Source organism: Lathyrus oleraceus, chromosome 5, assembly GCF_024323335.1.
Source record: "Lathyrus oleraceus cultivar Zhongwan6 chromosome 5, CAAS_Psat_ZW6_1.0, whole genome shotgun sequence".
Lineage (NCBI taxonomy): Eukaryota > Viridiplantae > Streptophyta > Magnoliopsida > Fabales > Fabaceae > Lathyrus > Lathyrus oleraceus.
In genome coordinates this window covers 208,424,363-208,496,451 of record NC_066583.1, presented here as the reverse complement: position 1 = coordinate 208,496,451, position 72,089 = coordinate 208,424,363, and the positions used below count along the sequence as shown (strand labels likewise).

Below are 72,089 nucleotides of genomic sequence, written 5' to 3'. Positions count from 1 at the left end.
TGTCTTCCAACACAACATAGTACTTCAGGGAACAACTATCTAATCCTGATCAATCTATAGGAATAAGACAGACAGCAGGAAATTGCACCGTGTCACCTCTCAACCAGCTCCACTTCTAGAGATCAGACATCTAAAAGTGACCTTCTTGAGCATACAAACAGTTGACCCTACCCTTGTCAACTTAGCACCCACAGATGTCTCCTCTTCCAGGTCAGGAGTAGGTTCCAAACACACGTATCCCTTTGTTTGACACCTAAAACCATCTGCTCTTCAACCAGTAGCTGCATACTTGTTGAACAACATGTTCTAACATCGCACAGAACATTAGTTCCACCTCCTTGGAACAAACCCTCCTTGAACGTCTTCAAGGTCTTCATATACACTACCCAAGAGAGTAAAAGAATCAGTGATCAGGTGATTCTTACAATCCTGAAGTGAGAACGTCATGATGAGTGGACTTGAGGAGACTCAAGTATCTTTGACATCTTTAGTAGATTATGATGAAATCTTGAATACAACAGCCTTTCATCCACATGAGGGGAACCTTCATCAGAGTTTGAGTTTAGCTAGGTATTATGCAGCGGAAATCATAATACAACTCAACCTATGACCACAATCTTCACCAGGTCAGCCTCCAAGAACATACCAAGTTTGAATATGTTTCAATACTAGCACACCTGTTCCACACAAAGGCCAATTGCCAACCTCCAGAGATGGGCACACACAGTTCCTATCATGAATAGTCCATCCACCTACTTCAAGGGACCATTTAGGGAAATCACAGAACCTTCCACGGGTTCCAACATCAGTACTGACATAACTCCTTGCAAGATACCAGAAAGTATCACCGATGGATCTCATCCAGAAACAGAACAGGATGCCTGCTCTGATACCAATTGAAATTCTGGTATAGTCAGAGTTCAGATGTTCTACACGAAGTCATGACATCTGATCCAACATTGTTACTTATACAGCAAGACAGTTAGAAAAATTAAAACCCAGTACTCATATGCACACAGTCCCAGATGTCACGACATCTGCTACTCTACCACCATGGATAAAAGAACATCCAGTTTTGTCCATCTAGAACACAGACACAGTAGAGATCAAACATGGCACTTATGTTTATTAATCCTGCCCAGTTATCAGCATGATGTCTCAACATTGATTTGAACATCACCTGTTCCAACATTACAGAAGGATGAACTGTAACAGACCAACCAGTCTATCAGTAACAGCAGTCAATAATGAATGTCATAACATTCTGTTTTGCAATCAGACTGCAGGCTATGTGTCAAGTCTGTTCTTCTTGTCATAAACAGACTAGAAACAGACTGAGTTATAACAGACAAAATATAGTGTGCAGAAGGTAAAAACACCAGTAATTATTAACCCAGTTCGGTACAACATTACCTACTCTGGGGGCATACCAAGTCAGGAAGAAGATCCACTATTAGCAGTATTAATTCAGAGTTAAACTCCCCCGTTTACAACTCTTCACTTAATCCCTACCCAATGCAATCTATACATAGGCACTCCTAGATAGAAACCTCCAGTTTCCATTCCTATCATTACAAATACCATGTAATGCTTAGACAACTTGAACATGCTTTATAGCTTCGTTCAAGAACATAATAACTCTTGCCTACAGGCTTTAAGTTACAAATAATCTCATGCTTTCAAGCACTGAGAAACACCTGGTAACCTTCCCACAGGTTGGGAGGTTTACCTCATACATACCCCTAATTTTTACATTGTTTGAGGCTTACAAAACCTAGGTTACAAACTGCTATGTATAACCTAACTACCCAACTGGATTTGGGCCTTCAGAAATCGCAGCAAATCTTTCCTTTGCTGTTATAGACCTGGCAGAATTCTTCTGCTACAATCAAGGTCTTCAATCTTTTATTTCCTAAAAGATCTCCATATTTGGAAACTGTATTTTCACCAAATATATTTACCAAATCTTCTGATTGAATCTTCAAGATCTTCACATAGGAGCTAGGATATTCACCAGATCTCCTAATTAATCACAAACCAAACCAAAATTAACTGATTCAGTTTTATACACATGTGAGATGTCATAGTCCCGATGTCGTGACATCTTACATGACATGTTGGTCCAGATGTTGAACTTCTTCAACCCAACATATTAAAACAATAGAGGTGATTACATTATTTGTTTTACAAAATTAATGCCAATCTTAAGGTACTAACATGATCCACTCTTGTTGTTCTTGTCTAAAGGGTGTGGGTTTATCTAATGTACTATTTACTAAAAGAGGTGTCAAAAGAAAATGACTCGCACGGATGTCGCATCCATTGCATACATATCTCATATGAATATGAGAATCAGAATCTTCGTAGCTCAGCTGACCTATTTGTTTGTGTTTTTTAGATGAACGACGTTACTACGCAATCTACCGGATGCTCGACCTTTGGAGACTTACTCGCCTGTAGTAGAAGGAGTTAACATGTTCTTAGGAGAAGAAAAATCAATGAGTTTGTTTGTGTTTTAGAAATGCTCATGCAAAAAGGAAGTCCTAGACGAAGGAACCGTGCTACCTTAATTGACATGCGAACGAGAGACTATACGAAGCCTAGCAATCCTATGGGGAGACGATCACACCATACAAAACAAACATGCATAAAGTAAACATGCCAACAAGGGGGCTCAAACATACGTGGGTAGGGCTTTAGCCAAGAGGGGTCATATCAACCTCGACAAACAAGCCATGGAAAGGTAATCAAATGGGCTCTTAACCACTGACATTGAACGTCAGGGTGAGCAGATCAAACGGGTAATGAGGATAAGATCTCATAGCTCTTAACCCTGGACAAGGTGAGCTCATGACAAAAAGTGGGCATTCAGGAAGATGGAACCCTCTCCACTGACGACCGGACAAAAGATCTTGGGCTTTGGTTCTGAAGCATCGACACGTAGTGCGAGCATAAAGAACGACACACTAAATAACAGGGGATTGACTACTAATCCCTTTTATCTGTCAATTGCCTCTTCATGGAGGTCTTTAGCACTGGTGCCTCTTCTTGGAGGTCTTTGGGTACAAAAGTAAACACAAAAAACATCGCCTCCTATCAAGGTCTTCCAGCTAAGAAAGCGGTAAAATGCGGGAAAGATAAAGGGATCAAGAGATCTACAACACGGATAAAGATCCGAAGTAATAACAACTAAAGAAGGAAGAAACCCGGTGATCTCTCAAGCTAGCACCATCAAAGAAAGCAAGTCAGCAAAGTAATCGGAATAAATCTCCAAATGGTATCCCACAAATAAAGTGGAATACCAAGCAAGCTATCTCTTCAAGAGTCATGTGAGCCCTCACAAAAACTCAACAAACAAGTTAGAATAACAAGATGGGGTGCAATCAAGAGTTGCACCAAACAGAAGGATCATAGCAACCACATGAATCATGTTGTTAAAGTTCACAAAAAGCAATCAAGGATAGGAGGCATAAGCCTCTTGTCAAACAAATGCATCAAAAGAGTACCAAAACTCAAAGTCAGGGGGCAAGGATCCACACATCAAGACATGACATACATACTAAAACATGTGCCCGGATGCAATAGAAAACATGTCATAACAAACACAGAACAGATTAGAAAGCAAACAGAAAAAGTAGCTACTGTCGCGATCGCTACTGTTTCGCTTAGCGAAGCTTCGCTGCAGGCTTGCCTAGCGATGGGCTAGCGAATGCCTACGGGTTCTGGGTTCTTCATTGATAACAGTACGATTTCAGAAACCCCAAATCCGATGGTGCTCATTTTGGAAACTGAGTGATCAAACATTTAAGGTATTGTTCTACACATTCATGCATATCTAAATCCACATGCAAAACCTAACGATACCCACTCTTCCAAATTCAACCATAATACCTCAAACATTCAGAAATTTCAAATTGAAAGCATAAAGTAATGGAAATAGGGCAAACCTGATAGGAGAGATTGTAACAACCCATTTTTTTAGTATTGAATTATTATACTATTATTATTATAATTTTAATTTAATTATGTGGAGTGTTAATTAATTAATTGGTGTATTAATTCATTATCTAGTGGATATGAGAAATAATTAAATAATTGAATTAATTAATTAACTTGGTTGCATGGTGAGTGGTTAATTATTTAAATTTAAATAGAGGTATTTAAATATTAGGTATTATTGGGCCTAGTGATTAAATTAGATGATTTAGGCCCAACTAGAATACTATTATAAATAGTAAGAGTGAAGGAAGTGAGAATTAGAATTCACTTGAGCACTGAAGGCAATAGAGAAAGAGGAGAGGAAAAGCGAGAGGAGTCAAGGTTTCCATCAAATTGACAAGGTAAGGGGGAAAATCCTTATCATTATGGGTTAGTATGATTGGGTCAATGGGTAGGAACATGTTTTAGGTTGAAATCCTTAATTGGCATGGTTTGGAATTATTAGGTCTTGATAAATACTCTTGAATTGTGATGATTAAATTATGCTAAAACTGTGAATGAATATATAATTGGATGAGTCATAAATTTCTGAACGTGTAGCTTTTTACGGAATCGAAATCGGAGGTCCGGAAGTCCTCCAACGATGAAAAATGCGGGGAAATCTGCATTCTGTTTCGTGTTAGCGCAGGAACAGCATTCTGTTTTGCGTTAACCGGTTAACCCAGGGCGTTAATCGGTTAACACTGTTATAATATTAAAAAAAATTACATTCTGTCTTGCGTTAACCGGTTAACCCAGAGCGTTAACCGGTTAACACTGTTAAAAATTGCCAAGAAGCGCATTCTGTTTTGCGTTAACCGATTAACCCAGGGCGTTAACCGGTTAACACTGTTTGAAAAGTGGAAAATTGATATTGAAATGTTGTGTGAAACCTATGTGTACATATTTGATGATTGGCCTATATTGGTGAATAATATATTGTATGAATGTGTATGTATACCATTATTGAATTGTGAATGATTTATGGTTATGGATTTGTATATGTAATCGTAATTGATGTGTTGTGATGAATGTGTATATGTACCAATTGTGAGTCATGGTGATATGTGGGATGTTAAGACGGTATATAGATGGTCTTAATTGCATATGTGTTGGTATGTGTGCATTCATTCATAGCATGGTTGACTTCATTGTGGAAGTGGTTAAGCGGTGATCCTTCATTGGAAACAGGCGTAGCAGACGTTAATCCTTAATTGGGATTAGGCGTAGTATTTAAGCGGTGTTCCTTCATTGGAAACAGACGTAACAGACGTTAATCCTTAATTGGGATTAGGCGTAGTATTTAAGCGGTGATCCTTCATTGGAAACAGACGTGGGGCTTTGGTCTTGTCCGGATCGGAAGCGTGGCTTGGATTCTAGATATTGAATCGGAAAGCGGTGAAACTTTGAGTTCACATTGAGGTACCACATGCATAGAGTCACATTGTCTTGCATTGAGTCGTCTATAGTTATGTGATCATTGAATGCATGTATTGATGTGGATACGATGTACGTTTGAAAGATGTGAGATGATTGTTGGTTAATCTTATTGACGTGATTATACCAAGTGTGATGAATTCTTAAATTGTGTTTTAATTCATTGTGCCTTATTATGCTATTTCATGATGATTTGAATTCTCACCCTTTCTGTTTGAATGTTACCTTTACATGGGTATCGTGCAGATACTACAGAGTAGTATTGCTGGAGTAGGTGGACGGTAGCTCGCTCAAGATTAGCTGGAGAGTTTCCGTATTTAGTTTGAAATTAGGTAATGAGTCAATGCTCTGGTCATGTAACACTGGGTAGATTAGTAGTATTAAACTCATATCTTATTTTGATATGCTTTATGTCATTAATTGTTTTATTTTATTTGAAGTGATTATGGAAAGATGATCATGGTATGGGACATGGATCATATTATGAATTACATGAGTATTCTTTATTTTCCGCTGCGAACGTATATTGCTTGAATATTCATGATGAGTGAAATGTGTTATTTTGAATGACCAGATGTATTGTTGGTTTTTGAAAGTTTTAAGTTTCGAAAACGTCGATGTGACGCTCTTTTCTTTATATGCGTGCTTATTTACTCTGATTATATGCTAAATAATTTGGGGTAGAAAAAGGGGTGTTACATTAGTGGTATCAGAGTATGGTCGACCAGTTGGTCAATAGTAGTAGGTTTCCGTGGTATTTGATTTGTGTATCTGACACGATCGATACTGTTTGTTTGATGTTTCGGGTTGTTCAGGACAATGGTTGCAGGCAGGAATGACGATGCCATTGCTGAGGCGCTGAGGATGCTGGCTGAATCCATGGGTCAGATCCATCAAGCGAATGCCCATCAAGCGAATGCGAATGCCGGTAACCAAAAGGGAGATGATGATGAGTTCCGTGCTTTGGGGAGATTCCAGCGGAACAATCCTCCTATCTTTGAGGGTGAGCATGCACCTGAGAAAGCTCAAGCTTGGATGAAAGCAATTGAGAAGATCTTCAGAGTCATGAACTGTACTGATGCTCAGAAAGTGCAGTTTGGTACCCATATGCTTGAGAAGGAAGCTGAAGATTGGTGGAATAACACTCTTCAGAGGTTCGAAGAAGACAACATTGAAGTTACTTGGACTCTTTTCCGTGATACCTTCTTGGAGAACTATTTCCCAGAAGATTGTCGTGGGAAGAAAGAGGTGGAGTTCCTTGGATTGAAGCAAGGAAATGGTACCGTTGCTGATTATGCTGCCAGATTTCAGGAGCTTATCAAGTATTGTCCTCATTACAATACTGTTAATGCTGAGAGATCTAAATGTTTGAAGTTTGTGAATGGCTTGAGACATGATATCAAGAAGGCCATTGGTTACCAAGAGATTACTCGTTTTATAGAATTGGTTAACAAGAGCCGGATTTATGACGAGGATAGTAGGGAGAGCGCTTCTGTCTACAAGAGTCTGAAGGGGAAAAACCAAGATTGGGGAAAACCATATGATGACAAGAGGAGACAATCTAGTGTTGGCAAGAAGCCAAGTGGGGGAGTATCTTCTATTCCACTTAAGTGCTTCAAATGTGGTGTGGAAGGCCATCGTGCTACAGAGTGTAGTAGAGATTCTGGGAAGTGTTTCAATTGTGGCAGGATGGGTCACAAAGCAAATCAGTGTAGGGTTGGTTCGAACGTAACTTGTTTCAACTGTGGTGAGAAAGGTCACATTAGTTCGCAATGTGATAAGCCGAAGAAGGAGCAAGTGAAGGGAAAGGTGTTTGCATTGTCTGGTGCGGAGACCACTACCGATGATAGACTAATCCAAGGTACGTGCTTTATTAATGGTACACCTTTGGTTGCCATTATTGATACCGGTGCAACACATTCTTTCATTTCTTTGGATTGTGCTAAGAGGCTGAATCTCATATTATCTGATATGCTTAGAAGTATGATTATTGATACACCTGCTATGGGTTCTGTTTCTACTTCCTATGTGTGTTTGAATTGTCCGTTGAGTATATTTGGTAGGGATTTTGGAATTGATTTAGTTTGTCTTCCGTTAGAGCAACTTGACGTGATTTTGGGTATGAATTGGTTAAAAGTTAACCGGGTGTATATCAACTGTTTCGAGAAAACGGTTATTTTTCCTGAGATTGATGCTAAGGAAGACTGGTGGGTGTCTGCTAAGCAAGTTGATGAATCGGTGCAAGATGGTGCCGAGTTGTTTATGTAGTTGGCAACTTTGGATATTCAGGAGAAGAGGACGATCGAAGAACTGGCAATAGTTTGTGAATTTGCGGAGGTATTTCCGGAAAATATAAGTGATTTGCCGCCGGAACGAGAGGTTGAGTTTTCGATTGATTTAGTTCCTGGAACTAGTCCTGTATCGATGGCTCCCTATCGAATGTCCGCTTCTGAGTTGAAAGAGTTGAAGAGTCAACTTGAAGACTTACTCGAGAAGAAGTTTATTCGTCCTAGTGTGTCACCGTGGGGTGCACCTGTGCTATTGGTCAAGAAGAAAGAAGGTTCTATGAGATTATGTGTTGATTATAGACAACTGAATAAAGTGACGATTAAGAACAAGTATCCACTTCCGAGGATTGACGATTTGATGGATCAGCTGGTTGGAGTTGTGTGTTTAGCAAAATTGATTTGAGGTCTGGGTATCATCAGATTCGTGTAAAGGCTGAGGATATTCAGAAGACTGCTTTTAGGACAAGGTATGGTCACTACGAGTACTCCGTGATGCCTTTTGGGGTGACGAATGCACCTGGTGTATTTATGGAGTATATGAATAGAATCTTTCATGATTATCTGGATAAGTTTGTAGTTGTGTTCATCGATGATATATTGATTTATTCCAAGGGCGAAGAGGATCATACAGAGCATTTGAAGGTTGTGTTATCGGTGTTGAAAGAGAGGAAGTTGTTTGCTAAACTCTCTAAATGTGAATTTTGGTTGAGTGAAGTAAGTTTTCTTGGACATGTGATTTCGAGCGGTGGGATTTCTGTGGATCCTACGAAGATCGAAGTTGTATCTCAGTGGGAAGCTCCTAAGTCTGTTGCTGAGATTCGAAGTTTCCTTGGTTTGGCTGGTTATTATAGGAAGTTCATTGAGGTATTTTCTAAGTTGTCGTTACCGTTGACGCAGTTGACTAGGAAGGGTCAAGCTTTCATTTGGACTTCGCAGTGTGAAGCAAATTTTCAAGAGCTTAAGAGAAGATTGACTATGGCTCCTATTTTGATTTTACCGGATCCGTTAGAAACCTTCGTGGTGTATTGCGATGCTTATTTGTTGGGTTTGGGAGGTGTTCTGATGCAAAAGGGGCAAGTGGTAGCTTATGCTTCGAGGCAACTCAAGGTTCATGAGAAGAATTATCCGACGCATGATTTAGAGTTGGCCGCCGTTGTGTTTGTGTTGAAGCTTTGGAGACATTACTTGTTTGGATCTGTCGCAACCCGAAAAATACGGTGGTGCGAAAAAACAACCGGCGAGAAAGAAATGACAGAAGAGTCGCCACCGTGCGTTATTTATCCCAAATGAGGGAAAGGAAACGCTCGAAGTAAACCTGGAGAAAGGAAAGGAAAAGACAAGGTCTCGCAACCAAATCTTGGGTTCGGGAGTCGATTATGCGAAGGGAAGGTATTAGCACCCCTACGCATCCGTAGTACTCTACAGGATCCACTCTTGTTGTTCTTGTCTAAAGGGTGTATGTTTATCTAATGTACTATTTACTAGAGGAAAGGGTCAAAGAAAATGACTCGCACGGATATCGCATCCATTGCATACATATCTCATCTGGAATGAGAATCAGAGTCTTCGTAGCTCGGTTACCTTTGGGTTAAAGAGGAGTGTGCTCGCTAAGACATCGCGTCTTATGCCTACGTATCTCATCCGGAATGAGAATCAGAGCAAAAACGTAGTTCAGCTAACTACGGGAATAAGGGTCTCGATCGCAACTAGGGCGAGAGAAAGGGAATGTCTCGATCGCAACGAGGGCGAGAGAAAGGATCGCAACGAGGGCGAAAGAAAACAAGGATTAGTTGTTAGTCGTTAGTCAAACTCGGCAAGATATCGCGTCTTGTGCCTACGTATCTCATCGGAACATGAGAATCAGAGTTGCCGTAGTTCAGCTACACGCACGCCAAACAAACAAACACACAAGCAGGCAAACATGGAGCCCGAATGCCAATCACTGGACTTACATCAGCATCCGAACCAAAACACACACAAAAAGGCAAACGTGGAGCCCGAACGCCAATCACTGGACTTACATCGGCATCCGAACCAAGCTAACACATACTGGAACCCGAATGCCACTCGATGGACTTACATCAGCTTCCAAGCACACAACAACCAAACAAGTTAATAGGGAGTCGGGAACTCGAGCCTATAACTGTCAAGCACACACACAAAAGAAAGGAAAAAAAGGTGTGCCCGGAGAGATCTCACACGATCTCCTGCCTACGTACCTCATCTGGTATGAGGATCAGAGCAACGTAGTTCCCCTTCATAGGGGTTGCCATCTGAACATGGACTTACAAAGGAGGACACCCGTTGTGTCAAAGGAGAGTGGGCGATGTATTCGCGTCCTAGCAGTAGGTGTCGCAGCTCGCTGAATCGAGTCTTAGGCAGTTACCTCTTTGCAATAGGACGGACTACATGCCACAAGATCGGAGACGCTCGGAAAGGTCTAGAAGTGGGGAAGCTCTGCCCTAGAGTTGTCATGCAATGTGTACTTAAGTGTTAGGATTTACAAATGGGAATATCTACCTAATGTTAGCATGCAAAGGAAATGGGGATTCTAACTATGTTATCATACAAAAAGATATGGGAATCCTACCTATGTTATCATACAAAGGATATGGGAATCCTACCTATGTTATCATGCAAAAGGATATGGGAATCCTACCTATGTTATCATGCAAAGGGTTCTATCTAATGGGTGCTACCTAATCGGAACAAGAATCGACGAATGGAGCAAGGAGAAGTGTTAGGGATAAGGGTAGATGGCGATGCATGAAGCAATCGACTTACAAGGTTGATGGCGATGCATAGAGCAATCGACTTACAAGGTTGATGGCGATGCATAAAGCAATCGACTTACAAAAGGGTGGATGAATACGTGCTGGTTCTGTTAGGTTTTGAGAAATGATTACTCGACGTTGGATCGAGGTTTTGATCTTGTTTTGAAATGGTTATCGCATGTTCATTTTAATTCTTGTATTAACAGATGAATAAAGAATGAAAGAATAAATATTATACATTTCATGGGAGAGGGATACATTTGTTATGAATGGGGGTTGTCATGGCAATCAAACAATATAAATATATGCCTCATACATCATACAAGTAGGCAACAGTCAATCAGACAATAAGATATTTAAACAAGTATGTGATCAAATCAAATAATCAAAGAAATGAAATGAATGAGCATTAAACAACGCATGAGTGTAAGTGTAAGGGAACCGGCTCATTGTAATAAAGCCCAAGAGTAAGCTATGTGAGGTCGACGGCGATGCTTAAAAAGCAATCGACTTACGAGGGTGTGAAAAAAAGGGCTCGATATTAAATCGAGAAAAGTATGATTTTTATAGTTTTAAAATGGTTTTGAATTAAATTAAAATACAACAACTTTACATTATTAACAAAATGAACATATGAGTGTAATAAAGGCATAAACATAAAAAGAAACTAAAATGCTAAAAGAAAAAATAATATAGCTAAAAGAAATAAAATGCCAAAAAATGTCACACATGAGTATTGAACCCACCCCACTCAAGAATATAAACACTGCCCTTCTCCACCAGGCCACTCATCATTATCTGCTACTGAGATACTACGTTAAATATATGAACCGGGCTAAAAAAAATAAAAAGATTTAAAAATAATAAAAAAAAAAACAAGATAAACATTTTTATGGTTTTTGTATTAAAAACAAATTAAATCAAATAATAAAAGAAAAATTAAAAAAAAAAAAAGAAAAAAAAACGAAATGGAGACGACGAAACAGGAACTCGTCTTCCTCTCTTCTCCCCCACCTCACGAACTCAACCTTCCCCAACAATGGCCTTCTACCTCAGCATCTCTCAATCGAGATCTTTCTCTGTTCTCAGTCGTCACCTCCCCCTTCTCACGAACTCGCTTCTCTCTTCTCTCGATATCGCTCTCTCGTCGTCCTCAACCTTCGCTTAACCTCGCTCGCTTCTCACAATCTCTCATTCGCTTTCAAGCGCTACCCACGAACTCTCTCACGCTCTCAGCAAACTCTCTCAATCTCGTCTCTCTCAAACTCAGACGCTATCTCTATTAACAAGCAAGTGAAAAGGATAAAAAAGAAAAGGATAAATTCTTACAAAGTGTCACGGCGGCGGTGAAAGGCGTGAAGAAGTTGGCCTCCCAATCCAGGTATCCGATTTGGGATTTTAGGGTTTCTTTGCTTGAGATTTTTTGCCTCTAACTTTCTGTTGTTCTCTTCAAAATCGCCTCCCTCTTTATCCTCTGTAAATTAGGGTTTGGGATTTGGTCTGTGCTGTTCAAAAGGAGTAACTCTGTGAAGTCCCTTCGATGTCCAGAAATTGGATTGACCTCTTTGATGCTATGCTAGAAACGGTAATCTGAACCTTCGCTTTCTTCCTTGAACTTTATCTCTACTCCAATTTGGGAATTTTCTGATGTTTTGAAATTTACTGTGGGCTAATTAACCTTTTTACTGCAGGGAAATAAATGGAACATGGGTTTGATTACAGCTCTGTTTTTTTGATCATGTATGGTTGGATGTTGATGGAGGAAGGTCCATAGCATAATATGAATGTATGGTGGTTCAATTCTGATTTGGCCTTGCAGAGATTATGAACTGTGAATGAGTGGGTTCTAGTTTGATCAGTTCATGTTTTTTGTTATGGATGTTTTGCAGTGGCATTGTGATGCAGGAATTGCTCTTTGTGAATTGAGTTTTGGATCCTATTGAAATCTATGCACTGGAGACTTGCACAACATGGTATTATTCTGGTATGCATCTTGTGATTCAGTTCATGCATTAGGTTTGTATTGTATTTCTGACTTGTGTTCAACATCATGTGTGCAGTATGGCTCAGGGTTCGTTGGCTCAGGTACAAGTGGGAACCAGACCTTAACTTGGTTGTGGTATGGTCATGATTCATACCTGGTTTAAGCCATGTGCCTTGTTTCATGTCTGCATAAGTTCATCATTGTTTTGGCTTGTGCATTATAATATGGTTCTGACTTTGGTATGATGTAGAACTCTTGACCGTCTGCTTGCATTTCATGCCTTGCCTTGTTCCAACAAGCCTCCATTCATGTGCTGACTTCACTTTAGTATTATTTCTCACCATTTGTAGGTTATGACTTCATGGAGGGTATGGCTGCAACTGAAAAATATGAGAGTCTTCACTAGATAGAGACATGGTCAGGCGAGAGACATGTTCTGTCAATTCTTCCAAGGTATAACCATTGCTCGTAATAAGAATTTCAATGATCATGATTGCTGATGCAGAAGTTTTATTACTAGAACCTTTGAACAGATTCAGTAAATAAGTAAGTGCTTGTTTCCAATAAATAATTACAACTTTTAGCATTGACTTTCCCCATTCCATGAGATTGTGAATCCATTTGACACCCAATTTATTTTTTACCAGCATTGTGAAATTTCTAAGCTCTTTTCCATCAAATAGGAAGAGTTTATCAACAAGAACAAGGAGAATCTCGAGCAACCGAACACAAGTCATCTGGCAGAAATTGTAATCAATGAATTCCTTGCCTTTTCCCAGGCACCTACAGAAAACAGGCCATGCCATTTCAGATAGTAAGCGACTAAATGTTTCCTTTATTTTTAGTTCAACGTTGATAACATGTTTATCAATATCCACAGGCAGAGAATCAAAAGCTGGCTGTTTTAAAAAATCCGCCTTGTGAAGAGAACTTTGGCACACTCAACTCTGGGCCAAGTACACCCTCATCTTTGAGTAATTTGCATAAAAGAAACCAAAAATGATGTAAAGTATGAAACTTCAACAGGACAGAATCCAGTTGGATGGGTCAAAACCACAGGCCATGTAGTCATGATCAAGGTAAGCTTTATCCATTAGCTCATGCCTTTGGATGATGGAATATGATGGTGCATCATTTCCTTGTTTCTGTTTGAAGTTTATGGCAATGTATCAACTGGTTTAATGACAGGATGTTATCCATGTGCAGTCACGACCAAACTCAAACATCCTTGACCAATGCAAGTGCAATATCTAGTGTGGTTGTAATGCTTGATTGTCCTTGCAGCAATGGTGAGCATTCAACGTATGCCGGAACGTTATGAACCCAATGAGAGCTAGCTGGTTCTACGTGAAGGTGTTCACAATACGGTGAAGTTTCTAGCATCCAAGCTCACGGGCAATAACAACAACACTTTCCTCATCACTTTTGCACTGCTGAACTAAGGTGTCATAAAGCAACAACCTCTTTTGATTTTTTTTGGTTTTGGGATACTGACTGTCATGTGATTTGGTTTGATCTTTTCAGAGCTGCAGTTGTATTCAAATTTTGGTATAGAAATGATAAGAGTCCTTGGACGAAAACAACTTAATGCCACATCCCTGAAGAGATAAACTTGACTCTCATCCATATGTTCAATCACCTCTAAACAAGTACCAATATTAAACCCATGCAACCTAGAACCAAAATTTGTAATTGAACCTTCATAAAGAATAACTGATTTTATGGGTTTACTTGTCGCACCAGCATCTGGATTGGGAGATTGTTTCCTACTATCTACTGCAACTCCTTCAATGGCCATGTCATCAGTTTTATTTTCTGCTTCAACTCCTTACTATCTACTATAACTTCACTAACATTCCCAGTTGGCTTGATGATCATGTCATCGGGATTATCTAGTGGTGGAGGTAAATTAGGCATGATAACATCTGCTTGGGAATTTGGGATAGTCGGTATTGTATGTGCTCCATCCAACATAACACTTTCAGATGTTGCAGCTTCATTGTCGGGACAGGCTGTTGCATGCTGCCTTACGGTAACTGGTATTGCAGCGGCTGCTCTAGTTTCATTTGCTTGTTGCCTCAAATCCTGTCTGATTTTCACATAATTATTTTGCAGTAACTTTGCTGCAGTGACAAGGGTTGAATGTGCTTGCAGGTCGGATGTTACAACTCTATTGTGCAGGCTGATGCAAGTTAGTGTAGGATGCTTACAAGGCAATGTTAAGTGTTGGTTAACATGATGATGATGATATGGTGGTCTTGATGTAAGCCAAACATTACAATAAGCATATCAAAGGGAGAACAAGGCGAGGTAGACTTCAATCTCTCCATTGTAGCTTGCGTCTGAATTAAGCATTGGATGATGGATTTATTGATGCTGCAGTGTGCTGTATTAGGACCTGGTTCAGGGAAGACTAAGGCCAAGATTTGATGAGCCAACATGTCAAACAAGGCATGCTATGCATGAGGTAGAAACAAGGCCATTTTACTTGGAAATGAAGCAACCAAAAGATAACACGACCAAACGTGGACATTGGATGAAGAATCAAAGAAAAAGGCTAGATTAGGTTTTGGACGACCAAAAAGTAGGGAGGTTGACTTTGGTCAAAGTTGACCAAAAAGTCAACTGTTGACCAAAGTCAACAATTGGTCAAAACTTCATTTTTTTTTGCATTTTCTTTGTAAATGGACAATGGATTATTGATTAGGGTGAAATTTAGGGCACTAGGGTTTAGGGTTGACTTTGGTCAAAGTTGACCAAAAAGTCAACTGTTGACCAAAGTCAACAATTTGGTCAAAGTGTCAATTTTTGTATTTTTTGTATGGAATCAAATGTAATGGTTTACAATGACATGAAATGGATTGAAATGGATTAACAAATGGTTTGAAGATTATTGGAAATTGGTTTCACAATTGGTTTAATCAGGACTTGAATGTTTGACTTTTGAAAAGAAAATAACTTGACTGATAATGTGTATGAACAAAAACATGAAATAAGACCATAAGGTTAGGGTTTTGGCATAGTGTCCATGAACCAATAACATGACTAGAAAGTGGTTAGAAACACAAGAAACTTGGTTGTTCAGATGACCCAGACCATAGAGGTATCCACAATCACAACACCATGACTTTGGATCAAAACCAATCCTCATGTAAAACCAAAGTTAGGTTAGGCCAAGCATGCCAAACAAACATAAAAAATTCAGGAGCAAAATCGGGGTATGACAGGATCGAAGTTTGATGTGTTTAGTGATCACAAGAGTTTGAATTACTTGTTCGATCAGAAAGAATTGAATATGAGGCAAAGGAGATGGTTGGAATTCTTGAAGGATTATGATTTTGGTTTGAATTATCATCCTGGGAAGGCGAATGTTGTAGCCGATGCATTGAGTAGGAAGTCATTGCATATGTCTATGTTGATGATGCGAGAGTTTGAATTGTTGGAGCAATTTAGGGATTTGAGTTTGGTTTGTGAAGCGACGTCTTCGTGTGTTAAGCTTGGGATGTTGAAGCTTACGTGTGACATTCTTGACGAGATTAGAGAAGCTCAGAGGTCAGATTTGAAGTTAGTCGATGTTACGACATTGATTAACCAAGGTAAAGGTGGTGACTTTCGGATTGATGAGAATGGTATCATGAGGTGTCGTGATCGAGTGTGTGTTCCGGATGGTATGGATTTGAGAAAGAGGATTCTTGAGGAAGGGCATAGAAGTGGTCTGAGTATTCATCCTGGTGCTACTAAGATGTATCAAGACTTGAGGAAGATGTTTTGGTGGCAAGGTATGAAGAAGGATGTAGCGGAATTTGTGTATTCATGTTTGACTTGTCAAAAGTCAAAGATTGAACATCAAAAGCCGTCTGGTTTGATGCAATCGTTATCTATCCCCGAGTGGAAGTGGGATAGTATCTCTATGGATTTTGTTTCGGGCTTACCAAGAACATCGAGTAATTGTGAGGCGATGTGGGTCGTTGTGGACAGACTGACGAAGTGTGCTCATTTTATTCCGATGAGGATGGATTATTCGATGGAGAGACTTGCTAAGTTGTACGTCGAGAGAATTGTGTGTTTGCATGGTATACCGTCGAGTATTGTTTCGGATAGAGATCTGAGGTTCACTTCGAGATTTTGGGAAGGTTTGCAAAGTGCTTTGGGTACGAAGTTGCGTTTGAGTTCAGCATATCATCCGCAAACTGATGGTCAAACGGAGAGGACTATTCAGTCACTTGAAGATCTCTTGAGGTCTTGTGTTTTGGAACAAGGAGGAAATTGGGATAGTTTCTTGCCTTTAATCGAGTTTACATATAATAACAGTTTCCATTCGAGTATCGGAATGGCACCGTTTGAGGCCCTTTATGGCAGAAGGTGTAGAACTCCTTTATGTTGGTACGAATCGGGAGAGAGTGTTGTGGTTGGACCCGAGTTGATTCAAGAGACTACAGATAAGATTAAGATGATTTAAGGGAAGATGAAGGCTTCTCAGAGTCGTCAAAAGAGTTATCATGATAAGAGGAGGAAAACTCTTGAGTTGAGAAAGACGAGCATGTGTTTCTTCGAGTTACGCCAATAACGGGTGTTGGTAGAGCTTTGAAGTCGCGTAAGTTGACGCCGCGTTTCATTGGTCCTTATCAGATTTCCGAGAGGATAGGTGAAGTGGCATATCGGATTGCATTACCACCACCACTTTCTAATCTTCATGATGTATTCCATGTGTCTCAATTGAGGAAGTACATTGCGGATCTATCGCATGTTGTTCCATTAGATGATGTGCAAGTACGGGATAATTTGACGGTTGATACATCACCTGTGCGGATTGAAGATCGAGAAGTGAAGAAGCTTCGTGGTAAGGAGATTGCTTTGGTAAAAGTGATATGGGGCGGAGTCGCCAATGGAAATATTACGTGGGAACTCGAGGATAAGATGAGGGAATCATATCCGGAGTTGTTCGTTTGAGGTAAATTTTCGAGGACGAAAATCTTTTAAGTGGGGGAGAGTTGTAACAACCCATTTTTTTAGTATTGAATTATTATACTATTATTATTATAATTTTAATTTAATTATGTGGAGTGTTAATTAATTAATTGGTGTATTAATTCATTATCTATTGGATATGAGAAATAATTAAATAATTGAATTAATTAACTTGGTTGCATGGTGAGTGGTTAATTATTTAAATTTAAATAGAGGTATTTAAATATTAGGTATTATTGGGCCTAGTGATTAAATTAGATGATTTAAGCCCAACTAGAATACTATTATAAATAGTAAGAGTGAAGGAAGTGAGAATTAGAATTCACTTGAGCACTGAAGGCAATAGAGAAAGAGGAGAGGAAAAGCGAGAGGAGTCAAGGTTTCCATCAAATTGACAAGGTAAGAGGGGAAATCCTTATCATTATGGGTTAGTATGATTGGGTCAATGGATAGGAACATGTTTTAGGTTGAAATCCTTAATTGGCATGGTTTGGAATTATTAGGTCTTGATAAATACTCTTGAATTGTGATGATTAAATTATGCTAAAACTGTGAATGAATATATAATTGGATGAGTCATAAATTTCTGAACGTGTAGCTTTTTACGGAATCGAAATCGGAGGTCCGGAAGTCCTCCAACGATGAAAAATGCGGGGAAATCTGCATTCTGTTTCGTGTTAGCGCAGGAACAACATTCTGTTTTGCGTTAACCGGTTAACCCAGGGCGTTAATCGGTTAATACTGTTATAATATTAAAAAAAATTACATTCTGTCTTGCGTTAACCGGTTAACCCAGGGCGTTAACCGGTTAACACTGTTAAAAATTGCCAAGAAGCGCATTCTGTTTTGCGTTAACCGATTAACCTAGGGCGTTAACCGGTTAACACTGTTTGAAAAGTGGAAAATTGATATTGAAATGTATTGTGAAACCTATGTGTACATATTTGATGATTGGCCTATATTGGTGAATAATATATTGTATGAATGTGTATGTATACCATTATTGAATTGTGAATGATTTATGGTTATGGATGTGTATATGTAATCGTAATTGATGTGTTGTGATGAATGTGTATATGTACCAATTGTGAGTCATGGTGATATGTGGGATGTTAAGACGGTATATAGATGGTCTTAATTGCATATGTGTTGGTATGTGTGCATTCATTCATAGCATGGTTGACTTCATTGTGGAAGTGGTTAAGCGGTGATCCTTCATTGGAAACAGACGTAGCAGACGTTAATCCTTAATTGGGATTAGGCGTAGTATTTAAGCGGTGATCCTTCATTGGAAACAGACGTAGCAGACGTTAATCCTTAATTGGGATTAGGCGTAGTATTTAAGCGGTGATCCTTCATTGGAAACAGACGTGGGGCTTTGGTCTTGTCCGGATCGGAAGCGTGGCTTGGATTCTAAATATTGAATCGGAAAGCGATGAAACTTTGAGTTCACGTTGAGGTACCACATGCATAGAGTCACATTATCTTGCATTGAGTCGTCTATAGTTATGTGATCATTGAATGCATGTATTGATGTGGATGCGATGTACGTTTGAAAGATGTGAGATGATTGTTGGTTAATCTTATTGACGTGATTATACCAAGTGTGATGAATTCTTAAATTGTATTTTAATTCATTGTGCCTTATTATGCTATTTCATGATGATTTGAATTCTCACCCTTTCTGTTTGAATGTTACCTTTACATGGGTATCGTGCAGATACTACAGAGTAGTATTGCTGGAGTAGGTGGACGGTAGCTCGCTCAAGATTAGTTGGAGAGTTTCCGTATTTAGTTTGAAATTAGGTAATGAGTCAATGCTCTGGTCATGTAACACTGGGTAGATTAGTAGTATTAAACTCATATCTTATTTTGATATGCTTTATGTCATTAATTGTTTTATTTTATTTGAAGTGATTATTGAAAGATGATCATGGTATGGGACATGGATCATATTATGAATTACATGAGTATTCTTTATTTTCCGCTGCGAACGCATATTGCTTGAATATTCATGATGAGTGAAATGTGTTATTTTGAATGACCAGATGTATTGTTGGTTTTTGAAAGTTTTAAGTTTCGAAAACGTCGATGTGACGCCCTTTTCTTTATATGCGTGCTTATTTACTCTGATTATATGCTAAATAATTTGGGGTAGAAAAAGGGGTGTTACAGAGATCGATTGAAATTGAATTGCACGGTTCGGTTTGCAGAGCAATCTCAGGGTTTATACGAGATGGAATTGGTAGAGGTGATCCTATGCAAAGGAGTTTTTTCTTCAGTGTCTATGGAGGCTGCTCTGAATTCTGTTAGCTCTTCTCTCTAGGGTTTTGTTTCAATGAAATTTAGAATTTATAACCTGATTTTCGTGGCTTTGTGGGCTCAAATGAGAGAGGTCCAAGTCCAAGATTTTTCTGTTGTATTTTTTTATTTTCAAAACGCGTGGGCTTCGCCTAGCAAAGAATTTTCTCTCCTAGCGAGCATGACAGTTCGGACTCTGGTGGCTCGCTAGGCGAACCATTCTGCTCGCCTAGCGAGCGTGGCAGTTCAAGTCATCTTTCCAAATTTGTAACCTGTGCGCTGGACCCTTGTTCCTTCAAGAGTAATATGTCGAATGATGAATAGGCCTCATTTGAACATGTTGGAAGTAACTCAAGTTATTCCCTAACCATTTGACCTTCAGTTGACCAATAGTTGACTTGAGGTAATTCAGATGAACTTTGCTGAAATGCAATATGAAATGTTAAATGACCTAAAATGAATGCATGAATGAGGGGGGCAAATTTGAGGTGCTACAGTATAGAGCTTTAATCTACGTTCTTATGGGAAACGAATTGTTCAAAAAGACACCTCAAAGAGTCTTACTCAAATGCCTTAGCAAATCTGAGGCATACATAGCCCTCTCTAGTGTCCATAATGGGGCATGTGGGGCACATCAAGTAGGTCATAAGATGAAATGGATATTATTTTGACAAGGAATGTATTGGCTTACCATGCTTAAGGATTGTATGGAATTCGCTAAAGGGTGTCAAGAGTGCCAAGTGCATTCAGGCATACAACATGTCCCTGCAAGCGAACTTCACTCCATTATGAAACCTTGGCCTTTTAGAGGTTGGGAGTTGGACCTAGTTGGAGAAATTCGACCAGTGTCATCTAAAAGTCAAAGATACATTATAATGGGTACAAATTATTTCACAAAGTGGATTGAAGCTATACCGTTAACGAATGTCGACCAAGAGACCGTGATCAAGTTCATCCAAAAGAATATTATCTATAGGTTTGGAATCCTAGAAACTATTACAACGGATCAATGATCAATTTTTACTGGTCGAAAAGTTCAGGAGTTTGCTAAAGAAATGGAGTTCAAATTACTAACGTCCACACCCTATTACGCTCAAGCTAATGGTCAGATCGAAGCAGCAAATAAGGTGGTAATTTGGATAATTAAAAAGCATGTGGGAAAAAATCCAAGAAATTGGCATAAGACATTAGACCATATTTTATAGGCATGTCGAACCTCCCCTAAAGAGGCTACAAATACTACGCCTTTCCGGTTAACATATGGTCACGATGTTGTTTTACCAGTCGAAATCTACTTACAATCAACAAGAATTCGGAGGCACCATGAAATTCCATCAGAGTCTTATTGGAACATGATGTTGGATGAATTAGTTGATTTAGACAAAGAAATATTAAGTGCCTTAGAGTTATTAAAAAGGCAGAAAAAAAGAGTAGAAAAGTCTTATAACAAAAGGGTCAAAGTTAAATTAATTTTGACTGGAGATTTAGTGTGGAAAGTGATTTTCCCATGGATCGGAAAGATAGAACATTTGGAAAATGGTCCCCTAAATGGGAATGCCCTTTTCTAGTTACTCAAATTTTTTCAAACGGCACATACGGGATCGAAGAGTTAGTTGGAGATCGAAGACTCTTGAAAATAAATGGGAAGTATTTGAAGAAATATAAGCCTGCAAGTCAAGAGGTAAATATAGAGAAAGAATAATTTGTAAAAGAGTCACAACCATAATGGTAAAATCAATGTTAACTAGATTGCCAAAATGGCTAAGTCATTACATAAAGAGCCACAAAGGGATTTAAAAATTATCACAAGAGAATTAAACTAAAACAAACACTTCAGGTAAATTCGACCCATCTAAAAGGAGAAAGAATCTTTCATTTTCTGGTACTTCATTTTTTGAAGTTGTAAGCGACGTTCCCTACCAGACTTGTAAGAAGTAAGAGTGTCAATCTCCTCCCTCAGTTTTTGGGCCTTTTCCACATGTTGTAGGCCAATTTGCACTTCTTTCGCCAACACATATTCGTCCAACTTTAGGAGTTCTTCTTTGCGCTCCTTAGCCCTGACAATATTGGTTTGCAACTCTTTGATTCGTTGCTCCCAAGCTCTTATGTTCTTGTCACTGACTTCAATTTCCTTCTTATTCTTCTCAGAAGTTTTTTTCCAACTCAACACTTTTGGAAATGGATTCGGAGGCTACTTCCCATTCTGCTGTCTGAGTCTCTGATTTGCTATGAATTTTGTTAGAAGCCTCCCTTATTTGACCAAGGTCAGCAACAACACAATCGATCAGCAACCCTAAATCCATGACCAAATCTGCGACTTCTGAGGAGGCATGCAGGCCATTGATTTATTTTAAGAGATCTTTAATCTCGAAGGAAGTTGAGGTGTCATTCTCTAAAAGTTGGATTAAGTCAATGTCGAAGGCTTTCTCCTTAAGTTTCTGGAGCACTTCGCTCTCAAATTGGCTTGTGATTGGACCTCCTGGCATTGTCGAAGTCTTGGGACTTCTCTCTGGCGAGCTATTTCTGGCACTAATAATGGCCTTCAGATATTCCAAGGGATTACTTCGTTTAAGCGCTTCTAACTTTGCAGGAGATAGGGAAATGACAGTGTCTGTCGAAGGCCTTGTGGCTTTGTTAGCAGTATCAACTTTGGGGTTGCTCTTGGGTTGTTATGTTGTTTGTTGATCCTCTCGGACAGTCCTTTCTTCGTCACTAGTGTTGTTTCGATCCTCATCCTCAAGGGGTTCTTCGTCGAAGTTAAACATAGATTGATCACCACCTTCTTCGTTATCAGGATCATCCACATCTTGGTTGGTTTTGGGTGAACCATCCTCAGATTCGTCTTCCAGAATCTCCCTAGGGTCTTGCATTTTTGCATCTTTTTCCACTAGGGCATCTTCGACTGGCTCATCCTCAGGTTCAGAGCCACTAACGTGGGAATGCTGGGTGATGATGTTTGGTGGGGAGTTTTCCTGTCTTTCTGCAGCAGGATTGTTCACTTCTCCCCTACACCCTTTGTCGGATATAACGACGACCGATGTAATAGTCGAATGTTGGGGACTTCCTGCAGCAGCCTGAAAATAAGACAAAGATTGGGTAAGGCGAAGGCAAAAGGAGAATGTAGTTAAAAGTAAGGGTGAGACATTTTACCTTAGGGTTTTCAACCCCAAGACTGGAGTTATCACTCTCCATTTATTCTGGCGTCTTCTTCGACTTAGGTTGGGATTCAGCCCCAGGTATTTTTTGGGCAGGAGGTCTTTTCGATGCACTGATTTATGTTTTTGGATGAATGAGAGCGCCTTGAAGCTTCAATTGTTTCTTTCTCTTTTGTTTGGCGGGTTTAGAGGCATTTGGAGATAAATCTTCATCATCAGATTCTATGGTTTCGACCTCAATTTGCTTTTGCTTTCTTTTCTTGGGAGTTAGTGGTGGTTTTCGGCTGACCTAAAGGAAAAAGGAGTGTAAATATTTAGCAACAAGAAAATGATTCCTAAGTCGAAGGTGTCAATATATCAAATGCACATACCTTTGTTGTTGTTGCTTTGATGGTGTCTTCCTCTCTTGTTTCGGTGGATCTTTTTATTGTGGGGACAATTTTCTTGGGTGGAACTCTTACAACTGAAAGAACCAATATAGAAATGGAGGGATAAAAGCCACACCAAATTTAGCACTTGGCAGTCAAGCGAATTTAGGAGGATACATATTAAAATCAGTTTGATATCGTTTCTCAGGTCATACCATATGAGGGTAATTTTAAAAATTGTTTTTTTTTTCATAAATTTCTCCTTTAGAGTGACTGCTGCGTCGCAGACGGTTCGACTAAGATCATCAGGGAATGCTTGGATGTCTTTGATGTGAGTTGAAATACCTTTTTTAACTTTATCCTGCACAGAAGTAAAAGCTTTGGTAAGATGATAATGAAATGCATGAACATAAAAAAATTGTTTCATAGTGATCACACCACCACAGGTCAAATTCATGGGTGCAGAGAAAGTAAGTTTTGAAAGCAAATGGACTAAGTTCCGTTTGACCAGCATATCTGGCTATTTTCGTGCTACTGGTAGCCTATGTGTGGATGGCGTTATAAAGAAGAAGAGAATTTTTTCTTGCATAGAGGGGTTTTGGGAAGATCTGAATGAGGCCAAATTATCGTGCGACAAGATTTGGTTGGTACGCTATCAAGGTAACATGACTTTTCGATTGATCGAGTCTTAGGGAGAATACCCTAGGAGTAAGGAATGCTTCCGAGATAGCGACCGATTTCTCTTCTTTATCCTTCGATGGGGAGGGAAATTTCCCCGTAAACCATTATGGACCACATGTTCTAAAGGCAAAGGGGGCCATGGCTGGAGTGAAGTTGTAGCGCTTAGCAAACATCATTACATAATTAGTGAAGCTTTGCTGAAGGTTTCGACCTTCATCAATTGGAGTTAACATTTCTAAGCGTGTTCCTTCGACTCTCATATTCTTCACTACTACATCATCCACATAAATAGGGTTGTGAGTTGGAAGACATGCTTCAATGCTAGCTTTCCACCATAACTGCAGTAACCAGAAAGGGCCAGAGAGTAGTAAGTTTCCCTTTGTTCGAATGTTTTTTAGGGTAGTGACTCCTTCGCCCTTTGTTTGAATGTTTTTGAGAGTAGTAAGTTTCTTGGCTACTTGGAGATACTTCGAACAAAAAACACAACGAGACAACCACAAAGCAAGAAAAATAATATGCTTAGTATCGAAACTTCATCAATATCTTTATCATGGTAGTAAGCAATATGTGTGGTGAAGGCAGCCCTAGAAGTATCGAAGCAAATGGTGTCTTTGGATAGGAAGTCTGGATCATAGGTTTCACCCATAGGCTTAAGCCCTATGATGGCAGCGATGTCGAAGAGTGTAAGCATCATCATGCCACATGGGAGGTGAAAGGTGTGGTGAGTAATGTCCCAAAATTACAAAGAAGAAACCAACATAGTCTGGCAATAACCAGGTCCTATTTTCGATAATTATATTAAGTCAAAAATGCCCATTTCTTTCCAGACTTGGGATTTCTTTTTCTCAATTTTTTCCAACCAACCTAAATAATTAGAAGGATCTCGAAATAAAGGACAAGACCGAAATACCCTGAAACCACTATTCATGTAGGTTAAGTCGATGGGTTCATCAGTCGAAAGGTTACCCTGATTATCTGGATTAGGGTTTTCCTCAATGTGGTTTTTCTCATTGACCTTGGGTTTTTTTGACGAAAGCTATAGGTTTATACTTATGGTAAGTTGGAAAAAGAATTCTTTAAGCCTATTAGGATCAACATTTGGGTTGGATAAAGGTCCTAACATTACATGCGTTTTCCCAGAAATAAAAATAGGAATTAGTACCTATGATTGAAAAATTATCCTTTGTTCTTCAGTCAAAGGTTCAGGAACATACTGTTGGTTACCCACGGTGTTAGGGCCCTAGATCCTGTCAGCGAGGGGAAGACCCTGAGAATTTTTGGAATCTGTGGTGTTTTTGTTGGATTCTTTGGTGATTTTCGTAGATGATGCCATTTTTGAAAGGAAGAAATAAACTGCTTTTTTTGCTTGAGGAAGATAAAGAGTAGAAGAAATTGTAGGATCAAGCGCTTACCACTGCGCTAAAAGCAATTGTTGTTAGTGAGGGTGCAACTTTATTTCCTTATAGTATGAGCCCTCAGGGGATGCACCTAAAGCGAGGTTTGTAAGCTCCCTCTAAGCGCCATGGGTTGGGATGTTAAGGCCATTCGAATCCCTAAGGGTGACGCTGAATTTATTTATCCAACAAAAATAAGTTCTTTGAGAAAGATCAGAATGTGGAAAGTTAAGAGAGAAAAAGAAGAGTGTTGAATGTGTCTATTTATAAGTTGCGGAAGTGGAAGCGGTTTTGTTAGACATTAATTAGGGAAAAAAAGTGGGCACGTGTCAGTGTAAATGGCCATGATAAGTGGTAGCAGTTAAAGACTAGACATGATTTCCTAAGGGCTAGGAAACATGATGATTACCTAGAGATCCTCACGTAGGTTCTGAAGGGACGTTTTGCTAAAGTGGTCATCATGACTATGACGTCATAACAGATGAATAGTTTTGTGATATCGAATTAGATTGTAAAAAATAAAAAAAATACCTTTTTCTTCGGTATATCGAAAATGCATTGTTTGTGGGGCAATTTCAACATCAGGTTAGAGATGATAAACTAAGAAAAGAGAATGCTCTTTGGAGTTATTTAGGATTTCGACACAAAGCATTATTGACATGATGAGGTGTTGAAGTTTGCCTTTTGTAAGAGAAGACGAATGTGAAACTTAGGAATAATCCCAAGTTTAGAATATCACTTCGACAGAAGAGTTATTCGATATATATTTGAATTTGAATGACATAAGAGTAACCACATTTCATTCTTATCCGTTTTTGATAGAAAGGACACGTTGAATGTTGTCCTGAAACGCAGACATGCCGAGTGTAACATGTCAGTGCCTAGGAGAAGATTCGTTGGAGACAGTTATTTCAATTTAGTATAAATAGGCGTCATAATGTTAGGATTAGTGTGTTCAAATTGCTGTACAATCAATCATATTTATTGAAAGTATCCAGTGTGTAGAGAAAAGAGTATAATTGAAGATGTACGTTTGATAACACCATTATATTTATATCAATCAAAGTTTATTTACATCTTTCTGTTCAACAATTATCTTTTATTACCAGTCATTTACCAAACATTGTTTTACACTTTACTTGCATTTCTGCCATTTATCTTCTTAAGAATAACTTTAAGCAAACATTCCTTATTCAAGGATACTGTCGAAGTGTCCATCTTTTATATACGATTTTAGAACAATAGCACATGTCCTAGGATCAATCTGGTCGATTCTGTGAGTAACAAAAATTCATATAATTTGAAAGACCAGCGGTTGTTTACCAATTTTCACGATAAACACAGATATACAACAAAAAATAATTACAATCAAGAGATTGAAAAGATTCGAGAGAATCGAAAAAACTTGATTCCCACATATAAGACTATTGTCTTAAATTGGAACAGAGAATGAATGGTTTGATGATGAAGATCATAATAGAAGATTTCTAATGTAAATTGAGTCGGTCTTTACCTAAAATGTTTAGTATAATAAAATAATCTCTATTGCATTTTCAAAACCAAAACTTCTTTTTTCATCTCATAAAATTCTCTTACAATAATATACTTTAAATAGTTAGTTAAGTATTACAAATATTTCACTTTATTACTATTTAAGTTTTTTTAAAGAAAAAATAAAGGATATTGTATTGTTATATGGCGTATATTTGTGTATTAAAAAAACAATTTGAAAATGAATTGGACGAGAATTAGAAACCGTTTTGACACGATCTGGCTCGGATATTGTGGCGAACCCGTAGGAAAATAGTGGATTGTCCGTAATCACTTATATATGCATATCTGTGGGTAACATTGTCTGTCTTTTCAAAACGCCGTTCTCTTCTCCATTTTCTGCATTCTACTCTCCACGTGCTTTTTCTTTCCTCTAACGAAACCCTCGTTTTCTTCTTCCCCTGTTACTTTCAAGTTTCAATCCAAAAAATCAATATCATCATCGATTTTCTCTCTGTTCTGCTACAAACCAAAACGACGCAGTTTCGCGCGCGAGAGAGAATAATGAACTCCGATTCAATTCACTGAGTTGAACGGGAGAAAGATCTGAGTCTGTGTGATCGATTTAACGCGCTTATGGGTGGTTCTGGTTCCAAACTTGAGAAGGCTCTCGGTGACAATTTTCCTGAAGGAGAACATTACTTTGGCCTTGAGAATTTCGGCAATACTTGTTATTGCAACAGCGTTTTGCAGGTTTTTCGTTATGATTCAGACTTTGATCTGGTTATTTAGAAATTCATCACTTAATTGTTATGATTTCTCGTGGTTCTTTGCTGCTATGCCGATAGGTTTATGTTTGATTTTATTACTTCTCTGAATGAATGCGGGAACTTGTTATTTTTGTTTTGCTGAATTTTTAAATGAAATTTTTATTGACAATGAAGAAATAAAGATAAATTTGTTGTGCTTTTCCTTCCATTCCCTCAATGATTATGTTGCATTTGAAACTTTGAGTAAGTAGTTTGATTTCATTGACTGAAAAAATGGTTTGCCTATTTTTATTTTTATTGATTTGGGTATTGAATCTGTGAATACTTTTTGTTTTTTCCCGTTTATGATGTCTGGCTAATGAGTAGCAAAGTTAGATTTTAGTTTTCACTATTGGAAAGGATAGTAGAATCAATGTTATTCTAGGATGTCCATAGCGCCAGAGCGGTATAGCATAGTGGAACCGGACCTCACCACACTTTTGGGTTGCTAAGTGCTATTTGTGATAGCGGGCGCTATTTGTGGCGTCATGGCGGCGCGGAAGTGTCACAATCGCGGTTAGCAGACCGCCATTGTGAAGATTAGGATAAATTTGTACATTGGAATTTTTTTTAAGGTCACGTTGTTATTTCAACCCTTTTATTTGACCTAATATAAAAGCACAAGTGTTTGCTTTAGGCCATTTCACATGTTTTTTTTTTCTTTTCCCTCTTCATGTTTGCGTTACAGAAAGCCACCTTTTGCCAAATTTCTAGGCACAACTTCTCTGCCAAATTTCCACACACAACTTCTTTGACATTCTTCTTTGCAAATCAGGAAGCCATCCATCGTTCTTCCAAAATCATCACCATTCTTCACATATTCATCTATTTCTTCTCCCTTCTCAGCCATTCACAACTGATTTCTCCTTTGTCTCTGTTTTGCTGTGCTGCTCTGTTTCTCTTTTATTAGCAACCATGGTATCATCTTCTGCAAGCGTGACACAAGCAAGAGCTACTAGACATCACTCTCGACTTGCTACATTAGTGTCTATTAGAGATGAGGAGTTGGAGGTGGAAGAAGAAAAGTTTGAATCAAGTGATGAGCAAGATGATATTAATATGGTGTAACTTAGAAGTGAAAATGAGACAAATGCGGATGTGATTTAGTCATTTTGTTTACGTTTAGAATTTGTTTTAGTCATTTTGAGTACATTTATAATTTGATTTTGATGGGAACTTATATTGATGGTGTTGTTGGAGTTTATGTATGTTGTTGAAACTTCTGTTTTTAAGGCATTATGTATATTGTTGGGACTTATTTTAAGTATTTATGTATTATTTACCTTGGTTTTTAAAGTTCACAATAGGGGTCATCCCGCTATAGCTATTGCCTATCTAAAATATATAGACAATGATCACTGAATATGTCAAACTTGCTTTGTGGAGTACTTTCAAGTTTCAACCCTAAACAACTGTTTTGGGATACCAGAAATCTTTTGAGTATGTTAGTTTGTAAACCTTGTAACTAAATTTGTGGTTTTTTCCTAACACTATTCTTTCTTGTTCTATAGGCTCTATACTTCTGTGTTCCATTTCGAGAACAATTGCTACAATATTATGGAAAAACCAAGAATATAACAGATGCAGAGGAAAATCTTTTGACTTGCTTAGCTGACTTATTTTTGCAGGTAACAAATTTACAATTAGAAAAATTCTTGATGTTTCTTGAATGAGACCTATTCATATATTTGATTGCCTAAATTGTTACTTATCATTATAGAATTTAATTTATATTGGCTTCATTGTTTGTGAATAAGGTACATGCTGTTGATGTTACATGTTATGGATGAAAGAATCCAATTCGGCAAATTAGTAACTTATTAACCACACTTAGACCAAGTAATTTTATCCCATATCATGTTAAAAGAACTATAAGAATGCCCCAGAGTTTATCAAGTAGCCCTTGCGACCATCCTGAAATAACATATGATCATTTGTAAATTGTGCTAAGAACATACGTTTTTTTATATCCATTTCTCTTGACTATCTCCATACCATTGTGTATAGTCCTGATTTTAGACACCCCATGTACTTGGCAAAACGTCACGCTGTAACCTGGCAAACACAGACATCCATAATTCATTCTATACGTTTTTGTCAAAGCCTTTTCTCTTCTCTCCAAATTTTAGCCAGGAAATGTTATATGCGCTACTATTTGTGAAGTTTATTAAAACATGACTAGATACTGTAAGGCATAAAATATGTTCCCTTAGTTAGCATTTGTTACTTTTTGTTATCTGTTGTGTTTTTCTTTTTTGTCTCCCTCGAATGAGAAATTCGCAGACACTGGTGATTGCATTCTTATCTAAACCCTAAACCCTAAACCCTAAACATACGTTTTTTTATATCCATTTCTCTTGACTATCTCCATACCATTGTGTATAGTCCTGATTTTAGACACCCCATGTACTTGGCAAAACGTCACGCTGTAACCTGTCAAACACAGACATCCATAATTCATTCTATACTTTTTTTTCAAAGCCTTTTCTCTTCTCTCCAAATTTTAGCCAGGAAATGTTATATGCGCTACTATTTGTGAAGTTTATTAAAACATGACTAGATACTGTAAGGCATAAAATATGTTCCCTTAGTTAGCATTTGTTACTTTTTGTTATCTGTTGTGTTTTTCTTTTTTGTCTCCCTCGAATGAGAAATTCGCAGACACTGGTGATTGCATTCTTATCTAAATCATCAAAAAACTATACTTGAGTTTACATTTTTTATTATTTCTCTTTTGAAAAAATTGCTTCGAAGTATATGCGGTGTGCATTTTATAAATACCTATTTTTATTTCATTTTTCTTCTCTGTGATTATCCTGAGATATAAAAAATTGGCAGAGGTGATTGTATGCTTGCCTAAATCTGATTGTTATGTGTTTGAGTATCTAGATTTTGTATATCTTCAACGTTTGCTTCAGATGTCCAGTTAATGCACTCACCTGCTTGTTTATTACTTTTATGGTTTTGAATTTACCATGTTACTTCTTTTGAATATAGATAAGTTCCCAGAAGAGGAAAACAGGCGTAATTGCTCCTAAACGATTTGTACAGAGGTTGAAAAAACAGAATGAACTCTTCCGTAGCTATATGCACCAGGTACATATTTAAACTTACTAGAATGAGCACAAAAGTAAAAGGCGTGGGTGTTCTATAAATTACTAACCTTCCTTTGAGAGTAATGAATGGAATATTAGTTTGTACACATGTACAGTGTTTGGCCATGTTTATAATACATGCATCTTTTCTGAATAACCCCGAATAGTTGTTTCTCAGTTTAAATTGATTTTAATATAAAAATTAGCTAGAGATGCTTGCAAAGTCACAAATTTTCAATTGATCTATCATTGGTCTCGTCCAAGAAACTGTTGTTATATCACCGTGTCACACTTACACCCAATGCAAAATGGTTTTGAGCACATAGTTAAACTTGATATCATGGTTAGGATGATGGTCCGACAGCTGGGCGGTCATATATGAAGGTTGCAATATATTCCCTTGAGCTCAACATATTTTAGTGCAAAGAAATTCTTTATATGTTATAACTATGTTTCATAAGATGAGAACTTATTGACTTGATCACGGTGTATTGATACTATATGAGTATATTAAAATCTCTACCTGAAATGGAACATTAGAAAGTGATTTTTATTGACTTTCATGAAATGTAACCCAATCTCAGATAGCGGAGCGGAGCGGCCAACCTCAAAAATGGGAAAGCGGGATAACTGCTATTTGACTATTTTTTGGATTATTTATATGAATAATCTATAAAACATGTATTTAATGTAAAACTAGAGGAGAAATAGAGTAAGTAAAAGTAAAAGAGAAATAAATTTATTAAAATACTATTACTTAAATGAAAAATACAGAGGAGAAATAGCATAAGTATAAGAGGAGAAATAGCGTAAGTAAAAGAAGAGGAAGTAGACTTTGAAAAAAGACAAAGTACGTAATGAAGAAGAAAGAAGAATAAAACAAAGGAAGAAAGAAGAAGAAAGGAAAGAAGAGAGAAGTTAAGCGAAAGCGTGTGAGAAAAAGACCGATTATTCTGCTGTGTTTCTGAGTTAGGGCAAATCTGAAAAATTCATCAAAACTCCTAACGTTTCTTTTTTTTAAGGGTAATTCTGGGTTTTCTCTTTCGAAACTGATGAAATCCGCCTGGGACAGGAAGCGCTCCACTCCCGCTATCCGCTAAAGCTCAAATAGCGTCCGCTATCTCAAACTGGAATGAGAGCTGCTCCTCCATAGTGGAGGGTCACCGCCCCGGGATGCTATCCCGGGATAGCACCGTTATCGGCGCTATTGATAACTCTGATGCAACCTTTTTTTAAGACCTATGTTTCCTTGATGCTTTCGGTGAGGTTGAATAATATTTTTTTTTAGTTCAAACAATGTTGTTCTATATCTCTAGTTGTTTACTAGATGTCTCTTTCCTCACCTGAGGTTCTTTCACAAGTGAATGTTATTCCTTATTATTCAAATGTTCTGTTTGTTGTATGATGTCTCTTATTAATGTATTTCTTTAAAAAATCTGTATAAAGATTAAAAAGCAACACTGTCATTATGAATCTTCTCATTTTTGGTAGGACGCCCACGAATTCTTAAACTATTTGTTAAATGAACTTGTTGACATTCTGGAAAAAGAGGCCCAGACTGCAAAAGACAATCAAGAGACATTACTACCTTCTGAGAAGATTTCGAATGGACCAAAGAACGGTTTAGCTAATGGTGCTAAAAAAGAGCCGCCTTTAGCTACTTGGGTGCACAAAAATTTCCAGGTGATTTGGCAATTCAAGCTTGGGGTAACCATACATTGTGAACTTGTTATTTGGTGAATCAGTGTAGCTAAAAAAATAATGACAAAAAAATGTTTTTAAATTTTCATTATGGAATCTCACTGTTGTAAATTGCTTTGATCAGGGAATACTTACCAATGAGACAAGATGCTTGCAATGTGAAACAGTAACGGCTAGGGATGAAACATTTTTCGACTTGAGTCTTGATATTGAACAAAACAGTTCCATTACAAGTTGTTTGAAAAATTTCAGTTCAACCGAGACATTGAATGCTGAAGACAAATTCTTTTGTGACAAGTGCTGCAGGTATTAATATCATTTTATTCTTGGCCACAAATTTTTATTTTATAATTACCTAAACATTAATTTTGCAGCATCAGCTGCATGTACTTGCTTCATTGGTACTAGTTTGTGATGGTAAATGGCCAGTTGTGCTATTTTAAATTGTTTTTGTAGCTGACTATTTTACTACTTTTATTAAGATGGTTTTTATTGATGAGGCAAAGATGTCAAATGGCTTCACTATTATGTATTGATTGTTGCAATCTCTCATGTTATTTTAATTGAAAGTAGAAGAGTGCTATTTATGTTTATTTACTAGTATTGTAATGTTTTCTGGGTTTATGGTTTTGACCACGTCTAAGCAGGAAGCTTAATAGGTTTACATTCCATTGATGGACATTTTTTTTATCTATTTCCTGAAAGGGTTATACTGGTCGTGTGACTCGTGTCAATTTAATCTGTAATAAAATGCATGTACTGTTCTGTTTTACTTTTCATGTTCTATTAATAACCGAGATGCAAACTTTCTTTTGATTAGTTTGCAAGAAGCTCAGAAGAGGATGAAGATAAAGAGACCGCCTCGTGTTTTAGTCATTCATCTTAAGCGGTTTAAGTACATGGAGCAGCTGGGCCGCTACAAGAAACTGTCTTACCGTGTGGTGTTTCCCCTTGAGCTCAGGTTGAGTGATACAGATGAAGAAGCAGATATTGAGTATTCTCTATTTGCAGTAGTTGTCCATGTTGGGAGTGGGCCCAACCACGGGCATTATGTTTGCCTTGTAAAAAACCATAACCACTGGTTATGTTTTGACGATGAAACTGTTGAGGCGGTTGATGAAGCTTCTGTTCAGACATTCTTTGGGTCAACACAAGAATTCAACAATAATACAGATCATGGTTATATTTTGTTCTATGAGAGCGTTAACAGAAACTAGACAGAGTAGAGTCTTACCAGTTTTAGGTACTTGAATATTTTGGACTTGTCTTGTTCATCTGTTTGGTTATGACTTATTTTCTTTTTACCATTTTCCCTTAATCAAACTGCTTGAGGTGTGATACCTTCATGACAGTATACGGTTGTGAAAATGTATACTAGGTGGTTGGCATGTACAGTTGATAGTGAAAGCACTGATTTTTTAAAAGACTTTTGGTATAACAGATACAACAGTGTACATGCTGTGAAAATTTCACGCAATCCGTTCATGGTTGTTAAATGTTCAATTAGTTAGAAACAAAATGCAACGGTAGTTCCTTTTAAGCACCTTTTTGCACTCACGAAAGATGCTTATATAAAAGGGACACGAATTATTTTCTATATTTTGTTTAACAAGAGCTTTTTGGGAACTGTAGATCAACAAAAAGCATTCACAAAGTGATTAATGTATTGAATCATGGAGCATTGTTTCTAAAGTGATTAATGCCAGTTGTAGTTGTTTGAAATTGAAAGCCAAATAGATTTATATTCTTGTGTGGTATATTCTAAGGTGACTGAACAAGTAGGATTCAATGGTTGCTTATGTTGAATTTATTCAAAGCTCAAGCTCTAAAGAATAAAATCGTGTTATAACTGGGAAGTCTATAGAATTGAAGTATTGTACAAAAGGAGAAGCTAATTCTTCGGTTTATGATGATGGTCGGGTTAACATGAAATTCAGGGTAAAAATTAGATCACCATCTTTTATCGACATATGGATATAACTAGGGGTGGACATAATGCAACCACCCGACGGTATCCGACCGTTCCGATCCAAAATTTGAGACACCGTTCGGGTTTAGTCGGTTGGTGGGTTAGGTTGGAAAGTAGCAAGAGGTTTTTACGGGTTTGTGCGGTCGGATTCGGAGATTGGTTTTGGGCCCGTCGGAAACCGAATCCGACCGAATCTAAGGTTATTTTTATGGCTAGGCCCAATCTAAACAGAAATCTAAGGTTCATTCCTATAGTTAGAGATGTGGTATGAATCTCACTTTTTCATACGCACAAAATATTCGATGTATCCACAGAGAACTAACAAAAAACCAAGACTCTCTCTCAGTCTCAAATCTCAATTCATTAGTTCCACTTCTTCGTGAGATTCATACGCACAAACAGCAACGTTACTCCGCTAGGGTTCATCATTCTCTCAGGTAATCGGTTGATTCTAGGGTTCATCCTTTCAATTTCCAGTTCGTGGTTTCATCGTTTAAGAACTAACTCTTTCTACCTTCCAATTTTTCGGTTGATGCTAGTTCGTGGTTTCATCGTTTAACGAAGAACCGTCGCCGTCCATTATTCAACCACAAATCACCACCGAGCTTGTTAGATCAAGGAGTTGGATGAGTCCTGCCGCCAATGGAGCGCGACAAAAGTAGCTTGCAAGGAGTTGGAGTTCCTAGCTTGCAAGGAGTTGGAGTTCCTAGCGGAGTTGTAGATCAAGGAGTGAGTCAAGGTAATGCCATCACCTGTCATTTTTATACTGAGTGTTTGTTTAATAAGTGATACATGTTATGCTGTCATTTTTAAATGTATGAATTATAGGAGCAGCTGCTGGTACTGCACTCCCTCCACTTCGAAAAAGGAAACTTAATGCTAGTGGTAGTAGAAAAACTTCTACGGTTTGGGAAGAGTTTAACATTTTACCGGATGAGCCTGAACCTATAGCCGCGTGTAAACACTGTCATAAAAGGTACCGATGTGACCCTAAAACACATGGTACTTCTAACATGCTAGCTCACTCGAAAGTGTGTTACAAAAACCCTGCCCTTTTGTTGAAAGACCCCAATCAGACAAACCTTGTAAGCGGCGAGGGTGGGTTTTTAGTTCCAACTAGTCAAAGGTTTAATGCTGCAGCCTGTAGGAAGGCCATTAATACCTTTGTTATCCTTGATGAACATTCCTTTAGAGTGGTTGAGGGTGTTGGTTTTAAGCAAATGTGTAAACAATTGCAACCCCAAATGGCTATCCCTACTAGGAGGACCGTTGCTAGGGATTGTTTTCAGCTTTACCTAGCTGAAAAGTCACGTCTTAAAGCCTTTTTTAAATCTGATTGTACTAGGGTTGCACTAACCACAGACTGTTGGACTTCGATACAAAACCTTAGTTATATGGCCACCACTGCACACTTCATTGACACTGCTTGGAAGTACCAAAAAAAATTATTAGTTTCTCTTTAGTTCCAAATCACAAAGGTGATACCATTGGCATGAAAGTCGAGGACGTTTTGAGGGAATGGGGGCTTAGGAAAGTGTCTACAATTACCCTGGATAACGCAACAGCAAATGATGTGGCTGTGAGTTATTTGGATAGAAGACTTAAGAGCAAGAATGCTTTACTGGGTGTAGGTGATTATTTGCATATGAGGTGTGCTGCCCATGTCTTGAACTTGGTAGTGAGAGATGGTGAAAAAGAACATGAAGGGTCTATTGAATCAGTTCGCACTGCTGTTAGGTTTGTAAGGTCTTCTCCACAAAGAGCTATGAAGTTTAAGGAGTGTGTTGAACTTGCGGGCATAACTTGTAAAAAAAAACTTTGTCTTGATGTTTCTACAAGGTGGAATTCCACTTACCTAATGTTGGATGCTGCTGAAAAGTTTGAAGCTGCATTTGACAATATGATTGATGAGGATCCTGGATACATCGAATATTTTGACCTCCTTACCGGTCCACCCGGTTCTCAGGATTGGAAAAAAGTTAGGGCTTTTGTGGTTTTCTTACAAACCTTCTATGAGGCAACCAAAGTGTTTTCAACTTCGCAAGAAGTGTCCTTGCATTTAGCTTTTCATAACTTGTCTTCAATTTTGTGTGAGCTTCAAGAAGCTTCATTTAACTTGAATTCTTATGTGGCTCCAATGATTTCACATATGAAGGTTAAATATGATAAGTATTGGGGGGATGTGGGAAAAGTGAATCATTTTCTTTACTATGGAGTGATCTTTGATCCTAGGTTTAAGTTTAACTATATTGAGTGGTCTTTTAATGATATGTATGGGCATTCTAGTGACCTTGCCAAGAAAAATATTGAATGTGTCAAAACTAGTTTGTTTAAACTATATAATTGGCATAAATCTGATCATGATAAGAATGTTGGGGCTAGTCCTTTAAGTGCACCAGGGAGCACTTCCCTTGGAGAAGCATCTTCCCAACCAAAAGAACCATCACCTTTTACAAGGGCTAATGCTTTTAAGAAACATCTGAAGGAAAAAGACACAATTGAAAATGAAAATGAACTAGAGAAGTACTTAGGTGACCCTTGTTGCGGGGAGGGGGAAAATTTTAGTATTCTTAATTGGTGGAAGGAAAATTGCACCCGTTATCCTATATTAGCAACCTTGGTTCGGGATGTGTTGGCAACACCTGTTTCTAGTGTAGCCTCAGAAAGTGCTTTTAGCACGGGGGGGAGGATTTTAGATATCTATAGGAGCTCTTTGAGTCCAGATATGGTCGAAGCGCTTATATGTACTCAAAACTGGTTGAAGCCTTCTGACAATGATCTAAATGTCCTTAATATGACTGAAGAATATGAGATTAGTGAATCAATTGTTTCAGGTACGTTATTAATGAAAACTTTGTCTCTTTTAACATTATTTTAAATATTTGTTAAAATTAAGCCTCTTGCTATATGTTTAACGTATGTTTAAACAACTTGTAGAGTTTCAAGTAGCTACTGGTGGAGCAGTTGCTCCTACACAGGCTGGGCCTGTTTAATTCTCGCCTAGGTATGAAAAATATAGTTTTGTTTTATGTCTTACATTGGTTTAACTATACTGATTTGATTTGATTTGCAGCTGTGAATTTTTGAATATTTTGGAGTCACTTTGTGATTCAATAAGACAAGCCTTTCTTTTTTGGAGTCATTTTTTGAAACTAAGGATGGAACCGTTTCAGTAGCTACTGCGTTTGCTGGTCATCAGGCACGTTGTCTTGGGCTTATGCAATTGTTCTTACCGAAGTACACAAACATAATGTCACTTGTATTTCTTTTGCATTTGTGCTCAAGCTTACAAACTGAGTTTGAATACTGCATGTTATGCTAATCTGTTTTTGGTGGTGCAGTATACTGGGATGATGTTACTTGAGGAGATGGCCTGTGTAATGTTCTCTTGCCTGTGTAATACCACTAACCAAGACGTTTGAGCATATAAATTTAGCTTTCTGCCTGATTTCTAAGAAACCTTATATCCTATTGGCAGGTTGTTAGTTCTGTGCCTTCTCATTCAAGTTCCATTGAGTGTGTTGGGTTCGCACCAAGGTATGATTTAAGATTAGTAAACTTTTTATAAGATTAGTTAACTGTTCATAATCTGCGTGCATGTGCATTTCTGCACATTTTCATGTCATGTATGCTTGATGGATCATGCATGTGTTTGGTTGAAGTTTTATTTATTCAAAGATTGCTCAAGTCTTGAAGGACAGTGACATCCTGGAGATGAAAATCAGACAGGACGAGTTCAGCTTGTGCCTAGGTCAAGAGGAGGTGAAGAACAGTCTCTAGGGCGTTCAAGATTTGGTACTGGAAATGCAGGTCAGGGGTATACTTTTGAAGAGGTATAACTTAGTTACAACTTGCCTAAAATATCTTATTTTTGTTATTTGTGACTGACATAAATGTTTGGAAACCATGGCAATTCATTCCTTTGCTTACAGCAGTTGAACTGTTATTTCACTTGAGGTTTTAAAGCACTAGTAATGCAGGTCAAGGTTCTTTTTCTAGTAGTTATGGACCTCTGTCGCCGAACTTCTGGTCTGCAACACCCCTTGCCAGTTTCTCAGGTGGGGAGCAGCAACATTCAGGTTCGTTTGCATTATATTGATGGGAACTACACTGTACTGCCAGAGGTTGTGGAAGCATCCCTTGGCCCACATATGCAGGTAACTTTCTGTTTTCTATTTTCACAAGCATGATGCATTATTTCCACTAGTTTAAGATGCCACTCAAAAGAGTGAATGATAATGGTATATATTGTGCAGTTGATCCTTATGGTGGTCCTCCAAATCAGTGGCAACATAATTCTCACCCTCCTTCAGATCATGTAGCCTCAATGAAGCCACCACAACCTCCTGCTCCAATTCCATCACGACCGCCTTCTCATGTTGCTCCGCCACTGCCTCCTCTCATGAGCAGCAGTGGTGGTACCGGCTCAAACTATTCAGGCGGCGAACTACTTCCACCTCCTTCTCCAGGCCTTGCATTTAGCACTGCGAAGAGTACGTTTACATACGAGGAGTTGGCGCGCGCAACGGATGGCTTCTCTGATGCTAACCTCCTTGGACAAGGTGGATTTGGATATGTTCATAGAGGTATTCTCCCTAATGGTAAAGAGGTTGCTGTTAAGCAGCTGAAAGCTGGAAGTGGACAAGGAGAACGTGAATTTCAAGCTGAAGTAGAGATTATTAGCCGTGTTCATCATAAACATCTTGTTTCTCTTGTTGGATACTGCAGCACCGGGTTTCAGAGGCTACTTGTTTATGAGTTTGTTCCCAACAATACATTGGAATTTCATTTACATGGTATTTTTTTTTGTCATTCTTTTGTGTAGCACAATGCTTATGCCAGAAGTGTTCTTAATTCTTATGATTATTTTTTAACGGCAGGAAATGGACGACCAACGATGGATTAGCCAACAAGATTGCGAATTGCTTTAGGATCTGCAAAAGGACTTGCTTATCTTCATGAAGATTGTATGCTCTGTACTTGACTGTAATTTTTTCAGCAAAGCTAGTTTTTGTCAAACTCAATGTTTATTGTAATTATCTGTTTGTGTAGGTCATCCTAAGATCATTCATCGTGATATTAAAGCTGCTAACATCCTTCTCGATTTTAAGTTTGAAGCAAAGGTATGCTCTTTAATATATCTTCCTTGCAGCAGTGGTGATGCTCCATTTAAAATGTCCTAAGAAGTTCTGTGCAATAATTGTGTAATATGAAGTGTGGATTTTAGTTATAATTTAGTGTCAAATTTCTATTAACAGGTTGCTGATTTTGGTCTTGCAAAGATTGCTTCCGATCTCAACACTCATGTTTCTACTCGAGTGATGGGGACTTTTGGGTAAGAACTAATTTATTCCCTTCCTCTCAAAATTTGGATATTGCAAGAAATGTATTTTCTAATCTGCTATTGTTTATGGTAGATTGAATTAATGCATTAAAGGGCATGAAATGTGCTATATGGTGGTTTAGAACTGCGTTAACCAATCAAATTGTTGTTGAAATTAGTTGTTAAATTTGTGTCAAAATATCAGTTCTGATATGCTAAACTCATGAATTATCAATTACTGCTTTCTTACAGGTATCTGGCTCCAGAATATGCAGCAAGTGGAAAACTTACAGACAAATCAGATGTTTTCTCTTATGGAGTCATGCTCCTTGAGCTATTAACTGGACGTCGACCGGTTGATAAAAATCAGACTTACATGGATGATAGTTTGGTGGAATGGGTAAGTGTCATGTTACCATCCTCCTCTTTTCTTGAGGGCTAAATATAATTTGCAACTGAAAATTCAGTCATTTATAATATATTATGAAATAAAGAGTTTTCTGTGTAATATTTCTTTTATTGGAAGAGAACAAGATGACATAGAGTGGCCCTTAACTTTATTCATCTTTCATTGTCATCACAGGCTAGGCCTTTGCTCATGCGTGCTTTAGAAGAAAATAATTTAGATTCTCTGATTGATCCAAGACTTCAGAATGAATTTGACCCTAGTGAGATGACACGTATGGTAGCATGTGCTGCAGCTTGCACACGCCACTCAGCAAAGCGTCGACCAAGGATGAGCCAGGTAAAGTGAATAATTTGTTCTATCATTTATTACTGCACTCCATTCCTTTTGAACTGTCTTTTTAAGAAGAAAAACTATCATTCGTTGTGCTGCTACTGTAAAATCAAACCTAGGTCTTACTTTCCATTCTGAGTTCCTTGTATATGTAAGCATCTTTTTGGGTCTAATAATGGAACAAACCGTAGGTTGTGCGTGCCTTAGAAGGAGACGTGTCACTAGCAGATCTTAATGAAGGAGTAAGACCTGGACACAGCAGTGTCTACAGTTCTCACGAAAGGTGGATTCAGAGCTACAATTCAAATTTTTTTGTTTTGCAGGCATATCAAGAGGAGACTGAATAGCTCAAGCTTCTTGCTGAATGGAAGAGAAAGAAAGGTGGATTCAGAGCTACCATGTTTGTTTTTGGTGAGTACAAGACCATTGTTCTCAAAGTTTACCTACTGAAAAGAGGTTTCTATCAGTGGTAGCAAACCCTGTTAACCTTGTTTCTGTTATAGGAAACTTGGTGGCGGCTCAAGTTGCGACAGAAATCGGTTGGAGCGAGTTTGCGATTTCAATGTTTTCACTAGGAATGGTACATTATTTCCTAGATAAAATCCACTTGTGTTGGGTTTATTTTGGAATGAATTCAATTATTTTTAAAACCGAATAAACCGCATTATGAAACCGAACCGAACAAAACCGAAACCGAAAATAACCGAATTGCAAACCGGTCGGTTTTGGTTATGTTTTTTCCAACCGATGGTTAGGTCGGATTGGGAATTTGGGCCCGAAAACCGATCCAACCCAACCGATGTCCACCCCTAGATATAACTATATAAAGATAATTTGATCAATGATGAGTTGAGGAAAAAAGTGATCAAGAGATAAAGTTTAAGGAGAAAACTTAGATACAAATTTTTAAACGTGATTTTTACTATTTTTCAATAAAAATGTGACAAATATATTTAAATGTTGTTTAGAGAGTGAAAAAATTGTATATGTAGTAAAATATTATATGTTTGTGATATTTTTATTGAAAATAGTAAAAATCACACCTTATATAGATTTTTTTTTTCAAAATAACCAAAAATTTCAATTTTCTTTTCTCTAAAATAACCATTTTTTTAAAAAAAAAATACCAAAATAACAAAGTTTGGTAGAGGATGCGTCAGATGAATTGGCCCACCCCCATACCAACAAGAGGAGGCGTCAGTAGCATTGACGCACATGCATTGACCCTTATGAGGAGGCGTCAATGCCTCTGGCACCTGAGTGCATTTTGCATGGTGGATGCCAATTCATGTGGCGCCTGCTTGTGATGGTCATGTGGGCGCGCCAATTCATCTGGCACCCACGTGTTTTGTCCAATAGATGTTCTGTCTCTATAAATACCACACCTTGCATACAATTATTTTCACTCAAATTCATCTCCTAGTCTAGTTCAACCATCAATTTCAATTTTCTTTGTTTCAACAATTTCTGCATACATTCAGAAACGAAATGCTGATGTAATATTTTCTGCCGTTGCGGCTCCGATACAGGTTCAACTTTTGAACACATATACGTTTGAACGTCTTAATCGGACGTTGTACAGTTGGTTAGAGGGAGAAATCGGATAGGGTGAACGGATTAGAAGAATACAATGGCTTGTGTCCACGTTCAACCAACACGGAGAAATGCGCGAATGGGTGGATATTAAGACCGATCAAGACGCTCGTAGGATGATGCATTACATGTTCAAAATTGTTTTGATGGTTGTAATCACATAGTTTTTGTATTCTAGTTGTTTTAATTGTTTGTGTTATTTTTTATGAACAACTGTCTTTTCGTCACAGACGTCTACTATGAAGTAAATTTAGTTTTCTATATATTGCAACAGAGGTACTTTGAAATAAATTTAGTTTTCCATATATAACAACAGAGGTACATCTGAGTTTATCTGGTTGTGCTCGTTCCAACACTAGGACAGTTATTACGATTGTGACCTGGTTGACGGCATGAACTACATAGTCTAACCATTTTGTTCGCCGTATCCATTTTGGTTCGAATCCGGGTGCTGTTAGGGCGATCCTTTTTCTTCCTTCGCATAACTTTGTTGTGCCAAACGATGTCCCCTTGATATTCTGGCCAATAATCCTCTTTTGCCACTACCGAAAAACTAATTTTATAAACATTTGAAAGGCTGGTGACTTTGTAAACTTCAGATAGCAAGTAGGGTGGATCCCTTCGAACCTTTGAGCATGTCACAATGACATGGGAGCAAGGGGTACGAAAGGCTTGGAACCTTCCGCAGTCGCACCAACCTCTATCTAGTTCGACTCTGTACTGTCCCATCGGCATGCCCTTATCGTGATCCATGGACTCGGCAAGACTAAACCAACCTTTAGTTCGGTCAAATACCGTAACCACGTGTGTGTTTTCTTTGGCAACTTAATGTCTGATGAATTTCATTGAAGCATCACTGAACAATTGTCCAGATTGCAACACTGAACTCCATTTTGAGCATCTGGTTTCAAACAACGCCCCAAGCCTGAAATATGCAACTTGCACCAAAGCGGTTATTGGTAGGTTACAGATGCCTTTGAAGATAGAGTTCATTGATTCCACAAGATTTATGTTCATGTGGCCCCAACACTGACCGTTGTCGTATGCCCTAGTCCACTTCTCCAACGGAATACTATCGATCCACCGAACCGCATCTTCGTTCGACAATCTTATTTCCTCGCGGTAGTGTTTGAAAGAAGGTTCTGATAATGCGTAACCTGCATTAACAACCTTCTTACGCAACGCCTTATCTTTGATTTCCCGCATGAAATTCTGAGCAATATGTCTAATACAAAACACATGCGTCGAAGGAGGATTTTGCCAGCCATTGTCAATGTTATTATATGCACTGATGATTGAGGGGTGTCTATCAGAGATCAAAGACAAGTTAGGCTGAGGTGCAACGTGCAATCGAAGATTTCTTAGGAAAAAACTCCATCCCCCAGCAGTCTCCCCTTCAACTAGGGCAAAGGCGATTGGAAAAATATTGTTGTTCCCATCTTGTGCCACTGCCATCAGTAACATTCCTTTGTATTTTCCATACAACCATGTACCATCAATTTTTATAATTGGTTTACAGAAAGAAAAACCTATGATACACGGTTGAAACTGTCGCATACGCGAAAAACAACCGGCGGGAAAAAGACACAGAGCTGCCACCGTGCGTTATTTATCCCAAAGGAGGGAAAGGAAACGCTCGAAGTAAACCTGGAAAGGAAATGGTCTTGCGACCAGAGATCGATAGGTACGGGAGTCGGTTATGCGAAGGGAAGGTATTAGCACCCCTACGCATCCATCGTACTCGACGGGATCCACGCTCGAAAGAATAGAAGAAAGGTTGCTAAAAAGATTGCTCAAAAACTACACAAAGCTGGAAGGAAACACAGATGAAAGACGGAAGAAAGGGACTCGGCAGGATGTCACATCCTGGGCCTACGTAGTTTGTCAGACACAAACATCAGAGTCGACGTAGTTCGGAGAAACGGGGGAACGTGCTCGCTAGGATGTCGCATCCTATGCATACGTATCTTCTCTAACCAGAGGAAGAATCAGAGCACTCGTAGCTCGGCTAACGCACGCCGAAACAAAACGCTGACAGAAGACGTTGAGACGTCAAAGCAAACTCAACTGGAAACGGAACGCCAATCGCTGGGCTTACATCCAACTCCACAAAAGAAACAGGAAACAAATAGTCAATCAATGGACTTACATCAGACTCCAAACAAACAAACGAAACAGGAAACCGAAGGTCAATCGCTGGACTTACATCAGACTCCAAACACACACGCAAAACAGAAGGGTCTCGATTGCAACTAGGGCAAGAGAAAGGGAAGGTCTCAATCGCAACGAGGGCGAGAGAAAAGAATTAAATGTTAGTCGTCAGTCAAACTCGACAAGACATCGCATCTCGTGCCTACGTATCTCATTTGGACATGAGAATCAGAGTTGCCGTAGTTCGGCTAAACTATTTCTATTTGTTTTGTGTTTTTTAGGTGAACGACGTTACTACGCAATCTACCGGATGCTCGACCTTTGGAGACTTACTCACCTGTAGTAGAAGGAGTTAACGTGCTCTAAGGGAAAGTAATGTTTGTTTGTGTTTTAGGAAAGCCCACACAAGAAAGAAAGTCCTAGACGAAGGAACCGTGCTACCTTAATTAACATGCAAACGAGAGACTATACGAAGTCTAGCAAACCTATGGGGATACAAAAAGCAAATCTCAAGAGAACCAAAACTGGAAATGGAGTGTCAATCGTTGGTCTTACTTCCAACTCCAAAAACAGACGGGAAACAAAAAGCCAATCGCTGGTCTTACATCTAACTCCACGAAACAAAACATGCTGAGTAAACAAGCAATCAAACAACACACGCTATATGCAAACAAGCGGCTCATACAAGGCTAGGCTTTAGTCGAGGGGTCATATCAACCTCGACAAACAAGCCAACTGGAAGGGGGTGCCTGGGGCTCTTAACCACTGACATTGACCGTCAGGGTTAGCAGATGAAAAGGTAATGAGGATTGGACCTCATAGCTCTTAACCCGGGCCTGGGTGAGCTTCAGATCAATGAAAACGTGGGAGTCCAGAATGTGGGACTCTACTCCACTTGACTGACTCTATATACAAGGATCTTGGGTGTTTATTCAAAATGCATCAGCACGTAGTGCGAGCAAGATGAAAGACTCAACTGAATAGCAGGGGATTGATTGCAAATCCCTTCTATCTGCCAATTTCCTCTTCACTTAGGAGGACTTGAAGTACATGGCACAAATATAAACAATCACAGACATTGCCTCTTAAGGAGGACTTCAGCCAAATGCCTGCCAAAAGAAACGACAGGGCTTCCAGACTACATGGAGTTAGAGGATGATTACCTAGGTGGTATGCCAACCACAAGCGAAGCAAAGCTCAAATAATGAGCAAAAGCGGCTAATGTACCTGTGTGAAAAGCTAAAACATCAGTAGGATATTCAGACAAACAACCAACAGTTAACAACAGTCAGACAATCCCAATATGTACAACAAGTAAGCCATAGAAGGCAAACACTCAAGTGATTCACTACCAAAGGACCTACAAAATAACCAAAGGTTAGTAAACAAGGCAAATAGCAAAGCTCAAATGATGAGGCAACATCAACCATGTAGATGAATGCTTGATCCTGAAAGACAAAGCTCAAATTGTGAGTTCAAACCCCTAGGGCAAAGCCTAGGGTCAAAAGTGAAGCAAAAAGTCAAAACAGCAACCAATATTCAACATAAAGCTCATTTATTCAAGCAAGAACATGTCCTAAAAAGGACCCAATCCAAATCATTAAGCAAAGTCAACTCATGAGCAAGATATGGCAAAGGCAATTTCAAAGCACACAATTGAACATCAAGAATCAAAATTCCATATTAAAACAGAAAATAATCAAACAATCATGGAAATTTTTATGTGCACACAACATGTCAAATACAAGCATCATGCAAAAGATTGGAATCAGAAGAGCTAATTTGACCTAGAAATGAAAATGCACAAGTATGACATCAAATTGTGTGACACGCATTGTCACACCAAAAGTTTATGTGTCTAAAACAGAGATGAAACATGATAAAAATACACAACCAAGCCTCAAACATCATGCAACATGTTGGGAATCAGCATACCAAATTTTAAATCAATTGGCCAATGTATGAGCATTTCACAATAGAATGAATGAAGCATGTCACATTTGCATACATGTTCAATCAACAGTCCACAATCAAAAATCCAGAAATGATAAAATCATGAAATCACAACCACAAAATAGTAGACAACAATATGAACATTTAGCAAAAAATTTGGATTAAATTGGATGCATTTTCAAATTGTTATGATTTTTTGAAGTTGACATGAAAATATTTGAAATAATGAAGAAATCACATGAAAACATGGAGGGAAACGATAAATGGTGAAGGTAATTTGAAAAAGTGCTAGACCAGAGAATCGAACTAGGTACGTATCAAAATAAGGCACACTGAAACAAATAAATCCCAAAGTGCAACCACTGGGAATCGAAGGGAGTATGCGCGCTAGGAATTGAAACACAGTCGTTTCACTTATGACATGGCTTCCCACGCATGCAGTCTTCGCACACGTAAGCGAAGTCAAGCGAATCACAACCAATCGCATGGCCAGGCAAGCATCCAGTCAGCATGACACACCTGAAACCCTAAGCTACACGCAGAGGCGCCTGGTACTATTCACAGACGGTGGCCCTAGGCGGTTTCCACCGTCTTCTTCAACAAGACGGTGGTTGTACAGTGATGTTCTTCAAATTTTTTCCAGAAATGCGCAATATATATATGGTTGAACTCGTCTTGAAACCAGGAACACAAATCTACCATTATTTTCAACTAAAACTCCATGAATAAAGAGAATCGAATGAAAACATTTTTTGACCTTAAACTTTAAACACTCATATCTCATCCAATATTCATCCATTTTCAACGAATTTTATATAAGAATTTTTAGCATGAAACGCTCTACCTAAACATGGCAATGGTTTGAAGAATTAAGAGATTCGAAACTTCACCTTCTTGAAGAGCAGTCAATGGAAATGGTGAATTCAAGGCTTCTCCAGCTCCAGTTCTCCTTCCTCAACCTTGCTATGAAGTCCAGACACGAATTGATGCTTCAATTGGCTTGGATCTTGCTGAAACTCAAAACTCCATGTTCATGTTCATGTATGGATTTTCTTGATTCTTCACCAATTTCTTCAAATCAATGCTTGAATCCTACCAAATGATGATCAAGGAACAAGAATATGCAATAAAATTCAAGTGTTATGTGAAGAATTTTTGAATTTTGATTGAGAGAAAAATTGGAGGGAAAAATTGGATCTAGATCTAGAATCAATGAAAACTGAAAAATTCTGTTATGCTATAGGCTTTATACCATGTCTTAATCACATTGCTAATGATGCTTAGGCTTGGCTAATGAAAGTTTAATGCAAAATAAGGTGTTATGCACAATTGGAAATTTCACCCTATGCATGGTCATTATGAACGTGAACAGTAGCATGCATGGTGTATTTTCACTTAAAATGAGCTTATGAACATGATGGAATGGCTAAAAAACTTGTAGGATCAACCAATTTTAAATTCATGATTTTCCCTCCAAAAAGCACATGCATGGCCAAATGATCATGTGAATAAATTTCATGCAATGCAATGAGGGTTTTGGAAAATATGAATCATAAGGAGCATTATGCAAAAAGAGGCACTCAAATTGGAGTTTTGAATCAAAAGTTTTGGCTCATGGAAGTTTCATGCACACTTGGTGATCATTTGCTCATAACTCCTCAACCATTCATCAGATACTCATGATCTTGGACTTTTTGGAAATGGGAGAGAAAGATCTTCAACTTTCATGTTGGACAAAATTTCATTTGAAGCTTCTTTGATGTTGGAAAGTCAAGTTGAAAGTGGTCCAAAAACTTGCCATTTTTGGAAACTTGAAATTACAGGTCACTATCCATTTTGGGAAACTTTTGATCTGGCTTCAAAATCTTCAAGGTAGATGTTTGACATGGTGAATAAGCCTCTCTTGGACATGAATTAAGTGTCTCAAACCATTTCTCCATCTCCTAGCCCTCAGTTGACTTGCAGTTGATTTCCATGGGCCCCAGATGACTTGGCAATGCACTGATGACTTTTGAGCCTTCAACACTTGGTACAATAGCTTCAAAATGAACCTTAATTCACATAAGCTCTCTAGAATTCTCATGTGGCTTCCATCTCAAGGAAAAACTGGTTTTCTTGCACTGACGAATCTCTTGATACCAATGCTTGATTGCCATGATGCAATGCAATATGCAATGTTAATGTAATGTTAATGACCTAAAAAAATGAAATGAATGCATGAATGGGGGGTGCAAATTTGAGGTGCTACAGCTGCCCCTATTCAATCAACTGAGAACCTGAATGGATGAGAGCAACGACTGTCAGACCTTCAAGGTAAACAGGGATTGAATACCAAAAGAACCTGGAATTTGCACTCTGCAGGGGATGATCAAAGAAATCGTCGACTTGATATACACTGATATCAAGGAAAGCGAAGCCATTTACCGATGGCGGCTTGAGAACAGTCGACTTGATATACACTGATATCAAGGAAAGCGAGGCCATTTACCGATGGCGGCTTGAGAACAGTCGACTTGATATACACTGATATCAAGGAAAGCGGGGCCATTTACCGATGGCGGCTGGTGGAACAGTCGACTTGATATACACTGATATCAAGGAGAGCGGGGCCATTTACCGATGGCGGCTGGAAACAGTCGACTTGATATACACTGATATCAAGGAAAGCGGGGGGCCATTTACCGATGGCGGCTTGAAATAGTCGACTTGATATACACTGATATCAAGGAAAGCGAGGCCATTTAACGATGGCGGCTTCGACTGGGGAGGAATAAGATGTTCACAACTGGAACTAGACAAGACGTTTACCGACGACTCTACTGGGGATTTGATATGTACCAAAGAACGGATACATGACCAGACATTTACCGATGACTGGAAAAAAGGATACACAACCAGATGTCAATGGACGAATGGGAAAAACTCGACGTTTACCGACATCGAAAGATGATGTTTACCGACACCAAAAAAAAGGACGACCAGACATTTACAGATGACTGGAAAAAAAGATACACAACCAGACGTCAACAGACGAATGGGAAAAAACTCGACGTTTACCGACATCGAAAGATGATGTTTACCGACACCAACAAAAGGACGACCAGACATTTACCGATGACTGGGAAAAAGATACACAACCAGACGTCAACAAACGAATGGAAAAAAAAACCACGACCAGACGCCAACGGACGAATGGGAAGAGAAACCACGACCAGACGCCAACGGACGAATGGGAAGAGAAGCCACGACCAGACGCCAACGGACGAATGGGAAGAGAAACCACGACCAGACGCCAACGAACGAATGGGAAGAGAAACCATGACCAGACGCCAACGAACGAATGGGAAGAGAAACCACGACCAGACGCCAACGGACGAATGGGAAGAGAAACTCAACCAGACATCAACGGATGAATGGGAGAAAGAAACCACGACCAGACGCCAACGGACGGATGGGAAGAGAAACCACGACTAGACGCCAACGGACGAATGGGAAGAGAAACCACGAACAGACGCCAACGGACGAATGGGAAGCAAACTCGATGTTACGGACATCGAAAGATGATGTCTACAGACACCAAAAAAGAAGGACCCACACGGGGATCAACACGACACCTACTGGTACCGTAGGGATGACATCTACACATGCCAAAACAAGGCAGCCACTTGCCGGGGGCTACTCTGGGGGAGTCAAGCTTTCCTTTCGCTGACGAGTGAGGAAATAAACCTCTCTGGGGCTTAGCAATCCTGAATGCTGCCAGGAGCGACCGCTGCAAATGTGCTACATAAATGTTGAAAGATGATCCACCTCTGTTGGGGATATGATCCAAGCTGCCAGATGCAAGGGGAGGAAGACTCCTGCTGGGAAAGCAAGTGATCACTATGCTGAGCACACGGTTCCTGATTCGATCTACCAACTCTGTGGGGAATAGCACTGCTGGGGATGCTTGCTGATCTGTCATTCTCGAAATGGCAGAGAAACCAACTCAACTAGGGTCGAAATGGCAGAGAAACCAACTCAACTAGGGAGTCACTTTGGGAAAACACCACCCTCTCAACCATGCTGGGGAAACCAATTCTGAAATCGACCCAGATGACTCAACATCGCGATGCTAACCTCTTTAGAGTATCATCTTTACTAACCAGCTAAACCGATCCTCGAACGGTAACCACGGCTTAGGGCTAGTTTATGTTTGCAATGCTGATGCATGAGTTTTACAGCGTAATGCTCCATAATCATGGAGATTCTACGCAATTAATGATGCAATATGCTATGCTTTTCTAAATGATGAATGCATAAAAAATGTCCCCCTCCGGGGACAACACTGGGGAGCTCGAGGAACTCAACATCACTCCAATTTCCACCCTGCTGGGGAAAAGCACAGCTGCTGGGGAAAGGATAGTCTCACTGGGGATGACCTTCACTGAACCCGATCCACTTGGGGACTTCGCTGAGGAAATCAACCAACGTAAACCTCCGCTGGGGAAACCGCAAACTCCAGACTTGCTGGGGAGATAACATTCTCAACCCTGCTGGGGAGGACAGCAACCTTCAGGCTCGCCAGGGATTGCATTCTCAACCCTGCTGGGGAAGATAACCAATCTCAGGCATGATTGCCGAGGAAACACCGCTCTCGAATCCGCTGGGGAAATAGCAACCTTCAGGCTCGCTGGGGAACTAATAGTCCTCAGACTTGCTGGGGAGATACTCTTCTCGACCCTGCTGGGATTACAGCGAACTCCAGACCTGGCTGGGGGGACTGCAAACTCAACCCTGTTGGGGATTACAGCACTTCAGACCTGGCTGCTGAGGAACAATCTACCCACAGACACCTCTGTTGGGGATATGGCAATCTTCAAGCTTGCTGGGGAAGAGGCAACCTTCAGGCATGACTGCTGAGGAGACACGATCTCGAATCCGCTGGGGAGATAACACTCTCAAACCGCTCGGGGAGATACGACTTATTTGACACGGAACGCCCGTCGATTCATCGAACACTGGTATTCACCATCCAACCACAGCGTCACCTTTCCACTTTTGAGAGCTCCCAGACTCATCCGGTCTCTTCTGATTCATCACCTTGTATTCTCGGCTTTCTAGGCTTCGAGACAATCGATCTCCTTAGATTCGGGCCAACTCTCTAATCCTCAGACTTTAAAGAGTCTTCTTGATTACCCTCTAGGATTGTCGCCTTTTTTTTGCTGTCTTTTCAATGTTCTTCTATCCCTTGCCCCTGATCGGACTCTGCGGGGATCTCTTGTTAAAGTGCTTCACATCACAACCTGCTAGTGAGTGAAAATATCTAACAGCACCTGCAAAAGATCGTTAGATAAAAACGTGCCCCATGCGTGCCAAAATTTCAACACTTAGGTCACCCAAGCTTCCGAATAAGATTTCGGGTTTTCAGTCTTATGAACATGCATTGGAAGGGACCTCTATGCCTCAAAATGCAAAGATTCTTTATCAAAATAAACTGATGTTTTTGCAATCAAAGCGGTAATGAAAACAAAAACAAAATTATTTGACTGAACATGCATTTATTGATTGAACCAAAAGTGGTTCGTAACTGAACAACATAAAGGAAGCAATCCCTGAAAAGAGGTAATTACGCACAAAAGGAAAATCTATCCTGATGGCAATGTGAAACCGTGATCTCATCGAGTTCCAACTCGATTACACCCCATATGTCCTCAAGACTTTCCGCACTTTCGGCCTTCTGAACAAGACGTTTCCAACCGATCTCTACCGGGGATTCTCCAGGTGTCTTAACCAAAGTACAAACGATCATGCTAGACGCAGTTGTTCGTTTCAATCCCTCTTTTGCCTGGACCGCCCTTTCGGGTTTTCAGTCCACCGGGATACCCTTTTTTTCCTAAGCCGCCCTTGTGGGGTTTTCGACTTGCCGGGTGTACAGTTTTTTTTCCTTCTTATCCCTAATTTTTGCCCGAACCCTTTTTTTTTTGGTTCGCCGGGATGCCCTTTTTTGCCTGGACTATTTTATTCTTTTCGTCCAGCGGGTCTCTTTTTACGAAGTATCTTTTAACTGCGTCCGCATTCACAGGGGATGAAAAATCCTCGCCATCCATGGTCGTCAATAACAAGGCTCTGCCAGAGAAGACCTTCTTGACCATGAATATGATTTCCTAACTGTGTGTCCACTTGCCCCTACGATCTCTGAGGAGGAAGGATCCTTTTCAACACCACATCTCCCACGTGGTACGCACGAGACCGTACCTTTCGGTCAAGAGCACGCTCGTTGTTGGTACAACTGCCCCATGACGGTTACCAGCCTCTTTTCCTCAACTAGGCTCGACGCTTCATACCGAGTACTTACCCACTCAGCCTTTTCCAATTTCACGTCCATCAGGACTCTCACTGACGGATCTGGACCTCAACGGGTAGCATGGCTTCTATCCCATACACAGCGAGAAAGGCTTTGCCCCAGTAGACGTACGCACCGAAGAGCAATACCCTGGCTGCAAGCTCCATACTCAGCCACCATTGTTGGTGCATCCAAATGTTATCCGGGCAACAAAAAGACCGTGGGATCCCTTTGGCGTAACCAAAGTAACACCAACTCCGTTTCCATTCACATTAACAACCCCATCAAACATCAGAATCCGTTCGGATTCAGGGTCAGGCCCCTCCTCCGGGATCGGTTCCTCACAATCTTTCGATTTGAGAACCTCGATGTCCTCATCAGGGAATTCAAACTTCATCGGTTGATAATCCTCAATGGGTTGCTGGGCGAAGTAATCAGACAATACCCTCCTCTCGATTGCCTTCTGAGAGGTATACTGTATATCAAAATCAGTCAAAAATCATTTGCCCTTTCGCAACCCGTCCGGTCAATGCTGGCTTCTCAAAAGAATACCTGATCGGACCCATCTTGGAAATCCATAAAGTGGTATGAACCAGCATATACTGTCTCAGTCGGCGAGCAGCCTATGCCAAAGTACAACAAGTTTTCTCGAGCAGTGAATATTTTGTTTCACAGTCGGTAAACTTTTTGCTAAGGTAAATTGCATGCTCTTTTCGACCAGACTCGTCATGCTGCCCCAGTACACACCTCATAGACCCCTCGAGGGCTGTCAAGTACGGAATTAATGGTCGTCCCCCCACAAGGGGTATAAAAATCGGAGGTTCCTGCAATTCTTTTATTTTTCAATGCCCCTTGGCAATCCTTATTCCACCTGACCGTTCGATCTCTTCTTTTCAACAGCTTGAATGGGTTCACACGTGGCCGTTAGATAAGATATGAACCGTGAAATGCAGTTCAACCTACCTAAGAAACCACGAACCTCTTTTTCTGTTCTCGGTTCAGGCATTTCTTGTATTGCTTTGCTTTTTCCTTTTCTTTTTTCTTTTTTTTAGCAGGATCGACCTCGATTCCTTTTCCGCTCACAATAAGCCCCAGCAACTTACCGGTCCGCACTCCGCAAGTGCACTTACTCGGATTCAACCTCAGTTCGAACTGTCTCAACCGGTCGAACGACTTGCCCCGGTCTACCGGATGCCCCTCTCCTGTTTAGGACTTTGCTATCATGTCATCAACATAGCATTCGATTTCATGATGAATCATATCATGAAACAAAGTCACCATAGCTCTCTGATAAGTAGCACCAGCGTTCTTGAGACTGAATGGCATCACCCTATAACAAGAAGTGCCCCACGGTGTGATGAACATTGTTTTCTCCATATCATCTGGCGACATTTTCATCTGATTATAGCCAAAAAAGCCATCCATGAAGGGAAACACCGAGAACTGAGCTGTATTATCTACCAACACATCGATGTGAGGTAATGAGAAACCATCCTCTGGGCTAGCTCCGTTCAAATCTCGGTAGTCCACACACATCCTCACCTTCTCGTCTTTTTTCAGCACCAGCTTCTGCTTCACTGGAGGACAGTCTGCTCTCAATGGTAGCTTGTGCATAAGTGCACAACAATATCGGTATCCAACCCTGACGTATATTGATGCGACCAGGCGAAGATATCAACGTACTCTTTCAACAGTGCTACCATTCTGCTCTTAACCTTTGCCTCCAAAGCGGCCCTAACCTTCACTTCCTTCCTGACCTTCTCGGTGCCTGAATTGACAATCTCAACTCGCTCCTCGTGCGGTTGAATCACCTTCTCCTCTTGTTTCAACAACCTGGCTAATCTTCCAGCAGATCACAATCTTCTTCGCCTTCTTCTTCGGCATGATAGATCGGATTGTCGAAGTCATACAGAGGTGTAACCGAACTGTTATCAATGAGATCAGGAGAGAGATCGCATCTACATGAATATTGATTCATGCATTGCTTTTGAGGTCGGAACGAGACAAATCAAAAGGAAGAAAAATGAAAACAAACATTGCCATTTTTATTAGTTTTTTAAACTGCAAAAACAAATGAAAAACAGGGAACAACGCTTTTAGTACAAAAAACATCCATTTATTAATGATGCAAAATGTTGCAAAATGAAACACATGAGGTGGCCCTTACAATGGACCATTATGTTTCGGGCAAAACGTATGGCTTTCATGCAAACAGAATTGAAAAACAGAAATATTACTCTTCATGATGAGTGACAGTGATGATCTTTGAGGCCTTCCAGTTCTCTGGTACGCACGATTTTACCCACGAGTCAAGCTCGCAGTCATTGTCAATCTCTTCACCCACCACACAGGTGTGACCTGGATCCAGCATTCCAGCACCGATGAATGTGAACGGTTGACGACGTCCTCTGTTTTGCCCAGATGAGTCTTGGCCTTCCTGATAACCAATCCCGAACCTATCTGCTTTCACCGCAATGTCTACCATTCTTCCCCAGCCTGGGACCCCTCAATTCTTCACCACTTCCATGGCCTGTCTGTAAGAAGAAATGGACGACTTTTTCTCTTTCTCAGCGATAATGGCATTCTCCACCTTGACGGTTTCACCTGCCTGATATGGTGTTTCAAATATTACACCGTCCATTCCTACTTCCATCATTCTCTGGATCGCTTCCCTCATCATTGCACACCCATCTGTGGCGACAGCCGCACAACAGTTATCACAACCAGGGAAAGCTCCACTCTTCATCAGATGCCTCTGGACCACAGACATTGGAGTTTTTAACTGATCCCCATTCGTTTCCTCCATCTTTCTCTCTTCCTTTGACATCACGTTCACCCCCATAGGACCATGCATCGGCACAGGGTTAGCATTAACATTCGGTGTCGGTGCCAAACTGATGGCCTTGGAATCCACCAAATCTTGGACGGCATGCTTAAAAGCTCTACAACCCTCAATGCTATGTCCGGGTGCCCCAGAATGGAACTCGCACCTGGCGTTCTCATCGTAATTTGCGGTCCTCCGATGTAGTTCTACAGGAACCAATATCCTCGGCCGAACTAACCCAAGATCCCTCAACCTCTTAAACAGAAGGGTATAAGTCACGGATGGCTTATCAAACTGACGATCCGTCGTCCCCTTCTTCACTTGGCACCCAACTTTCTGTGCTCTCTGTTGAGGTGGATGTTGTTGTAGTACGGGTTGATTACCAGCAGGAATAGTCACTGTAGCAGCATACGGGTGGTAACGATCCTTACCGTGTTCCTTTCTGGCATGCACACCACTTGATTCAACCTCCTTCTTGTGCTGACCATTGCCAGAGGGCTTCTTTACTACGAACGACGGAGCCTTTCCCTGAGTTTTCTCCATTATCATCCAGTTTTCAATCCTCTCCACCCTCTCAGCAATTGCTTTCTGCCCCAGGGCGAGCCCTTGCACGACATTGAACAACTCCCTCATCATCTCTTTCAATTCGAGAATGTCGGCGTTGGGTGGATCCATCAGCTTGGATTTGTTGCGTCTAGTAGGGTATCTGAGCGGAAGAGCTATGTGCACTTGGTTAGATACTGACACCTACAAAATAGAAAACAGGTTAATATGACTCACACATGCAATGTCTATCCGTACTTGGAACATTCGGTCCTTCGATTCTGGCTTCATCGAGACGGATAATAATTTGACAATAACATTCTGACATCTGGATATCTCTCAACCAGGATCTCAATAAAAAATGGACCCTGAGTACGGATAGACATGGGTTGGATGCGGATGAGTGCAAAATGTGAATGATGCAGATGCATGAATGCAAGTCGCTGTGCATCCTCCAAGTCATCTGAAGATCAACTGTACTGGATTCTGTCTCTGAACTGATCACAATCATCTGAGGGACTAGGCAACCATAAATCCAACTTGGGAAGTTCCGAAATAAACGGAACAGATAATGTATCACCAACATCACAGGAACATCCACTGGACGGATGACAACAGGATCCTCTGAACCAGTACCCTTGGATTCAACCTGGGGATCCGAAATAAACGGAACCCGTTGATAGATATCACAGACAGAATTCCGGCGTCTCAGAGATAAATATCCACAAATCTGACTGAACCAAAGGTACCATCACAAAATCACTGACAAAAAATGTACTGGAAAGAATCAAACCCTCCCCTCACAAGTGAATTCTAACAAGGTCATCCTAAGGCGGATAATGGTCTCGACAATCGGGCAAGATACTCAACGGGTTTGCCCTCTCGGGTGTGCCGTTGTAGCTCTTATAAGATCATCTAAACCAAATATCCGGGAAAGAACGGTCACCGAAGTCAACAGCTCAAATGAGATAACCCAACCTGAGTGGAATACTCCAAACGGAAGGACTCTCTCAAATGAACCTCGTTCGGCTGTGGTGTGTCACATCTCCGCATCATGTCGTACAACATGTGAAGAGACATGAGACCACGCTAATCCTAGGTGTATACTCGGGCCTGAGTATTGGGCCCCAGTCAGAACACCCACCCCAAATCAGAGGAACCAACCTGTACAGAGTCCAACACAATGATAATATGATGCATGCAAACATATGCGCAAGCGTGCACAATCACAGCACAACAATCATAAATGCAATAAATAAAGCAGTAAAAGCAACCACAACTATCCTAAAGAGCGCTAGGATTGACTCGCTTAGGGAAGATGGACCAGCAAGAGGTCAACTTCTAGTCCCCAGCAGAGTCGCCAGCTGTCGCATACGCGAAAAACAACCGGCGGGAAAAAGACACAGAGCCGCCACTGTGCGTTATTTATCCCAAAGGAGGGAAAGGAAACGCTCGAAGTAAACCTGGAAAGGAAATGGTCTTGCGACCAGAGATCGATAGGTACGGGAGTCGGTTATGCGAAGGGAAGGTATTAGCACCCCTACGCATCCATCGTACTCGACGGGATCCACGCTCGAAAGAATAGAAGAAAGGTTGCTAAAAAGACTGCTCAAAAACTGCACAAAGCTGGAAGGAAACACATATGAAAGACGGAAGAAAGGGACTCGGCAGGATGTCGCATCCTGGGCCTACGTAGTTTGTCAGACACAAACATCAGAGTCGACGTAGTTCGGGGAAACGGGGGAACGTGCTCGCTAGGATGTCGCATCCTATGCATACGTATCTTCTCTAACCAGAGGAAGAATCAGAGCACTCGTAGCTCGGCTAACGCATGCCGAAACAAAACGCTGACAGAAGACGCTGAGACGTCAAAGCAAACTCAACTGGAAACGGAACGCCAATCGCTGGGCTTACATCCAACTCCACAAAAGAAACAAGAAACAAATAGCCAATCAATGGACTTACATCAGACTCCAAACAAACAAACGAAACAGGAAACCGAAGGCCAATCGCTGGACTTACATCAGACTCCAAACACACACGCAAAACAGAAGGGTCTCGATTGCAACTAGGGCAAGAGAAAGGGAAGGTCTCAATCGCAACGAGGGCGAGAGAAAAGAATCAAATGTTAGTCGTCAGTCAAACTCGACAAGACATCGCATCTCGTGCCTACGTATCTCATCTGGACATGAGAATCAGAGTTGCCGTAGTTCGGCTAAACTATTTCTATTTGTTTTGTGTTTTTTAGGTGAACGACGTTACTACACAATCTACCGGATGCTCGACCTTTGGAGACTTACTCACCTGTAGTAGAAGGAGTTAACGTGCTCTAAGGGAAAGTAATGTTTGTTTGTGTTTTAGGAAAGCCCACGCAAGAAAGGAAGTCCTAGACGAAGGAACCGTGCTACCTTAATTAACATGCAAACGAGAGACTATACGAAGTCTAGCAAACCTATGGAGATACAAAAAGCAAATCTCAAGAGAACCAAAACTGGAAATGGAGTGTCAATCGCTGGTCTTACTTCCAACTCCAAAAACAGACGGGAAACAGAAAGCCAATCGCTGGTCTTACATCTAACTCCACGAAACAAAACATGCTGAGTAAACAAGCAATCAAACAACACACGCTATATGCAAACAAGCGGCTCATACAAGGCTAGGCTTTAGTCGAGGGGTCATATCAACCTCGACAAACAAGCCAACTGGAAGGGGGTGCCTGGGGCTCTTAACCACTGACATTAACCGTCAGGGTGAGCAGATGAAAAGGTAATGAGGATTGGACCTCATAGCTCTTAACCCGGGCCTGGGTGAGCTTCAGATCAATGAAAACGTGGGAGTCCAGAATGTGGGACTCTACTCCACTTGACTGACTCTATATACAAGGATCTTGGGTGTTTATTCAAAATGCATCAGCACGTAGTGCGAGCAAGATGAAAGACTCAACTGAATAGCAGGGGATTGATTGCAAATCCCTTCTATCTGCCAATTTCCTCTTCACTTAGGAGGACTTGAAGTACATGGCACAAATATAAACAATCACAGACATTGCCTCTTAAGGAGGACTTCAGCCAAATGCCTGCCAAAAGAAACGACAGGGCTTCCAGACTACATGGAGTTAGAGGATGATTACCTAGGTGGTATGCCAACCACAAGCGAAGCAAAGCTCAAATAATGAGCAAAAGCGGCTAATGTACCTGTGTGAAAAGCTAAAACATCAGTAGGATATTCAGACAAACAACCAACAGTTAACAACAGTCAGACAATCCCAATATGTACAACAAGTAAGCCATAGAAGGCAAACACTCAAGTGATTCACTACCAAAGGACCTACAAAATAACCAAAGGTTAGTAAACAAGGCAAATAGCAAAGCTCAAATGATGAGGCAACATCAACCATGTAGATGAATGCTTGATCCTGAAAGACAAAGCTCAAATTGTGAGTTCAAACCCCTAGGGCAAAGCCTAAGGTCAAAAGTGAAGCAAAAAGTCAAAACAGCAACCAATATTAAACATAAAGCTCATTTATTCAAGCAAGAACATGTCCTAAAAAGGACCCAATCCAAATCATTAAGCAAAGTCAACTCATGAGCAAGATATGGCAAAGGCAATTTCAAAGCACACAATTGAACATCAAGAATCAAAATTCCATATTAAAACAGAAAATAATCAAACAATCATGGAAATTTTTATGTGCACACAACATGTCAAATACAAGCATCATGCAAAAGATTGGAATCAGAAGAGCTAATTTGACCTAGAAATGAAAATGCACAAGTATGACATCAAATTGTGTGACACGCATTGTCACACCAAAAGTTTATGTGTCTAAAACAGAGATGAAACATGATAAAAATACACAACCAAGCCTCAAACATCATGCAACATGTTGAGAATCAGCATACCAAATTTTAAATCAATTGGCCAATGTATGAGCATTTCACAATAGAATGAATGAAGCATGTCACATTTGCATACATGTTCAATCAACAGTCCACAATCAAAAATCCAGAAATGATAAAATCATGAAATCACAACCACAAAATAGTAGACAACAAGATGAACATTTAGCAAAAAAATTGGATTAAATTGGATGCATTTTCAAATTGTTATGATTTTTTGAAGTTGACATGAAAATATTTGAAATAATGAAGAAATCACATGAAAACATGGAGGGAAATGATAAATGGTGAAGGTAATTTGAAAAAGTGCTAGAGCAGAGAATCGAACTAGGTACGTATCAAAATAAGGCGCGCTGAAACAAATAAATCCCAAAGTGCAACCACTGGGAATCGAAGGGAGTATGCGCGCTATGAATTGAAACACAGTCGTTTCACTTATGACATGGCTTCCCACGCATGCAGTCTTCGCACACGTAAGCGAAGTCAAGCGAATCACAACCAATCGCATGGCCAGGCAAGCATCCAGTCAGCGTGACACGCATGAAACCCTAAGCTACACGCAGAGGCGCCTGGTACTATTCACAGACGGTGGCCCTAGGCGGTTTTCACCGTCTTCTTCAACAAGACGGTGGCTGTACAGTGATGTTCTTCAAATTTTTTCCAGAAATGCGCAATATATATATGGTTGAACTCATCTTGAAACCAGGAACACAAATCTACCATTATTTTCAGCTAAAACTCCATGAATAAAGAGAATCGAATGAAAACATTTTTTGACCTTAAACTTTAAACACTCATATCTCATCCAATATTCATCCATTTTCAACGAATTTTATATCAGAATTTTCAGCATGAAACGCTCTACCTAAACATGGCAATGGTTTGAAGAATTAAGAGATTCGAAACTTCACCTTCTTGAAGAGCAGTCAATGGAAATGGTGAATTCAAGGCTTCTCCAGCTCCAGTTCTCCTTCCTCAACCTTGCTATGAAGTCCAGAACATGAATTGATGCTTCAATTGGCTTGGATCTTGCTGAAACTCAAAACTCCATGTTCATGTTCATGTATGGATTTGCTTGATTCTTCACCAATTTCTTCAAATCAATGCTTGAATCCTACCAAATGATGATCAAGGAACAAGAATATGCAATAAAATTCAAGTGTTATGTGAAGAATTTTTGAATTTTGATTGAGAGAAAAATTGGAGGGAAAAATTGGATCTAGATCTAGAATCAATGAAAACTGAAAAATTCTGTTATGATTTAGGCTTTATACCATGTCTTAATCACATTGCTAATGATGCTTAGGCTTGGCTAATGAAAGTTTAATGCAAAATAAGGTGTTATGCACAATTGGAAATTTCACCCTATGCGTGGTCATTATGAACGTGAACAGTAGCATGCATGGTGTAATTTCTTTTAAAATGAGCTTATGAACATGATGGAATGGCTAAAAAACTTGTAGCATCAACCAATTTTAAATTCATGATTTTCCCTCCAAAAAGAACATGCACGGCCAAATGATCATGTGAATAAATTTCATGCAATGCAATGAGGGTTTTGGAAAATATGAATCATAAGGAGCATTATGCAAAAAGAGGCACTCAAATTGGAGTTTTGAATCAAAAGTTATGGCTCTTGGAAGTTTCATGCACACTTGGTGATCATTTGCTCATAACTCCTCAACCATTCACCAGATACTCATGATCTTGGACTTTTTGGAAATGGGAGAGAAAGATATTCAACTTTCATGTTGGACAAAATTTAATTTGAAGCTTCTTTAATGTTGGAAAGTCAAGTTGAAAGTGGTCCAAAAACTTGCCATTTTTGGAAACTTGAAATTACAGGTCACTTTCCATTTTGGGAAACTTTTGATCTGGCTTCAAAATCTTCAAGGTAGATGTTTGACATGGTGAATAAGCCTCTCTTGGACATGAATGAAGTGTCTCAAACCATTTCTCCATCTCCTAGCCCTCAGTTGACTTGCAGTTGACTTCCATGGGCCCCAAATGACTTGGCAATGCACTGATGACTTTTGAGCCTTCAACACTTGGTACAATAGCTTCAAAATGAACCTTGATTCACATAAGCTCTCTAGAATTCTTATGTGGCTTCCATCTCAAGGAAAAACTGGTTTTCTTGCACTGATGAATCTCTTGATACCAATGCTTGATTGCCATGATGCAATGCAATATGCAATGTTAATGTAATGTTAATGACCTAAAAAAATGAAATGAATGCATGAATGGGGGGTGCAAATTTGAGGTGCTACAGATACGCCCAGAATAGACGGTGAAATATTCTATTTCCAACAGCACGCGTACCATCTGGTGTATATGCGGGCAATGTTTCCATCTTGACAATTGTCCCGAGAGCATAGTGTTTTAGAGCCAACATGTATTTTGGAAGTTGTTTGTAAGACTCCTCCCAATTGCCAAACACTTTTTAAACAACTTTTGTTCTAGCTATCCATGCCTTCCTATATGATGGAGTGTACTCGTACTCTGCCCTAATATGCGAGATTATTGTACTCACCTTTAACGACGAATTGTCGCTAATGACAGACAATATTTCATCGCATATTCGCTGAGAGCTTAATTTACGATGATCCTGCATTGGGGTTGTCACCATGCATGTGTGATCTGGACCCATTGATCCAATCTCCCAAGACTCGCTCCTCTTCCGGTACGAAGCTGACAACCTAAAAAGGCAGTGCTCATTCAGACAATAAACTTTATACCTCGATGCGTCAGTTCTGTCAACTCTAAAATCTGCTAATAGTTGCATGTGGAATTTCTTAATGGCTTTTACACATTCCTCTTTTGTGCGAAATGTGTCTCCTTGTTTCAGAGATCCTTACATTTGCACGTAAGGATTGTACCATACATCTGTCGAAGGTTCATATGAACCCAAATTTAACCTTGTCATGTGTTGGGGTGGGAAATATACATGACTTGATGGTATTGGCTCCTCTTCCTCTTCAACGTTCACCATCGAATCAACCATGATCTCAGGTTCCTCTTCTTCATCGTCTGGAACATTCGCCTCAGCTTGTTCGTCATCAGTCTCACAAAACACTTGTGACTGATCAATGTACTGAGACTTCTGTTGTTGATATGGTAATATATACAACTCTATATCGTTGTAACCGGATTGTTCGTGACTACCAAACATATGTTGAACATCATCATCATCTCGAATCTTCTTCTGATAAAATTTTACCTGGTTCTCTGCAAACCAAACCGGATTTTTATAGATGATCTGACCCACATTATTGCACTGCAATTTCTTTTCTATTCTTTGTTTCAGATGTGAAAAATTTGATCGTCGATTTATTGTAAACCGAGTCACCTCTGTGTTTCGAAAACAAAAATCGAACAACTGATGATCAAATATTTCACCTTCGACATGTGCACTGATCATGTAATGTTGTGTGGAAGACATTGTGTTGAAATATTAAATATGTAGATAGTTTGAATGGAATGAAAACTGAATGCATTGCTAAATTGTTCAACTGCACAACATAAATAGGTTGGTCATTGGTAAGTTGGTTGTTGCATTGATAACATGGTAATTGTCAGTACAGACTTGACCATGCATGCAGCTGAAGGAATCCAGCACGCAGAGAAAAGATTGAAAAGAATACACAAGCGCTAGGGAATCAAAGAATCTCTGAGCTCTGTGCCCTAAGATTCCACCCTAGGCGCCCATTCCCTAGGCGCCATAAAGTAACTGAGGCGCCAAAGGGTTGGGTGCCTCTTCACAAAACAACACTCAGGCGCCACTAGGAAGGGCGCCCCTTCCAATTGCCCTACACTAAGGCGCCAAGAGGAAGGGCGCCTCTTCCTTTCATGTGAGAAATCACATGTAGGCGCCAAGAGGAAGGGCTCATCTTCCCTTGCATGTGCTTTCTTCACATGCGCCAAGAAGATTCTTCACATGCTAGCTTTCTCTTCCATTCTGAATTTTGTCATTCTCTTGTCTCCTCTTGCCTTTCCATGCAACCAATCACACTCTTTTTAGGTTCCAAACCTACTCACTCATTCATCTATAAATAGTCTCTCATATCAATGATATCAAATCATCTTCATCAATACTCAAGTATTTTCTTCTACCACACTTCTTTCATCTACCAAACTCAAGCTTTGCAAATTCAAATCATGTCTTTGTTGACTATGGGCTGTTGGTTCTAAGTGTTGGCAGCAATTTTGGTAAAACAAAGAGTGTTCAAAAGATGTTGTATATGATGTCTTAACATAAGATATCTATGTACCTGCTGGAAATTCTAAATGGAATTATGCAGGATTGTTCTAGGATGTCAGTCCCGATGTCATGACATCCTGTACACAGAACATTCAGGGGGAATGTTATGTGTTATGTGATTGCGCATTTAATGGCAATCTATGTATGATTGGAGATCTGATTTGCAAACGCATTCAATAATTAATTACAACCCGATTTACTTATTTTCCAAATAGATCTAATCAGCTGTCATGAGAAGAATTAATTGGAAAATAGTTTTAGGGTTTTCAAGATGTCCAAGCCCAGCTGAATACTTCTATAAATAGGACATGGAAAACCTGATTTGATACATAACCAATACTGAGCGAAATATTGAGAGAATATAAGGGTTTGTGTCTTGTTTAGTCGTGAGACTTGTAAGCCATTCAATTCATCCATAGATGATTGAATTGGTCTGATTTGTGAGTTGTAATTTGTCACTCTAAGCTTGTAAGCAAGAGTGTGTGTCTACTTGATTGAAGCTGTTAAGCAAGATCAAATATGTGTCTACTTGATTGAAGCTGTTAAGCAAGATCAAGTATGTGTCTACTGCTTGAAACTGCTAAGTAAGATCAAGTGTGTGTTATTGAAGAGTGTCTTCTTTCGATAAGGAATTGTTGTTTAAAATCACAGGTGTGATTGAGGGGGAGTGAGTGAGTTCTCATATCTAAGAGTGCTTAGGTGGAAATCACACGGGTAGAGATTAGGTGAGAAAGATTGTAACTTGTTGAAGTGTACTGAGAGTCTTTGAACTGATTCTATTTAGTGGATTTCCTACCTGGCTTGGTAGCCCCCAGACGTAGGTGAGCTGCACCGAAATGGGTTAACAATTGCTTGTGTCTCTTGCATTACTATTCTTTATCTTTATCTTGTTTGTGTTACTCAGATATTAGTGTCATGACATTACCTTCGACATCTCATATCTGATACCAGAATTTCAATTGGTATCAGAGCAGGCATCCTGCTCTGATTCTGGGTGAGATCTAGGGACAATACTTTCTGGTACAATGGAGAGAGATGGAGGATCTGTTCACAGGCCACCAATTTTGGTTGGATCTAACTATGACTATTAAAAACCTCGAATGGTAGCTTTCTTAAAATCTCTGGATAATAAGGCTTGGAAGGTTGTGTTAACAGGCTGGGTACATCCAGTAATTACCAAGGAAGGAGAAGCCACAATTGACAAGAAGCCTGAAGAACAATGGTCCAAGGAGGAGGATGATCTAGCCTTTGGAAATTCTAAAGCATTGAATGCCATATTCAATGGAGTAGACAAGAATATCTTCAGGTTGGTAAAGAACTGTGAGGCGGCTATGGATGCTTGGGACATTCTCAAAACCATTTATGAAGGCACCTCTAGAGTTAAAATGTCTAGACTATAGCTGCTCACCTCCAAGTTTGAAAATTTAAGGATGAAAGAAGATAAAAATATTCATGAATTTCATATGAGTATTCTTGAAATTGCTAAGGCCTCAGGAGCCCAGGGAGAGAAGATGTCAGATGAAAAATTAGTAAGAAAAATACTCAGGTCACTCCCTAAGAGATTTTCTATGAAGGTGACATCCATAGAAGAGTCTCAAGACATCTCCAACATGAGAGTTGGTCAGCTAATTGGTTCCCTCCAAACATTTGAGATGGGAATGAATGATGGTTCTGAAAAGAAAACCAAAAGCATGGCCTTCATGTCAAACACAGAGGAGGAAAATAGTCAGGATATTGATGAAGATCTGGCCAATGATGTAGCAATGCTGGGAAGACAATTCAACAGACTGTTGAAAAAGATGGATGTAAGATCTAAGGCTAATGTCAAGAACATCTCATCTGACATTAGTAAATCCAACAATGCTGGAAGAAGAACAAGGTCAAATGATAAGCCCAAAGAAGGAAAAGAATACAGTGCTATGAATGTAATGGGCATGGACACATTAGAACTGAATGTGGAACCTACCTCAAGAAGCAGAAGATGAGTCATGCTGCCACTTGGTCTGATGAGAGTGAAACAGAAGAATCTACAAATCTAGTGACTGCCTCGACTGGAAGATGGGGTTATGATGAAGACTCAAGTGATGATGAAGTAACCTTTGAAGAGTTGGCCATTACCTACAGGAAGTTGTGTCACAAAAGTGCAGAGGTGTGTAAACAGGTTGAAAGCCAGAAGAAGGTAATAACTCAACTTGAGAATGAGAAGGTAGAACACTTGGAAACCATCTCCAAATTAAAAATAGAAGCAGTGGTTCTGAATGCCAAGATAGATGAAAGTCAACAAGTTGAAAGCCAGAAGAAAGTGATAGTACAGCTGGAGAATGAGAAGGCAGAACATGTGGAAACCATCTCCAAGTTAGAAACTGAAGCTATGTTCTTGAATTCTAAACTAGAAGAGATGACTAAGTATGTAAGAATGTTAAACAATGGATCTGACTTCTTAGACAAGATTCTCCAAACTGGACAAATAACAGGAGACAAATCTGGCATTGGGGATAATGAATCTAAGCCTGAGTGCAGTTACACAAGTTGCAAACCTAAATCCAAACCTAAGTGCAGCCATATTAAAAGCAAACCTGAGATGTCACATCATATGTCACAACACCAGAAGGCAAGACAACAGAAAGGGAAACACCAAAGATGGAGATGCCATTACATTGGGAAATTTGGCCACCTGAAGCCATTCTGTTATAAGCTGTATGGTTATCCTAGCCCTGTTCATCATCAGACTCACTATCAACCAAGACCCAAACATCATAGGCTTGTCAACAAGAAGCAATGGGTTCCTAAAACTAATGTTAAAAGTCTAATAGCTCACACTCCCTTCAGAGTTTCAGCCAAAGAAGATTGGTACTTTGACAGTGGGTGTTCCAGACACATGACTGGAAACAAAGACCTGCTAACTGGCCTTCATCCTCATGCCATAAGCTATGTAACCTTTGGTGATGGAGCAAAGGGTGGAATCAAGGGGATATGTAAGCTTGGGTGCCTTGGAGTTCCTGAACTTGACAAGGTCCTACTTGTTAAGGGCTTGACTGCAAATCTAATAAGCATCAGTCAACTATGTGACCAAGGTCTAAATGTTAACTTCACTAAAACTGAATGTCTGATTACTAACAAAGAAGGTGAAGTGATCATGAAAGGAGTCAGGACCAAAGACAACTGTTACATGTGGAGCTCTCAAATTGGTTATTCCTCAAAGTGTACCTTAGTCAAAGAAAAAGGGATAAAGATGATTATATTTGCTAAAGGAACTCCCAAGATTGATGAAAGACAAGTCTGTGGGAAATGTCAGACAAGGATGTCACACTAGAAACTCAAACTTAACATCACTTCCAAAGGAGAAAAACTCATGATGGCTCAAATAGATAGGAGGTTGGATCAGATGGTTGAACATGTTGCCATTCATATGCAATCTGAAGTTGGAAAGAGCCTTGTTGGACTTGGGCTACAAGTCAAGCAGATAGGAGGGTCTATGTGTCTATCTCAAAGAAAAAGTGCCAAGAACAATGTTAAGAAGATTGGGATGGAGAGTGAAAGGACACCTTCTCCTACACATTTGAAAGATGAAAATGGTGTTTGTGCTGAATATATAGCAGCTGGTAGTAGTTGTTCTCAACAGGGTTGGTTGAAACTACTGTTTACTGAATACAATGTCACACACGTTGTCATGACATTGTACTATGACAACCTGAGTGCTACAACTATGTCCAAAAATCCTAGTCAGAATAGTTGGACCAAGCACAATGATTTTTGTCATCACTCCATTTGAGAATTTGTGGAAGACAAATTCATAGCTCTAAAGCATGAAATGTAATTAGCTGACAAATTTGCAAGGGTTTTGGATGATAATCAGTTTGAATATTTAAGAGGGAAATTGGGAATTTGGATTCTTGTGAAGTTATAGCAATTAAAGTGGAGTGGAAAAGGTAATAAAAATATTGTCTGGCCACTTAAAAGAAAGAGCCATATTAATGATAAATCATTACCTAGTATTGGAACTAGTATCTATGCCATTTCCACATGCTACCTCAACACTACCATTTCCATCTCCATCCAACTTCTTAGAAAACCTCTGCTAGGGCAAAGAGATTTTTTTCAAAAGTCCAACAAAATGTCACAACATCCCTCATCATCAGGATCAAAACCCACTCACAAAGGAAGGACTCCCTCCATGGAGTTTTTGGATGAAGATATTCTGGAGGTTATTCCCCTCTCTGTTATTCCAGGCGAGGTTCCTGGTCTTTCTTCCACAGCTGGAAGTAATCAAGGTAACATTCCTGATAAATCTCCTCATAAGGATGACATGCACTTTACTAATCGTACCATTAGGAACCTAGTAACTAGGATTCTAAACGAAGGGCATGCAGTCAAGGGTGTTTCTACCCCTCTGTCTAGAAGGGACCCCTCTCCTGAGGTGGAACCCCAAACTGAGAAAGATGATGATTCATCTAGATCAGAGAAAGAAGGGGCTGCTAAGGGATTATGCTCTCTAGGTAAAACCTTGCCTAGTAAGAAACCAACAGATGCTTCTCATGAGACTGCTGAGAATGTTATTAATCTGGAGGAAGAGATTTCAGGAGAAGAAGAGGACACCTTGGTTCATCATGTTAAACCAAGTGTTGCTAGGAAATTGAAGACCAGAAAAGGAAAGACTGTGGCTGAGATGTTGACAGCCAGAACTAGGAAGAAGACTGCTGGTGTAGGACCCTCCAAATCATGGAGTAAAGTTGAGGTTAAGAAGAGGAAGGTCAGAGAGAGTTCTGACTCTGAAGAGGATGTCGAAGACGATGTCCCAGACATCTCTCCTGCTAAAAGGCAGGCTTTTAAAATGTCCCCAGCCAAAGTGGCAGCTGTGCACTTAGACAACATCTCTTTCCATCTAGAAGATGGTGCTGCCAAGTGGAAGTTTGTCATTCAAAGGAGGGTAGCTATTGAGAGGGAGTTGGGAAAGGAGGCTGTAGAAGTAAAGGAAGTGATGGATTTGATTAAGAATGCTAGTCTAATGATAACTGTTGTTGCTTTGCCCCAATGTTTTGAAGGGTTAGTGAAAGAGTTTGTTGTGAATATCCCAGAGGATATTTCTGAGAAGAGCAGCAAGGAATTCTGCAAGGTTTTTGTAAGAGGTAGATGTGTGAGGTTCTCCCCAACCATAATCAACAAGTTCCTAGGGAGAGGAACTAAAGGAGGTGTGGATTTAGAGGCTACAGACAATGAAGTCTGTAGGACTATTACTGCTGGCCAAGTTAAGGAGTGGCCTAGTAAGAAGCATCTATCAGCTGGCAAGCTAACTGTCAAATATGCCATCTTGCATAAGATTGGTTCAGCCAACTGGGTGCCAACTAATCATATCTTAACCATCTCTAATGGTCTTGGAAGAATCATTTATGCCATTGGAACCAGGCTAAACTTTGATTTTGAAAGGTTTATGTTTGATAAAATTGTCAGACATGCCTCCACTAATGCAGTAAAGCTGCCCATTGCCTTTCCATCTATCATCTGTGGAATTATCTTAAGCCAGCAACCAAGCATTCTCAACCCAAGTGATATTCCCAGCAGAAGGAAGCCTCCACTGTCCATTCACTACAAGTTGTTTGAAGGAAGCCATGTCAATGATGTTGTCATGACATCTGCAAGGAAGGAGACTGCCTCTCAAGGTAGCTTGATTGATCAACTGAAGGAAACTTGTAAGGAGCTGGATACTGGTATTAGGGTTGCCAAGGCAAGGAAAAAGGCTTTGGAGGTTCTTATTGGTAGCTTAGAAAAGGAAGAGATGGAGAAGGCTGGTGAGACCAAGGATTCAGATGTCAATACCTCAAGTGAGAGGTCCAATGCTCAATCTAGTGGCAGTTCTGATTCTGAAGGTGAAGATGATGCTACTTCCTCAAATTAAGTGGTAATGGTTCCCTCTGATATAAAGACTGTGTGTGCTGTGATGAAGATTGGGTTGGTTTGGCTGTTCTGTGTACTGATATGAAGACTGGTCCCCCTGCTGTTATGAATGTTATAGAAGCCTGGATGTTTTATTGTTTTTTTTGGAATGTTTGTAATTTGTGGCAGTCCTTACTGATGCCTTGATGTAATATTTGGGCTCTTAATGAGTTCCATGGATTTCTAATTATCTCAGCTATTGCAACTGTGTATAATTATGGTTTGTATCTCCTAACAATTATGTTTTAACATTTTATATGTTATGACATCTGTTGTGACATTCTCTGCTAGGCTGATTGACATTTATTTTATCTAATTGGTCACCTTTGGTCTATTTTGACTAAAAAGGGGGAGAAGTGATTATGTGGAGCAGTTAAATATATGGAGCTGTGTGGAGATGTTTGTGCTGGAGTAGCTGAACAGATGAACAACTAATGTTGAAGGAGATGTTTTCTGTTGGAGGAGATGTCTGATATGGGACAAAATGGTATTCTGTTCTGTGATGTTAAAGGAGATGTCAGAATGTGATTCTGAATGTTACAGATGTTGAAGGAGATGTCAGAAGGATATTCTGATTGTCACAGGTGCTGTTATTACAGGTGTTGTTATTGTCAAAGGAGATGTCTGTGTTGCACAAACTTAGGGGAAGAAGAAGTACCCTTGTGCATTTGTGTATTTTACTAGTTACTGCTTATAACTAGTAATTCTGTTTGCTTCTGCTGCTGCTTAAATTGTTGTTTAACTGCTGATAGTTTTTCTTGTGAACAAAAAGGACAGATATATGTTTTAGCCAAAATTTGCCAAAGGGGGAGTTTGTTGGTTATAAGTGTTGGCAGCAATTTTGGTAAAACAAAGAGTGTTCACAAGATGTTGTATGTGATGTCTTAACATAAGATATCTATGTACCTGCTGGAAATTATAAATGGAATTATGCAGGATTATTCCAGGATGTCAGAACATCCTGTACACCGAACATTCAGGGTGAATGTTATGTGTTATGTGATTGCGCATTTAATGGCAATCTATGTATGATTCAAGATCTGATTTGCAAACACATTCAATCATTAATTACAACCCGATTTACTTATTTTCCAAAGAGATATAATCAGTTGTCATGAGAAGATTTAATTGGAAAATAGTTTTAGGGTTTTCAAGATGTCCAAGCCCAGCTGAATGCTTCTATAAATAGGACATGGAAAACCTGATTTGATACATAATACATACTGAGTGAAATATTGAGAGAATATAAGGGTTTGTGTCTTGTTTAGTCGTGAGACTTGTAATCCATTCAATTCATCCATAGATGATTGAATTAGTTCGATTTGTGAGTTATAATTTGTCACTCTAAGCTTGTAAGCAAGAGTGTGTGTCTACTTGATTGAAGCTGTTAAGCAAGATCAAGTGTGTGTCTACTTGATTGAAGCTGTTAAGCAAGATCAAGTGTGTGTCTACTTGATTGAAACTGCTAAGTAAGATCAAGTGTGTGTTATTGAAGAGTGTCTTCTTTTCATAAGGAATTGTTGTTTAAAATCACAGGTGTGATTGAGGGGGAGTGAGTGGGTTCTCATATCTAAGAGTGCTTAGGTGGAAATCACACGGGTAGAGATTAGGTGAGAAAGACTGTAACTTGTTGAAGTGTACTGAGAGTCTTTGAACTGATTCTATTTAGTGAATTTCCTTCCTGACTTGGTAGCCCCCAGACGTAGGTGAGTTGCACCGAACTGGTTTAACAATTGCTTGTGTCTCTTGCATTACTATTCTTTATCTTTATCCTGTTTGTGTTACTCAGATATTTATGCCGTGACATTAACTTCGACATCTCATATCTGATACCAGAATTTCAATTGGTATCAGAGCAGGCATCCTGCTCTGGTTCTGGGTGAGATCCAGGGACAATACTTTCTGGTACAATGGAGAGAGATGGAGGATCTGTTCACAGGCCACCAATTTTGGATGGATCTAACTATGACTATTGGAAACCTCGAATGGTAGCTTTCTTAAAATCTCTGGATAATAAGGCTTGGAAGGTTGTGTTAACAGGCTGGGTACATCCAGTAATTACTAAGGAAGGAGAAGCCACACCTGACAAGAAGCCTGAAAAACAATGGTCCAAGGAGGAAGATGATCTAGCCCTTGGAAATTCTAAAACATTGAATG

The 72,089-nt window shown here is 39.7% G+C and overlaps 2 protein-coding genes and 1 pseudogene across 5 annotated transcripts; all 3 read left to right on the top strand.

Annotated features, from left to right (window-relative positions):
* Positions 1-27,072: 27,072 nt before the first annotated feature.
* Positions 27,073-33,901, top strand: LOC127082926 (ubiquitin carboxyl-terminal hydrolase 4). Its single transcript, XM_051023152.1, has 6 exons — positions 27,073-27,572; positions 29,140-29,256; positions 30,626-30,724; positions 32,215-32,406; positions 32,549-32,730; positions 33,245-33,901. The coding sequence occupies exons 1-6, from the start codon at positions 27,456-27,458 to the stop codon at positions 33,639-33,641; spliced, it is 1,104 nt and encodes a 367-aa protein (XP_050879109.1). The 5' UTR covers positions 27,073-27,455; the 3' UTR covers positions 33,642-33,901.
* A 582-nt stretch (positions 33,902-34,483) lies between these two features.
* On the top strand, positions 34,484-38,561 carry LOC127082925 (zinc finger BED domain-containing protein RICESLEEPER 2-like). Of its 4 annotated transcripts, XM_051023151.1 has the most exons (9): positions 34,484-34,830; positions 34,933-35,132; positions 35,222-37,227; positions 37,331-37,397; positions 37,467-37,630; positions 37,735-37,789; positions 37,872-37,930; positions 38,119-38,226; positions 38,374-38,561. In XM_051023151.1, the coding sequence occupies exons 3-4, from the start codon at positions 35,886-35,888 to the stop codon at positions 37,384-37,386; spliced, it is 1,398 nt and encodes a 465-aa protein (XP_050879108.1). In that variant the 5' UTR covers positions 34,484-34,830; positions 34,933-35,132; positions 35,222-35,885; the 3' UTR covers positions 37,387-37,397; positions 37,467-37,630; positions 37,735-37,789; positions 37,872-37,930; positions 38,119-38,226; positions 38,374-38,561. The 4 variants fall into 4 exon arrangements, with proteins under 4 accessions (XP_050879108.1, XP_050879105.1, XP_050879106.1 ...); XM_051023148.1 differs by having other exon boundaries at positions 37,467-37,789; XM_051023149.1 differs by having other exon boundaries at positions 34,933-37,227; positions 37,467-37,789.
* A 92-nt stretch (positions 38,562-38,653) lies between these two features.
* Positions 38,654-41,009, top strand: LOC127082924 (proline-rich receptor-like protein kinase PERK1; annotated as a pseudogene).
* The last annotated feature ends 31,080 nt before the right edge of the window (positions 41,010-72,089 follow it).

Bases quoted from the DNA above. Each gene is read 5' to 3' on its own strand.
- LOC127082925 (XM_051023151.1), top strand. From the start codon at position 35,886: ATGAAAGTCGAGGACGTTTTGAGGGAATGGGGGCTTAGGAAAGTGTCT. The intron at 37,228-37,330 runs GTACGTTATTAA...AACAACTTGTAG, and splicing joins TAGTGAATCAATTGTTTCAG to AGTTTCAAGTAGCTACTGGT.
- LOC127082926 (XM_051023152.1), top strand. From the start codon at position 27,456: ATGGGTGGTTCTGGTTCCAAACTTGAGAAGGCTCTCGGTGACAATTTT. The intron at 29,257-30,625 runs GTAACAAATTTA...TTTTGAATATAG, and splicing joins TAGCTGACTTATTTTTGCAG to ATAAGTTCCCAGAAGAGGAA. The intron at 32,731-33,244 runs GTATTAATATCA...TCTTTTGATTAG, and splicing joins TTTTGTGACAAGTGCTGCAG to TTTGCAAGAAGCTCAGAAGA.